The sequence below is a fragment of the Medicago sativa genome, chromosome 4, assembly GCF_051527215.1.
Source record: "Medicago sativa cultivar Bolivia chromosome 4, Bolivia_mono, whole genome shotgun sequence".
In the NCBI taxonomy this organism is placed as follows: domain Eukaryota; kingdom Viridiplantae; phylum Streptophyta; class Magnoliopsida; order Fabales; family Fabaceae; genus Medicago; species Medicago sativa.
Window position 1 is genome coordinate 90,569,912 of NC_140752.1, and position 71,727 is coordinate 90,641,638.

General features: G+C 33.8%; 7 protein-coding genes and 1 pseudogene across 11 annotated transcripts; 6 read left to right on the forward strand and 2 right to left on the reverse strand.

The window, feature by feature from the left end:
- Positions 1-1,559: 1,559 nt before the first annotated feature.
- LOC146933615 (signal transducer, putative (DUF3550/UPF0682)) lies at positions 1,560-6,694 on the forward strand. Its single transcript, XM_085705425.1, has 9 exons — positions 1,560-2,224; positions 3,389-3,592; positions 3,694-3,936; positions 4,287-4,353; positions 4,456-4,626; positions 4,810-4,901; positions 5,413-5,592; positions 5,673-5,809; positions 5,984-6,694. The coding sequence occupies exons 1-9, from the start codon at positions 1,730-1,732 to the stop codon at positions 6,171-6,173; spliced, it is 1,779 nt and encodes a 592-aa protein (XP_085561551.1). The 5' UTR covers positions 1,560-1,729; the 3' UTR covers positions 6,174-6,694.
- A 2,325-nt stretch (positions 6,695-9,019) lies between these two features.
- Positions 9,020-14,686, forward strand: LOC146933616 (pentatricopeptide repeat-containing protein At2g22070 pseudogene; annotated as a pseudogene). 4 transcript variants are annotated; one of them, XR_015007519.1, is made up of 4 exons: positions 9,109-11,525; positions 11,631-11,765; positions 11,846-11,981; positions 12,163-12,789. The product of XR_015007519.1 is annotated as a pentatricopeptide repeat-containing protein At2g22070 pseudogene, transcript variant X2 (transcript). The 4 variants fall into 4 exon arrangements; XR_015007518.1 differs by having other exon boundaries at positions 9,020-11,765; XR_015007521.1 differs by lacking the exon at positions 12,163-12,789 and adding an exon at positions 13,458-14,686 and having other exon boundaries at positions 9,109-11,765.
- A 5,420-nt stretch (positions 14,687-20,106) lies between these two features.
- Positions 20,107-20,601, forward strand: LOC146933617 (glutathione S-transferase T3-like). The gene has a single exon (XM_085707846.1). The coding sequence runs from the start codon at positions 20,107-20,109 to the stop codon at positions 20,599-20,601; it is 495 nt and encodes a 164-aa protein (XP_085563972.1).
- Positions 20,602-22,734: 2,133 nt separating this feature from the next.
- On the forward strand, positions 22,735-26,368 carry LOC146933618 (pentatricopeptide repeat-containing protein At5g56310-like). Its single transcript, XM_085705414.1, has 2 exons — positions 22,735-23,664; positions 24,449-26,368. Exons 1-2 carry the CDS (start codon positions 22,893-22,895, stop codon positions 25,393-25,395), a joined length of 1,719 nt encoding a protein of 572 aa, XP_085561540.1. The 5' UTR covers positions 22,735-22,892; the 3' UTR covers positions 25,396-26,368.
- Positions 26,369-33,069: 6,701 nt separating this feature from the next.
- On the reverse strand, positions 33,070-34,661 carry LOC146933619 (uncharacterized). The gene has a single exon (XM_085707847.1). It carries the CDS (start codon positions 34,659-34,661, stop codon positions 33,144-33,146), a length of 1,518 nt encoding a protein of 505 aa, XP_085563973.1. The 3' UTR covers positions 33,070-33,143.
- An 11,103-nt stretch (positions 34,662-45,764) lies between these two features.
- SNRK2.7 (SNF1-related protein kinase 2.7) lies at positions 45,765-49,250 on the forward strand. Its single transcript, XM_085705415.1, is given in 10 exon segments — positions 45,765-45,975; positions 46,085-46,159; positions 46,569-46,594; positions 46,596-46,668; positions 46,949-47,002; positions 47,088-47,180; positions 47,767-47,859; positions 47,983-48,087; positions 48,204-48,302; positions 48,662-49,250. Coding segments are annotated over 10 exon segments (1,080 nt in total). The 5' UTR covers positions 45,765-45,855; the 3' UTR covers positions 49,004-49,250.
- Positions 49,251-52,989: 3,739 nt separating this feature from the next.
- LOC146933621 (S-adenosyl-L-methionine-dependent methyltransferases superfamily protein) lies at positions 52,990-60,488 on the forward strand. Its single transcript, XM_085705426.1, has 14 exons — positions 52,990-53,280; positions 53,371-53,437; positions 53,526-53,641; positions 54,730-54,796; positions 55,161-55,209; positions 55,325-55,410; positions 55,553-55,803; positions 55,881-55,936; positions 56,835-56,920; positions 57,218-57,310; positions 57,956-58,283; positions 58,439-58,932; positions 59,615-59,849; positions 59,936-60,488. Exons 1-14 carry the CDS (start codon positions 53,018-53,020, stop codon positions 60,196-60,198), a joined length of 2,454 nt encoding a protein of 817 aa, XP_085561552.1. The 5' UTR covers positions 52,990-53,017; the 3' UTR covers positions 60,199-60,488.
- A 387-nt stretch (positions 60,489-60,875) lies between these two features.
- Positions 60,876-63,651, reverse strand: RABA4B (RAB GTPase homolog A4B). The gene is made up of 2 exons (XM_085705427.1): positions 63,337-63,651; positions 60,876-61,554 (listed from the first exon to the last, which is right to left on the reverse strand). Exons 1-2 carry the CDS (start codon positions 63,567-63,569, stop codon positions 61,110-61,112), a joined length of 678 nt encoding a protein of 225 aa, XP_085561553.1. The 5' UTR covers positions 63,570-63,651; the 3' UTR covers positions 60,876-61,109.
- Between the last annotated feature and the right edge of the window lie 8,076 nt (positions 63,652-71,727).

The following is a 71,727-nucleotide window of genomic DNA, read 5'->3' on the forward strand; positions in this document are numbered from 1 at the left end:
TGATCGGATCTGCACTTGCTCAAAGCTAATCTTTCAACCTGAATCAAATAAACACCGCACTAAGACGGGAAATCAAAAACACACCGCACTAAGACGGGAAATCAAAAAAACAGAGTCGTTCAGAGACGACGAAATCACAAAAATAAACGGAAGAAAACAGAAAATATGAAATCACTTATTCAATTAGGATATAAGGAAAAACAACTCGGAGGGGTGATTTTTGGATCAAAATTGACCCTAAATCACCCCTCTGACGAGAAGAAGAAGAAGAAAGAGGTGACGGCTAGGGTTTGAGAAGGAGAGAAGAGAGAGTAGTGTTATATGCTTGAACTTTTTAAATTTGAGTTTCTCCATGAACAAGTAGTATTTGTGTAAGAGCAATGATATTCTAACAACCAAAAATCAACAACTTTTGTGACAACCACCAATTTTTAAAGGAAAAGTAGATAGTGACACGGAAACCAAAGCAATAGAGAGAGAAAGTAAAAAGATAATGTGAGTATGAGAGATAAAGTTGTTACATAGGTTGTCACAAAATGGTTGTTAGAATATCATTTCTCTTTGTGTAAATATATGCCACTCTGGAAAAAAAAAACGGGGCGGGAAATGCCAAAAAAGTTGATGAAATGACAATCCATCCATCAAAATCACATCTATCAAATAATCCAAAATTTGATCCCATGCCACTCATGCCTTTCGTTTCTCTCTCAAAACAGCAAAAATGAAAGGAAAAGAATAATAGAAAATAAAATATAATAAATAAAAAGCAAAAGCGAAAGAGACAGTAATTTGTTAGTTTTTCTATTCCTTAAAAGAGAATAGACAATTCACACTTGTCACACCTAAATCATTTTTTTAAGGAACACCAAAAATCCTAAATCATTTTTTATTAAAAAAACAATTTAGGTGAATAATTTCAATTTATTTTTGGTCAAACAATTTCAAATTTTATTATAAACAAACAAAGAACACTGTACTCACATCACATATTGTCCATAAAAAAAAAACATTTATATCAATATTATACAACACTTCATTAACAACTTAATATGAGTGTTATAAACTTTTCAACATTTCTCTAATAATTATTCTTTTATCGGATGAAACTTATCTGAGATATAAACCTTAAAAACATATCATTTATAAAGTAATGAGATTCATATTAATTTCGCTTAATATAAAAGTGATTGTCATAGACAATGTTAGAAATAAGTGTTTTTTTTGTGAAAATGTTAACTAGTGTTCAAAGACACTAGTTCAAATTCCTTCAAAAAAAAAGGCACTAGTTCAAAAAAAAAAAACCAATATAAAAATATTGTATGAAAAAATGTGAAAAAATCAAAACATTGATTTCAATGAAAATTTTATACTTTAAACTTTCTTAACGCGTCCAAATCACCGGATAGCACGACCTTTTCTCTTAATTAACATCTAAATAAAAAAAAATAAAAAAAATTAAGTGTCCATTTTTTTTTGACAAAAAATAATTAAGTCTCCATATATAGTCCATAATTTAATTTAATTTGATTACATTACATACTTTCACAGTATTTGTTGACAAACAAAAAGTGTAACCGCCCTCTTCACCGTTTCTCCCTTTTCCATTCATTTCGCTGTAATTTTCCCTTTTCTTCTTCTTCATTCCTCCAAATTTCCGATGACCGGCGACGTTAACCGTCACCGGAAATAAAAAACTAAAAAAAGCAAAAACTCTTCCTTTTCAGCTCCCATGTCTGACGACAACGACCTCACGCTACAAACTTTCCGAGCTCTAGTAGAAAACGCAGACCACAAATTCGCTAGGGTTCGCGACGTACCAGCCTACGGTCGCGTAAACCAGAATCACTTCTTTCACAAAGTCTTCAAAGCTTACACGCGCTTATGGAAGTACCAGCAAGAAAATCGCGCGAAGCTGATTCAGTGTGGGCTTAAACGATGGGAAATCGGCGAGATCGCGAGCCGAATTGGTCAACTCTACTTCGGTCAGTATATGAGAGCTAGCGAAACTAGATTTCTCGTTGAAGCTTACGTTTTCTATGAAGCTATTCTTAGTAGAAGGTACTTTGAAGGTTCTGAATCGAAAGATCTAGGAGTAAGGTCTAAGGAGTTGAGGTTTTATGCAAGATTTTTGTTGGTTTCGTTGATTTTGAACCGGGTTGAGATGGTTAAACATCTCATGGACCGGTTTGTGGCTTTGGTTGATGATTGCAAGAGTACTTTTCGGGTAATACGTTGTTTTCATTCTCAATTTTTAGCTTAATTCAGCTTAATTACTAAATTAAGTTTGAGCTGCGAAAAGAAAGTGCAACAGTCACAATCAATTTTCCTTTTTTTTTTTTTTTTTTTTTTTTTTTTTTATAGTTTTTGTTGACAGTGTTTAAATCAATTAGTTTGTAGTCACTATCTAATTACAATAGTTTTAGATTTTCTTGGTTACCATGTTATAATTAGGAAGTTTTCATTGCCGTTTAGCAGTAACCTGTTCAGCACACGGTATGGGTTCTCCCCGTCAACCGAATTTTCTCCAACCCATGACCACTTTCTTATAGGGTCTAAATCCCTTGGAATAGTTTTAGTTTTAACACTTTAACCAATGCCCCAAGGGCACTTATTAGCATTCTCCTTTATATAATAGAGGAAAACAGCAATGATTTGATGACTTGATGCATGGCTTGTTGTATCAGATATAATATAGGGTGGTTTTGTTCCAGTGAAGCTATGTTTGTGTCACTGATTAATGTCGTTGATGGTGCATGAGATCTCTGTACTAATAAGTGGTACCAGTAACATCTGATCCCACAGGAGGAAATAAACAAGGGATAGATTAGATTGGATGACCTGCTTAATCATGTGGCCTTGGTCACCAGTTTCTCTATTGGTACACCCGACTATTGTATGAACTATGAAGAATATTAATGCTGTTGTAGAGTAGGTTATTGGAGATGCTTCAGTTTGACTGTATCAAAGAACATCAAATAGTGATTTTTTTGAAAGAAAACGGCATTCCGTTGTAAAACCAAATCAATGCTTGAGTCACCCGAGTTTCAAGTAGTACTCCAAATGTTATGCCGACTATGAGGGCCAGTTTTCTAGAATAACATTGGTGGTGCAATGATGATTTTCTTTGGAAAACCAATTTACATGTATAATATATTTTGATCATCAATTTGTTGAAATTCAAAATCTGAGTGAGCTGTATACTTCTGTTTTTATACTCACATTTTCATTATTAACAGTGAAGCTTTTGTGTTTTACTTTTGTTTAGAAGATCTCATGAAACTTGACCGTAGTATGGTTCATTGATGCTTTGTATTTCAACATTTATCCGGAGAAGCAGTATCTTTGTGTTGCTTGTTTGACTTGATGAGTATAAACTATTTCTTTTCAGGATACTAACTTTAAAGAATGGAAGCTCGTGGTGCAAGAAATTGTTCGCTTCACAAAAGCCGACAAGGGCTTTAGCATCAGGCCTATGCGTTACTGTGCTACATTTGATTCTCATCAGGCTTCTCTTCCTTATGTAGCACGTTTTCATGCAAAAAGGGTTTTAAAATTTCATGATGCACTCTTAGCAAGCTATCATCGAAACGAGGTCAATACTTGCCATGGTGATTCTTAAATTTGTATTAGTACATAACTTTAGTAACTTAAAGGTACTGAAGCTTTTGAATCTTCATATACCCTCCATTTCAGGTCAAATTTGCTGAACTTACATTGGACGTCTATAGAATGTTACAGTGTTTAGAATGGGAGCCTAGTGGGTCATTCTACCAAAAGCGTATAGTTAGACCTAAGGAGAATGGTGATGTGATCGATCATTCAGGAGCTTCTGGGATAATAGACATGAACCTTGCTGCAGATATGATAGATCCAAATATACCTTCTAATCCTACAAAGGCTACCTTGTATCGTCCATCTGTGACACACGTGATAGCAGTGAGTTTTCATGCCTAGTGGAAAGTTAGTATATCTAGTTTGATCCTCTCTTTGCCAAAATTTAAAAGCTGTTCCATTTACAAGGCGTTGCCAATATTGAATGAGATTTTTATGGCTTTTCCTTTTAAAAGATTTGGACATCCAAATCTGTTTTTATTTCTTTGGTTCTAAAGTATTTTATGACATGTTCTCATGTCTCTTTGTCCATACAAGTACCTGCATTTTTTTTTTTTTTGTTTTTTCATGTATTATCTGCTTTATGAACCGCTGCAAACATTTTCACAATCTTCGAATGACTGTTGTGAATAGTGATTTGTTATTTCATACATTGAGCTTCATGTTTTACGCAGGTTATGGCAACAATTTGCGAGGAGCTGCCACCAGACAGTGTTGTGCTAGTTTATCTTTCTGCCCCAGGTTTACATTTGATCTGACTTTTCAAGTCTAAGTAATTAGTCTATAAGCTATGTTGTTTTATGTTAGGTTTGTTGCCATAATGATCTGTGTTCACTCATACAGGGAAGGCTGGTGTTAATAATGGAGGGTCATCCAAATATTCAAGACACAAAGTCCTTTCTCAGTCTTCCGATGAACTGAACTCTGGAATGTCAGAATTTCAAAATAATGGCAAGAGGGAATCAAGTTGTCATCAGGACGATTTTTTGTGGTTTGGTCCCAAGGGAAATAGTGGTGGGTACCTGTATTTGAAGTCGTTTCACCGTCAAATTTATGTTAATATTTTTCCAGGAAAAACTATGCGCGTTCTAATGTGTTTTTCTTTTCCTTTTTTGGATTAGTGTCAATTGTATGTTATAAAAGAAAGAAGTACCTTTGTTGTGCTCGCACTTACATATGCTGTATTTGAATTGTCAGGTTCAAATAACCTCTACCCCGGCGATCTTATTCCCTTCACTCGGAAACCTCTTTTCTTGATTATTGACAGTGATAACAGCCATGCATTCAAGGCAGGTTTGTCCAAACTTGTGTATGTGTTTTCTGGAAATTGTCAGATGGAGCTTATCTGTATATTCACTAAATCTAATTTTACATGTTAGTAGCATGATGAAGATGGGAATCACTTTGTTTCTGTACAATCTGAGGGTATATCACAACATTTTAAAATGAATTTTAATGCATTAGTCATGGGAATCCTGCCTTGTTGATTTTCTTCATTAATTGGAATGTAGAACTTTCTTAGGGACAGAGTTGAAATGGTGTAAAGAAATTAAATGGTGTTGTTAACATTCCCTATGTAGCTACAAAAAGAATGAGATACACATCATCCTTTTGGGTTAAGGATGATTCTGTACTAGTTTTTAGGGGGAGACAATCAGTATAGAACATTTGATTGCTGGCTTGTCCCATGTTCAATGTACAGTGAAATTGATTGGGTCATTAATTAGAAGATGCTTTTTTTACTGGTGTTATTTACGTCAACAGGTCTTGATTGATTATGTATGTATTAAATGATTGCAGGAATTACATGGTGCTGAAAGGGGAGAAACGGCTGCTCTATTTCTTTCACCTTTAAGGCCGACTTTTAAGAAACCAGCTGATGTAAATATACATAATGGAAGCCAATTTACCTTTTTCTTGACAGCTCCTTTATCAGCATTTTGCGAAATGATTGGTCTCATCCCTAATGAGGCTGATACAGTAAGTGTTCGCGGACGATTTTTAAATTTCCTCATATCAATTTTTACTCTTGTTGGTCTAATTTGACATTTTAACCCTAGGATGTCTACAATGATGCCGAGAACATAATCACCAATGCTTTCTCCGAGTGGGAAGTAATTCTTTGCTCATCAACTATCATGGATTTAGTATGGGCACAAGTTATAACTGACCCATTTTTAAGGCGACTTATTTTAAGGTATTTTCTCTCTGGTTTTATAATGAATCACTCAATGTATTCATTTATTTTGATTGGTTATTTAGAGTGTCATAGTTGCAGTTGGCTGCCACCTAGACTGTTTCAGGCACTATTAAAATTGAAGTTGCTGAATGGTTTTTTAATTTTTTAATTTTTGGCATTGTTTATCTACAGATTCATACTCTGCCGATCCGTGATATCTTTTTTCTGCCCACCCGAGGAAAGTGAATTACATCTGCCGCTTTGCCTACCCCATCTGCCTACTTCTGTTGCACCAAAATCTGAAGCTGTGCGCTCAGTGGTCGTGCAACTTGCCAAGCACTTTGACGTTGCTGACTCCTTTCACTTTACTGATAATACATAAGATTTGGACTCTATATACAACAAGTAAATTATTAGATTTATATGCAGATTTTTGAAGCTAAAGATTCTCTGACCAAAGGAATATAAAAGGTATGGGTTAACCTTTTGGGTGACATGACAAGAATATCAATGGTGGGGCTTGGGCTGTCATGTGGAAGATCGGTTTGTTGATGATGGTTGTATCTGCTTGTTGTGATGCTTAATTCAACCCCACCTGCTTCATTGATCCATATGCTGTATTTGGCGGTTTGTTCTTTAGTGTTTGTTAGGTAGGGATGGGTGCCTTACTTTTCTTGTGTAGCCTGGCAAGATAATTGTTAGTTGAAAATTAGTTGTATTTGTTCATATTTCATAGCTTTGAGAAAGTACAAACAAGAAGTTGTTCATATTTCATACCTTTTTTAGCAGAACCGTTTTTGAACATTGATTGGGGGAGGAGAGTATATTATGGGAAGAACGAATTCTATCATTACTTAGAAATTAAACTCACAATAATGGTATTTTTTGTTTTTGTTGCTTTAATCCTTCAATTTTCGGTAGAAAAACTATCCCTATTTAGAGTTTGACTGGGAGGTAAAGTGTTTTTGTTTTTGTTTTGTGGACACAGTATGAGACCAAAACGTCAACTGAAAAAAGACTCAACATTGTAGAGATAATAATACAATAAACGAGTGAATAAACATAGAAAGAGATAATATTGTTACAAATAGCTGATGTTATATGACATTTTACCAAAAATGATCGATACATTTTACCAAAGGCTTGGCAACTAATAACCCTCAAGTTGCTATAATAGTCTTGCTCGTGCAATTCGATTGTGGTTCTTGAGGAGAGAAATGGACATTGTTTTCATATTTTTATTGAAAAAAGTTAAGGTTGTCTCAAGGATTCACCAAAGCCAAGACATGTCATAGGGCTTAGAGAAAATGAAACACAAGAGAAATGGACATTGTTTTCTTGCAAGATGCATGATTTTTTTTTATTTTTTATAAACTGATGTGTCTGTTAGGAACACACCATAAATATATTAAAGAAAAGTGAAATACACAAAAAAGGAGGGGATACCAAACATGACCCTCGCAAGAGATTAAGAAAACCTATAGTAAGGGAGACCTAGTCTATTCTTAACTAAATCTTCCCTAATATTAACAGGTGTGGAAGACCACCACATATAATCAGAAATAGATAAGCTTAAGTTAGCTAGCTTATCTGCACAGTGATTTCCTTCTCTATAAATGTGTGTTAACAAAAAATTCATTGATTGAAGCAGAGTAAGGCAATTTAGCCATCTATTCTTGATTTGCCAAGGAACAATTTGAGGAGACTTTATGGCCAAAGTAACAAGTTTTGAATCACTTTCAATCCATAGATTCAACCAATTTTTCTGGAAAGCACATTCTACCGCTAAAATGATTCCCATAAATTCTGCAAAAAGAGCATTTGCAATACCAAGGTTTGAAGCAAAGCAACCTAAACTTTCACCATATGATTGTTCCTCAATATCCCTGCACAAGCTGCAGGGCCAGGTCTTCCTAAAGCCGTGCTGTCAGTATTGCATTTGACCCAATTATGGATGGGGGGATGCCAGGTAACTTCTACTATTCTAGGAGCTCTTTGATAATGCGTATCAACTTTGAAAGCTTTTAAAATAACAAAATCAGTGATTGTTGAACTAGTGGCTAGTTTTGTTATATTACCAGAGAGGGATACATGAACTGTGATCTGGAGTTGCATGATGCATGATTAGTTGCATGGTGAACATAAAAATTAAACACCGGAGAAACTCGAATATTGGTTAGCACCACAATTGGTCGTAGTGTAACATGATTAATTGGGAAGGAGAAAGAAGATTGATGTTCTTGAATCATTGTTAGGGATGTCTGAAAATTTGAAGTTTTTTATTTTATTTAATTTTGGGGATCATTGCAACTTCATATTTTCCCTTTTTACTTCAATATTATTAAAAAAGTCTCACTGCCATTGTGAGTTGTGACTTAGAGCACCCACATCCATGCCACTCTACATGGATGGTATAAATGGGTCCCACGTAATATTTTAAATTACTTCACATTTTTCAATAATTTAAACCACTCAACTATATTTTCTAAATATCCATACCACTCTTACAAAACTTACAATGGGTCCCACTAATCTTACAATATATTCCAAATTATGTCTTCAAAATAGAATTGGCAAAAGCTAATTATTAATAAAAAATAATAATGAAAACTCAAAAGCAAATGGTATGGATACGGGTCCATTCATGGCCACGGTTCCAACCAATGCTACTACCACCTTGTTAAATAGTGGTATCCATACTTACACAAGGTGCCACACGTAAGCAATGCCACCAGCTATGTTTATGCTCTTAGGTGTCAAGTTAATTGGGTCACCTAGTAAAATTTTTGGGAGAAATATTATCAAAAACTAAATAAAAATTTATGAGAAATTGGGAAGGAAACAACTAAATTAAAAAGTGCGTGAACATGAGCTTAACTCAGTTGGTAGGAACAATACATAATATATGCAAGGTCCGGGGTTGAACCCCGACCACCACAAAAAAAAAAGAATTTAAACTATTAAAATTGGTCAATTAGATTACTTAAAAGTCAAAAGTCGATTATGTTAATTAAAATTGTCTTCAATAAAAATAATCAAAACCGACTTTGATATTTTTGAATATTTTTAAAGACACCTGTTAAAAAATAAAAAAGTAAAAACATTACATTGAAACAAAAATATTTTTTGGACATAAACAACTTTTAAATATTCAAAAGTTGAATATTCACTTTTTTACCAATTACCAAAAATATTTCTATTTCTATTTTTTTTTTCTGACAAATTCTATTTTAATTTTCTTAACAAGTTGTTGTAATAACATTTTTTTTTAGCATTTCCAGATTCCTCCACTAATAATGAAATCAAAATTAATTTAAAAATAGCCAATTCAACCACAAAATCAAACCTCACCAGGTCTCTTTGCCACTGATTTCATGTTGAACTCGGTTACCTGGAATGTGAAGTGACAAAGAGTTACCCAAACGCTTAAAGAGTGCACGTGTAGGAAATTGTTCGAAACATGGCCAAGTTAGTTAAACCAACAATGAAGCTCAAGCAACAGCTTCGTGAAGCCATAGATCTTCTGTTCACTCGCGGTCCTGCTTCTTCCGCCGACTACACTCGTCTTGTTCTTCGCTGTGCTCAATCCAATGACTTCAATCATGCCAAGAGATTACAATCTCACATGGAACTTCAACTTTTTCAACCTACCGATTCATTCATCCATAATCAACTCCTCCATTTATATGCAAAATGTGGAAAAATCTCAGATGCGCAACAACTGTTTGATAAAATGACTAAGAGGGATATTTATTCTTGGAATGCACTTCTTTCTGCTTATGCAAAAGTGGGTTTGGTTGAGGATTTGAATTTGGTGTTTGATCGAATGGCTTATCGTGATTCTGTTTCGTATAATACGATGATTGCTTGTTTTGCAAGTAATTGGCTTTCAGGAAAAGCGTTGAGATTTTTTGTGAGAATGCAGGAAGATGGGTTTTTGCCGACACAATATTCTTATGTGAATGCGTTGCAAGCGTGTTCTCAGCTTTTGAATTTTAGGCTTGGGAAGCAGATTCACGGGAGAGTTGTTGTTGGTGAGTTTGAGAAGAATGTTTTTGTTTGGAATGCTGTGACTGATTTGTATGCTAAGTGTGGTGATATAGATAAGGCGCGGTGGTTGTTTGATGGAATGGTTAAAAAAAACGTTGTTTCGTTTAATCTGATGATATCTGGGTATGTGAAAATGGGGAAGCCTGATGAGTGTATTAGTTTGTTTAATAAGATGCAATTATCTGGTTGGAAACCTGACCAAGTTACGGTTTCTAGTGTTCTCAATGCTTACTTTCAATATGGACGTGTAGATGATGCGAGGAACATGTTTAATAAAATAGATAAAAAGGATGAGATTTGTTGGACTACGATGATAGTTGGTTATGCACAAAGTGGAAGAGAGGAGGATGCTTTGATGTTGTTTAGTGAAATGCTCCGTGGAAACGTTAGACCTGACAGCCACACTATTTCTACCGTGGTAAGCTCTTGTGCCAAGTTAGCATCATTGTATCATGGTCAGGCCGTCCATGGTAAAGTTATTCTTATGGGTGTTGATAGTAACATGCTTGTATCAAGTGCACTTGTTGATATGTATTGCAAGTGTGGAGTCCCTTTGGATGCTCGGGTAATTTTCGAAACTATGCCTATTAAGAATGTGATCATATGGAATTCCATGATTTTGGGTTATGCACAAAATGGGGAGGCTCAGGAGGCCTTGACTCTGTATGAAAGAATGCTGCAAGAAAATTTCAAACCCGACAATATCAGTTTTGTGGGAGTCTTATCTGCTTGTATAAATACTAATATGGTTAAAGAAGGACGTAAGCATTTCGATTCAATCAGTGAACAAGGAATGACACCGACATTGGATCACTATGCATGCATGATTACTCTCCTTGGCCGGTCAGGTAATATCGATAAAGCAGTGGATTTAATCAAAGGCATGCCTCACAAACCTGATTGCCAAATTTGGTCCGCTTTACTATCTGTTTGTTCCAAAGGCGACATAAAGACTGCAGAGGTTGCGGCTAATCATATATTTCAATTGGATCCACATAATGCTGGATCTTATATCATGCTTTCCAATTTGTATGCTGCTTGTGGGAGATGGAAAGATGTAGCTGTTGTAAGATCTCTTATGAAGAGCAAAAATGCAAAGAAGTTTGCTGCATACAGTTGGGTTGAAATTGGGAACGAAGTCCACAAATTTGTTTCGGATGATCACAATCATCCAGAACTGGAAAAGACCTACAGTGAATTGAACAGGTTGATTGGAATATTGCAACAAATTGGGTATAATCCAGATACGGGCATTGTTCTACATAATGTGGGAGAGGAAGAAAAATTGAGATCCATCTCGCACCACAGTGAGAAACTTGCCCTTGCATTTTCTTTAATAAAAAAGCCTGATGGAGTTGCGCCAATACGGATCATAAAGAATATACGTATCTGTGATGACTGTCATGTATTTATGAAGTTTGCATCAATTGCTATAGCCCGGCCTATCATTATAAGAGACTCAAGCAGGTTTCATCATTTCTTTGGTGGAAACTGTTCTTGCAAGGACCACTGGTAAAGTGTCAATCCGATGGCAATCTCCTGTGCATTGAATGTTTTTAAAAGAAGGGTGTACAATGTCATATACACTTCCTATCCTGTCTAAAGTTTTTGAAACAAGGCGAAAACCTATGATATAGTTTTAGATTTCATGGACTTGAGAAGCTGTGCAGTGTGAGAATAATAGGTAAGACGAGCAACAAAGCTGTGATTGAAATTTCTCGTGACTAAGTAACGCAGCTAAAAACATTAGGGGATACAAAACAATTATGCATTGGGTTCAACAATTCAGGTAGAGCCTTGGATGAGTGTCTGGAACCCAGCTGATGTAGATATTCATAATGGAAGCCAATTTACTTTTTTCTCGAGAGCTCCTTTATCGGCGTTTTGCAAAATGATCGGTCCCATCCCTAACGAGGCTGATACAGTAAGTATACGTGAATGATCTTTAAACTTCTCCGCATCAACTTTTACTCACGTTGGTCTAATTTGACATCTTAACCCTAGGATGTCGACAATGAAGCTGAGAACATAATCGCCGATGCTTTCTCTGAGTGGGAAGTAATTCTTTGCTCATGAACTATCATGGATTTAGTATTGGCACAAGCTATAACTGATCCATTTTTAAGGTGACTTATTTAAGGTATTTTGCTCTATAGTTATATATTTATTTAATTCTCATACGAATTAGCCAATGCATTCATTTATTTTAATTGATGCATGTTTGGTATTGCTGTGGGTTGACTGCCACCTAGACTTCTTCGGGCACTACTAAAATTGAAGTTACTGACTGGACTTGTTGTATTGCATTGTTTATTCTACAGATTCATATTCTGCTGGTACGTAATAGTATTTTTTTTCTGCCCACCCGAGGAAAGTGAATTAGATATGCTGTTTTGCCTTACCCCATCTACCTACTTCTGTTGCACCAAATTCTGAAGCTGTGCGCTCTGTGGTGTGCAATTTTCCAGGCACTTTGACGTTGCTGTCTCCTTTCACTTTATTGATAATACATAGATTTGGACTCTATATACAACAAGTAAATTGTTAGATTTATATGTAGGCTTTCAAAGCTAAAGATTCTTTGGTGAAAGGAATATAAAATACATGGGTTAACATTTTGGGTGACATGACAAGAATATCAATTGTGGGGCACGGTTTGTCATGTGGAAAATGATTTGTTTTTTATGGTTGCATCTGCTTGTTGTGTTATTTACTTCGAACCCATCTGCTTCATTGATCCAAATGCTGTATTTGGCGGTTTGCTCTCTAGTCTTAAAGGTTAGGTTGGGATAGGTGCCTGACTTGTGTTTTTAGGCCTGGCAAGATAATTGTTAGTAGAAAATCAGTTGCATTTAGTTGTATTTGTTCATATTTCATATTTTGAAAAAGAACAAACAGGAAATTGTTTATATTTCATACTTATTTTAGCAGAACAGTTTTTGAACTAATTCCGTCTATACTAGAATAGAAAGTAAACTCACAATATTTGTGTTAGACCGAAAGTTTTTGTTTTGGACACAACTGTATGAAACTGAAAGTTGGAGAGCAGTAAAGAGGCAACAAAATAAACCACCACCCAAAAAAATAGTCAACAGAAAAATGACTAGAGCGTAAGTGTTTGATGTGCAGTTTGTGTTGTAAATTTTGGTTACCAAGTTCGACTTTTACTTATGGAAAAAATCAACAGAAAAAAAATACTGAACCTTGTAAAGATAATAATGTTGCAATAAATGAGTGAATATATAAGAAAACATAATAGGAGTACATACACATGCATTTGCAAAAAGTTGGGAGTTGGATTTAGTGGAAGTGGTTAAACTTCTACAATGTGGTGAATTAATATTCGAATTTTAGTTTTGAGAGATACTCACATTTAGTGTCTGACAGTGTATCAAATATAATTATCACCCGTTAAAGAAACCAATGAAAACTAAAAAAATGCATCTGAAAAACCTATCCAAAGTAGAATATTAAATGACGAATGAAAGTTAGCACTAGTGCTACAATCACAGGTAGAAGAAGACCAAGAATAACTTTGTTAAATCATCCATTAAATATTGAAGTTAGTTCCAGAACTAGCTATGTACTCATCAAAATAGTTTTTCCTATGTTTCAGTGTGATATATATTGAGTACTAGGAGTACATCTTAAAAGCTAGCGCATGAAGGAGAAGAATCAAGCCACCATTTTATACTTTACTGAGTACCTCTTACCATTCGATTTGAGTTGAGCAAGCACCCATGATATTGAAGTCCCTGTCAAAAACACCGCCCATGAAAGCCATCAATGGCTACAATGTATGATGTTTCGCTCGACCTTTTTGACCAGTCCCTTGTAGATTGACTTTTCGAGATGCTGACAATTCAACTGTGATATCAATTGATAAGTATCTGAGTGTTTGATGAATCATTTCTTGAAAGCTAGTTAGTTGATAAGGAAGAAGAACCGAGCCACCACTTATATACTTCACCGAGCACTTCTTACTGGTGTGGTTTGGGCACCCCTTGATATTTATTATTGAAGTCCTTATTAAAGAACCATCCGTGAAAGTCGACGTCTCAATGGCTACACTCAACAACCCTTAACTCAACCTTTTCGATCAATCTCTTCGTATACAGCCTTTGTCAAGGTACTCACAATCCAACTCTGATATAAATTGATAAATATTTTCATGATAAGCATCATCACAATCACATGAAAGTGCAACACCATGGTTCATCATCTTTGAATTAAAGAATGTTTGTGGCGTCAGGCGTGTATTCAAAAGGTAAAGGCCTAAGGGGTGATGGTGATGAGAATGGCTGTGAGAGCGTAAGCCATGATGAATCTATAATTACTTCACATGAAAGTGCAGCATCATCATGGTCCATCCTCTTGGTTTCTTTCTTTATCTGGAATCTGGTGATGGTGAGAGTACGGGCAGGGAATAGCAGCTAGGGGTGTTCAAAAGTTCAGTTAACTGAACCAAAACTACTAACCGAACTGTATTGAACCATATTTTTACTGATCCACTTTATACAGTTTTGAACTGAACCACTTTTTAAAAACCAATTTAAGTTCAGTTTAAAACGGATTCAGAACCGGTTTACATATATGAACCGTTTAAAATTACAAGTTACTTTCTCCCTCTCTCTTCCATACACAGTGTCTTTCTCCCTCCTCCCCCTCTCTCCCTCATTGAATATACTTGAGTTTACTTATACCTGTTTTTATTTATTTATTTATTTTGTAAGCCTTTTCTTAATTTCTGTTTGTATTATGAGTTCTTTTAAATTTGTAGTTTCTGATTCAAATTTGTTGTGAACCCTCTCCTCTTAATTGACAGCATCATCACATTGGCCATTAGATTTCTCTCTGCAGTCCTCAAAGTTATCATAATTCGATATAAGGCTTAACCATTAAATTTCTTTGCTTCCATAGATATATAAATATCTTGTATAACTAACTTAATGGGGTAAACTATTCATCATGTTACAGAATCAAAAGGCTTTCATTTGTAGTAATTTATATTTTAATGCCTCTTTCTTGACCAAAGAATTTTAGGAGGAATTCAAGAATCATATCATCTTAGCTACTGTTAGCTAAACACTGAAGTCATTGTTCAAAGAATAAATGTTGCAGAACTCTATAGAAAGTTGAAGCTACTAATGATGTTTTTACTATATATGATGTTTCTTTTTAATATAGTGAATTTCTGTTATGCTAATATCAAAATAATTTCATATGAAGTTTATTTTATTATTATTTTATTAGCTAAATCTATAATCTAAAAATCTAACATGGGATAATCTTGTATGACTATATATGATGGATGAATTAAGTTGAATTGAAAATGAAACTGAAAAGAATTAACACTGTTGTGTTATTGCAGGTGTTGTTATTGAAAATTTAACCATACATCTACTTCAAATTTACGCTTTATACCACTGTTCTTTAGGTTGCTGTTTGCAAAATTTCAACTGCACTTCAAGAATCATAATCTGGTTCAACCAGAAAACCGGTTCAAAACCTGTTAAAGTGAAGCGAACCGGTTCAAAACTGTAAACCGGTTTTGAACTCGTTTTAAACTGAATTGGAACTGGTTTGATGAATTAACCAGTTTCTATTAAAGTGGTTTTTATGAACTGAACCAAACCATTTATATGGTTCAGTTACAATGCAGTTCATAACCATGAACACCCCTAAGCAAGAAAGGAAATGAAAGAAAGAAATGAAGATATTTATATAGAGGTATTCATATCACAATTGGTTTTTTGAATAATTTAGTACAGTATATTAATATTGCGGACAAGTAATCTGTCAAAGCTTTATCATTATTGCAATTTTTTAATATAATAAGCTTTGACATATAAATTTAGAAAGAACAAAGTTTTTTAACAATAATGAGATAATTTAGTAAAAAAAAATAATAGGATAAGAATACTACAAGTCTACAAACTAGGTGGAACAACAAAGTTTTTAATAGGAATGGGATAAAAGAGCACTCCCGCATTGGAAATGTTAACAGCATATTGCATATACGAGTTTCATGACCCCACATGGAAAGTTTTGTGAGCAATAGGGAGTGAAATTATCTATAAAATAGTAGAGTGAAGCCTTAGCAGCATATCATGGAAGCGGATTAGTTTTGCTACAAGCAATGAGAAGTGTAATCCAAAAACCAGAGGGTTCCTTTTATGTGAGAAAAAGACATCAAAGAGCTTGGTTTTTACGAGTTCCATTACACAAAGGATTCACCAAACTCTTCGAAGTGTTCTTTTTCCCACGTAAACGGAGCGTTCTTAATTCCCAGTTAATATGATTCTCGGCAATTTTAGTACATCAATTTTGCTATGAATCAACTTGGGTTTGTAATGACTAGCTCTAACTTAAACAATTGGAATCGAATGATACCCATGATCACTTAAACAAATTTGCAAAGATTCCTTCTTACTAGTTAGTTAAAACTTTATTTTAACAACCTTGGCTGCATCCTCCAAATAATCTTCCTATTCACAAAAAATGAATGTATAGTAAATATGTAAATGATATCCCATGATTTTTTTGGAGTGGTCTTTAGTCTCAATTGTTTAACCACATTTTATGAATATGATTCAAAAATTACTCTGAATGATGATTGTTCAAAAGTTGTCATTACAAATATCATTTCTCTTTTTTAAAACAACCGACTAGAGTGTCTAAGTGTTCCTCAGTTCTCTCAAAAATCTCATTACCAACTGTCCATCACTTTAAAATATACCCTAAATCTATGATATAAAAAAGGAAGATAAAATGATAAATTGTATGAACGCTAGTTTGTTGAGATTTTGTATCGGGAGAGTGAGTCATCACTTTGCACTGTAGACATGTTTTTAGAATTGCATATTTATCTATATGCATTTTGGAATAAAAAATGGATTGGAGATTTAGATGGTTACTTTCGTATTGGGAGAAGGCATCATTGATTTACATGGTAGAGAATTAGAAGAATTAGAAATTAAGTGATATGCATTTTGGTGGAAAAATTCTATCACAGACGTGTGATTACTATTGCATTAGAAAAATGAGCCATTGATTTACACAAACCGAAATAAGTTAGATATAACAATCGATCTTTGGCCTGTTAGTGCTGGTTTGAGACCTTGGAATGCGCTTCTTTCAAGGTCAGGTTCGATTCTCCCCGACGCCAATTTCGGTGGGCTGGTTTGGCTTCTTCAAAAACAATCGATCTTTGGCACCTGATCTGTGAATGTTGGATTGTTTGCAGAAATACTTCAAATGTTCATCTTTACAACATCCAATCATCTAACCCAACAACAAGAACAACCAATTGATGTTTCACTTCTTTGTAATCAATGGCTGCATTGCATTTATTTCTCCGCAGCCCCTGCAAAATGGCAGCAGAGGATTCATACATGCATCAGGTGCATGATCATGCATTTTATGGCCATTCTCCTCTATGAACTTTGTCACTTTCAGAAACTTTTCAACCAAATCAAACTGAATGTAATTTTGTTGAAACGTACTGAATTTGCAAATAAGAGTTCCAGAGATAGTCTTCAATTTCAATACATATAACAAGTGGTCTAGTGTGTGCATGGTGGCACGTTTTGAAGTTGCCATGGAAATGGTGGCGTTATTATGGCGTTCTTTTTCACAGAGCTCCTTCGACGTCTCCTTTTCACCGGACGAGACAGTGGTAGAATATGTTGCCGTCCCAGCACCTTGCTGCTCGTAGTGCCTGTGATAGGATAGGATAATTAGGAGTTGGAGAAAGAGAAACACGGTCTTGTTCTTGTTCATCTTGGTGATGATAATCTTTATGGAGTAATTTGGGGATTATGTCAGGATCAGAGTCAAAATTAGGAGAATGAGTGATGAGTTGCAAATAAAAGAATGTGTGTGGATCAAGAGAGAGGCGCATGGGCGGTGTTAATGGCATTTATTGAAGTGGTGATGGACGAGGTGGTGACAGTGACGAGGGCGGCTGTGACAGTGTATGCCACAATGCATAGCATCATCGCAATCACATGAAAGTGCAGCGCAGTGGTTCATCCTCATCGTTGAATTAAAGAATGTTTGTCGCGTGTATTTAAAAGGTATATGCCTAAGGGGTAACGATGATGAAGATGGTTGTGAGAGTGTAAGCCATGATGCATCTATATTTTCATGAACATCATCATCACATGAAAGCGCAGCATCATGATGGTTCATCATCTTGGTTTCTTTCTTTCTCTGTAATCTGGCGATGGTAAGAGTACAGGCAGGGATATCAGTAAGAAAGTGAATCAAAGAAAGGTTCTTAAGAGTAACAGAACAACAAATTTTTAATAGGAATGGGATAAGTTTCATGAGTCCCACATCGAAAGTTTGGTGAGCAATAGGGAGTAAAATCATCTATAAAACAGTAGCGTGAAACCTTGTATGTTAAACATGGAAATGGATTTGTAATCCAACATTGTAATCCAAAGAACTAGAGGGTCTCTTTTAGAGAGAAAAAGACCATGTCAAAGAGTTTGGTTTGTTCATCAAACATGAGTCCCATTACACATTGGATTCACCAAACTCTTTGCCTAGGTTTTTTCTTTTTTAAATGGACCATTCTTAATCCCCAATTAATATGTTTTTTGGCTATTTTGGTGGGTCAATTTTGCCATGAATCAACTTGGGTTTGTAATGACTAATTTTAACTTTTAACTAGAAAGACCATTTACAATGTTTCAACACTCAACACACAATTTTTCTTTTCCCAACACTACACATCCATGTCACCCATTTGGGTGGTATAAATGGGTCCCACATAAAATAATATATTACTTCACCATTTACAATTATTTAAACCACTCAACCACATTTTCTAAATATACATACCACTCTTCTAAAATTTTAAAACGGGTCTCATCAAACATCACAATGTCTCTTACATTTACTATATTTGTTCGAAATCCGGCAAAAATTCAGCAACAAATACTAGCTTCTCAAATTCTCATGGAAAAGTCCTTCATATGCGCGGAAACGGCGAACAAACAAACATACCTGGGTAATTTTTGAATCATATTCATAAAATATGGTCAAACAATTGAGACTAGAACAATGTTATTTAGACTTCAAAGACTGCTATCACACATATGAAAATGACCTTCAATACCCCAATTGCAGTTAACTACAATTTGTTGTTTAATTTTTCTCTTTAGAGCGAACGATAGTTAACTACAGTTGAAGATATTTTGGTCAATTTTTATATATGTGACAACAAATCTTTTAATATAAATAGCAGTTTTCTTGAGACTAAGGCTACTGCAAAAAAACTCATGGGCTATCATGTCATTTTATTGGTCTTATATTCCGAAATTTTTGTCTAAAAAGTAGAATTTAAAAGAAAAAAAATGTAAAACGCTAAAAAAATCCAAAATACCCATATATAATTTCACATCATTCAAACAATTAAGAGAAATTCTTACATGAACTCTTACCTAAAGATTATTCTTACACCCAACCAATAAAAATATGACATGTTATTAACTTTTAAAAAAATGTGATTTTAATTAAGGAAATGGAAACATAAATGGTGGTGGGTGGTTTTTGTTGGTTAAAGAAAGTGGAAAAAGGAGAGAGAAATATTAAAAATAATGAAAAAAAAATATGATATTAATTATTTTTATTATTTTAATGAGATGTTTGATTTTAATTGGTTGGGTGTAAAAATGATCTATTAGAGCAACTCCAGCGCTGGTTGCTTGTTGCATACATGGAGAAATAAGTTCCATCTCTTAAGGATTTCAGCATTGGAGCAAATACACCTGGCAGCTTGATTGCTTAATTTTTGCTGTCAGTTGCTTATTTAAGCAAAGCAAAAAGTGAATTGCTTCTTATTAAAAAACAATAAAACATAGCTGATATCTCAACAGAAAGTCACATATCAGGAGGGAATAAAACAGATTACCTATAACAATGGAATTCAGATTCATTATTAAATGAAATAGGGTCCAACGGTTCAACTGTTGTGAAGAGAACTGCATTGAGTCCAACGGTAATATAATTTGAGTTAAATTTTTCTACTGCTGTAAAAAGAGTTGGATAGTGTGTCCAACTGCATCATTTTTTACTTCTATATAAATACCAAATAGTGTTTTAGCTCATCTCATTTTGCAATGGATCCCTCTCTCTCTCAATATAGTTATCAATCTTACATGAATCTTTTGCAAAACCAACCACCGCAACATATCAGTGACACTTCTCAAAATCCCCAATATTATTTTTATCCACCTCAACCAACAAATTCCAATATGTGGTGTAGGCCTCCAATGGGTTCTAGCGGTGGTGTGGATTCCGGTAACGACATGTCGCAATTCTCTACTCAAATTGGTTTGGAAAATATTAAGCTCGATGAAGGACAAAGTTCTACCAAGAAAAAAACTAAAACTCGTGCGAGTTTTTCGCAAGAAGAAGACACACTTCTATTTCAATCATGGCTCAACATTTCGAAGGACTCAATTGTTGGTGTCGACCAAAAATCAGATGGTTTTTGGAATAGAGTCAGAGACAACTACAACATCTACCGCGATCAACTACCAAAAAAGGAAACAGGTCAAATAAAAGCTCGATATCACCGTTTGAATGGCCGTATTCAGAAGTTTGTTGGCTGCTACAAGTCCGCCCTTAATCAAAACAAAAGTGGACGCTCTGAGAATGATGTCTTGGCTGAGGCACATAGGATTTACGCACAAGACACTAAAAAAAAAATTCCTTCATGTGCATGCTTGGATGTTATTGAAAGATGAACCCAAATGGAAGAGAGATGCCATCACCAGTGGTCCGTCCAATGGGACAAAAAGCATCAAAAAGGAAGAGCAAAGGAAAAGCAGCAATGTCTTCTACTAATGTTGATTTATCTGTCATGGAAAAAGTTGCAGCAGATAGAAAAGTTATCATGTTAAGGATGGCTGAAGCAAGGGAAAAGGAGGCTGAAGCAAGAGAAAGAGAGGCCAAAAAACTAGCCGTTAAAAAACTAGTCGGTAAAAAACTAACCGTTAAAAAACTAGCCTTTATAAACTAGCCGGTAAAAAACTAGCCGTTAAAAAATTAGCCGTTATAAAAACTAGCCGTTATAAACTAGCCGGTAAAAAACTAGCCGTTATAAACTAGCCGTTATGAAAATAAAACTATATATAACTAATTTAAGAGAACATTTCCAATTCTCTCATTTGTTCAATCTTCTCTCATTTCCAATTCTCTCATCTTCAACAATTCTCTTATTTTCATATATCATCCGCATAATGGATCCAAACACCGACTCTGATACAATATGGAACCAAATGATAGATGAATGCTTTGAGGACAACCCTGCAGAAGAAGTGATACAATTAATACGTGAAGGGAAACAAGTTGAAAATAACACTACGCGCAGACAAAAAAGAAGGGTGATAAATCGGAGTCGTGAAGAAGGACATACTCGATTATTCAATGACTACTTCTCTGCAAATCCGGTATACACAGATGATCAATTTCGCCGAAGGTTCAGAATGCGAAGGCATGTGTTTCTTCGAATTGTTGAAGCCCTTGGAAATCATGATGATTACTTCCAAACAAGGATTGATGTAGTTCATAGAGTAGGCCTTTCACCGTTGCAGAAGTGCACTGCCACTCTTAGTTTGTTGGCATATGGAGTTCCTGCTGATAATGTGGACGACTATGTTCGAATTGGTGAAAGTACTGCAGTGGAGTGTTTAGAGAGGTTTGTAACGGGAGTGCACACAATATTTGGGCCTCAGTACCTGAGAATGCCTAACAATGAAGACATTGAACGCCTTCTAAAAATAGTGGAGGCACGTGGATTTCCAGGTATGTTAGGTTCCATTGATTGTATGCATTGGGAATGGAAAAATTGTCCAGTGGCTTGGAAAGGACAATTTTGTCGAGGAGATCATGGGAAACCAACAATTATGCTTGAGGCGGTTGCATCCTATGATTTATGGATTTGGCATGCTTTTTTTGGTACTCCGGGCTCAAACAATGACATTAATGTTTTAAACACGTCCAATGAGTTTTTCAACATTTTAGAAGGAGAAGCACCCAATGTACAGTTCACCGTGAATACTACTCCTTATAATATGGGGTATTATCTAGCTGATGGCATTTATCCCGAATGGGCTACATTTGTCAAAACCATCCCAATGCCTCAAGGAGAAAAGAGACAATTATTTGCCAAACGACAAGAATCAGTAAGAAAAGATGTGGAACGAACATTTGGAGTGCTTCAATCTCGATTCGCAATTGTACGCGGTCCATCACGTTCTTGGCACATGAATACAATGAAACATATTATGTATGCATGCATCATAATGCATAACATGATTGTCGAAGATGAACGTGACACGTATGATGGTAACTTTGATTATGATCATGTCGATAATGGCATTCCATCAGCTGAAGTATCAAATGGCCCTCATCCTCACTTTTTAGAAACATACATGCAACGAAGAGCACATATTCAAGAAAAACAAATTCATCGTCAACTTCAAGCCGATTTGGTGGAGCATATTTGGGAACGTTTCGGACACGAGAACAACACAAATTAATTTATATATTTCTCATTGTTACGTATTTAATGTCATTATATATTTCTTGTCTTTATGTATTTCTCGTCGTTATGTATTTCTCGTTTATAAGTATTGCTCGTCGTTTTTGCTTGTTATAAAAAATTAATTTACAATAAATCTATTCTAATTTTTTATGTATGATCATTTATTTAATTTCCTTATTTTTAATATTTACAATTTTTACCTATTAATAAAATAATTGAATTAAAATTTAAATTGAATCAAAATTAAGTGAGGATTAAAAAATTACAAATTTGTGGGGTCTAATATGAGTTGCTTATTGTAGTCACCATTGGAGTAAAATTGATTGAGATTGCTTAGATGCAATGTGGCAATTTGGGCCCACAAAAAGTAACTTAAACAACCAACATAAGTTCTCCCATTGGAGATGCTCTTAGACAAGACAAGAATATCTCAATTAAACCTCTTATGTTTACGAGATTCATGCGTTGCCACACCTGTAGCACTCCTCCATGCACAATAGTTTGGTTTCGATTTCTCTAAAACAACCTTCATTCCTTCTACTCGCAACAAGACTCTTCTCAACTCAACAAGATGTGTATCTCGCCAACCTCAACATTACGGCACTCTCACGCGCGGGTAACATCGCTGCCGCACGCCAACTGTTCGACAAAACGTCCAAAAAAGATATCGTCACATATAACTCCATGCTCACCGCATACTGGCAAAACGGCTTTCTACAACACTCCAAATCACTCTTCAATTCAATGCCAATCAAAAACATTGTTTCATGGAACTCCATTATAACCGCTTGCATTCAAAACGATAACATCAATGATGCATCTAGTTACTTTACAGCAATGCCGGAGAAAAACACTGCGTCGTACAATGCTATGATGTCAGGTTTTGTAAAAATGGGACGTGTGGAGGAAGCAAAGAAGGTGTTTGAAGAAATGCCGCGTCCCAATGTGGTTTCTTATACTGTGATGATTGATGGGTATATGAAGATGGAAGGTGGGAGTGGGGTTAGGCGGGCAAGGGCGCTTTTTGATGCAATGCCAAGTAGGAACGAGGTTTCGTGGACGGTGATGATTAGTGGTTTAGTTGAGAATGGTTTGTATGAGGAAGCGTGGGAAGTGTTTGTGAGAATGCCGCAGAAGAATGTTGTTGCGATTACTGCTATGATTACTGGGTTTTGTAAACAAGGGAAAATTGATGAGGCTTGGAACTTGTTTCAACAGATTTCATGCAGAGACTGTGCTTCTTGGAATATAATGATAACTGGTAAGCCAATTTCAAAGCAAAAACCATTTTCATTGTCTTTTACTTACATGTAAAGTTTCAAACTTTAGTCCAATGTTGATGTGCGTTCCTACTAGCAAATTGATAACCAAAAAAAAAGCTAAATGGAAATAAGTGCCGTATTGAAATTCGATCCTTTAGTTTTAGTTAATGCTGATCGCAATTCATTAAATAAATGGTGGGTATACCTTTATTTGGAAATAAGCTCACTTTAGGGATGGAGTGGAACCAACCATTGTTTGGATTTTTCAAAATTCATAGAAGGTGGAATTGAATGAAATACTAGAATATTTGTATCAGTGTATGGATAGCCCTCTTGCCAAATCTTAGCGATTGAATTAGTCTAACAGTTGAGGCTTGAGACTGGTGATCTTTGATTCTTTAGATTAATCCAACGATTGAGATTTGGCTGATGTGGATGGGGGGTTTGACAGGAAACAAGCACATTCTATTTCATCTAATATCCCACTTTTTCTTCTTTTTATTAATTTTTGGGGTATGAGATTAAATTAGGGTTTTTCTACATTCTATATATTAAAGATATTCAAACAATGGATCCATAATTTCATTTCTATTCCATTTCATCTGTTGGATATCACAACTCACAAGAGCCTTATCCATTTATAACATATCTTGATTGAACTAATGAACAGGAAGAAAAATAAGAACTTCTTGCAATCCTAGTATTTAGGAGTTGTTCTTTTTTCCTACTCTCTCTTTTAATAATATTCAATATTTTCATAATTGATTCACGTTTGGTTTGTAGGTTTTGCCCAGAATGGAAGAGGGGAAGAGGCACTAAATTTATTTTCACAGATGGTCAGGACTGGCATGCAACCTGATGACTTGACTTTTGTGTCACTTTTTACTGCCTGTGCTAGTCTTGCATTACTTGACGAAGGACGACAAACAAATGCTCTTGCAATTAAGCATGGCTTCAATTCAGATTTGTCTGTGAGTAATGCCTTGGTTACTATGTACAGCAAATGTGGTGAAATTGTCATCTCTGAGTTAGCCTTCGATCAAATTTCTCATCCAGACATTGTTTCATGGAATACGATCATTGCTGCATTTGCACAGCATGGTCTATATGACAGAGCCCGCTACCACTTTGACCATATGGTAACAGACGGTGTTACACCTGATGGCATTACTTTCCTGAATTTGCTATCTGCCTGTTGTCGTGCTGGGAAGGTTGATGAGACAGTGAATCTTTTTGACCTGATGGTCCATAAATATGGTATTCTGCCAAGGTCTGAACACTATTCTTGTGTTGTTGATGTTATCAGTCGAGCAGGTCAATTGCAGAGAGCTTGCAAAGTAATCCAAGAGATGCCATTTGAGGCAGATGCCAGCATCTGGGGTGCTCTTCTTGTTGGCTGTAATATTCATTCAAACGTGAAATTGGGGGAACTGGCTGCTAGGAGCATTTTGAATCTGGATCCTTATAATTCTGGTGCTTATGTGATGATGTCTAACATATACGCTGCTGCTGGCAAGTGGAAGGATGTCAATAGGATGAGAGTTCTGATGAAAGAGCAAGGAGTTAAGAAACAAACAGCTTATAGTTGGATGCAGATTGGAAACAAACTCCATTGTTTTGTTGGAGGAGATCCATCACATCCAAATATTGATGATATTCATGATGCTTTAATGATGATTACATTACATATGAAGGCGAAGGGTAACTCTGAAGAAGAGGCTATAAGTTAGTTTAAGCAAACTGTTTTGACTAGTGTCAATACAAATTTTATTGACAGTCTGGGTGAAGCAATTGTGTTAAACTTTTTGGCGCGACACTTCATGCCAAATTAGCTCTAACCCTGAAGATTAAAAGCGGGGAATATAAAAATTCAAGCCAATTGTTCGATTCAATAATAAGAAGCAAGGAAAATGTTAAAGTGTTGATGCTTTATATGAGGGACGTATGCATGTTAGGAGCTGGAGGGCCAGGGCCCCTAACTTTCTGCAGTCATGATTTGTTGGACTTAATGCAGTTGCAAAGTTGACACTGATATACAAGGGATGAAAATTTGAGAGATGCATCTGAAGGGTTTAAATTTTTCCTGAATAGCGCAGCTTCACTGTGATCAAATATTTTGAGACACATTCGAGACATACTGGTTTGTTGGATGATACTCTTATTCTTATCATTCATATGCTAGTGACTTTAAAGGATTAGTTATCTTCTTACTTATGGGATAACTTAGTCGTTGGTTTGACGTTAAAATGTTAGCTGAGGATATTCCAATCTAGACATGGAGGTAAAAATTAAATTTGTAGCATCCACAAATGCAGTAAATGAAGAGTAAATAATGCTTTATTAGTGGAAAAGCTTGGCTCTGTTTGTCCCTGCGTGGGTGATCAAACTTAAACTCAATCTTTTTTAGGTTGGCACTGTGGGGAAAGGTAAGGGTAATGAAGGAGTGTGTTGTGTGGGACTTGGCATGGAGGAGGTTCCCTTAGTCCATTGAAGTATATAAAAAAGGATACGGTGCATTCACAAGTTGAAGGATTTTGGTACATTTGCTTTCTAAACTAATAGATTAACAATCATTTTTATTTGGTCATTTTCCTATATATCAATCCTTAAAGCATAACTATATATGCATTTCGGAATCAGCAAAAACATCGTTTAATACGAATGAAACGATTGCTATATGCTAAAATGTTCTTTTCTACGATACCAGAAAGTGTTAAATATAGGCATGGTAACAAAACCCATACCCGTGGTTACCCGCCCGAACCAAACCCAATTTGACGGGTTTTCCCCGTTTTGACTGGGTTTGGGCATGAGTTTGGGTTTTCCCCGATTTCAAAACACGGGTATGGGACGGGTAACGGGTATACAGGTACCCACCCCGAACCCATACCCAAACCCGTCCCGAATACAAAAAATTATTTTATGTTGATATGCCATGTTGTTTTGTTTGATAATTACCATGCTATAAAAACTACCATTGATATTTAAAGGAGCAACTAAATCGATTTGTCTAACAAATGTTAAAATGAGCATATTGCTGAATAATGCATTACAACATTTCTTTAGGGGTTGCAAAAAAACTTCTATTTTTTTTTTAAAAAAATTATTCATTGCGGGGATGGGGATGGGGCGGGGATACCCGAACCCATCGGGGACGGGGATGGGGTTCAATTTCTCATCCCCGTTGGGTATGGGTAAGGTAATGGGTAAGTATATGAGAATCGAGTATGGGGACGGGGAATATAAAACTCGTCCCCACCCCGCCCCATTGCCATGCCTAGTTAAATAGTTGTTTAATTATATATGAAAATGATGAAAAACTATAGATATGCAAAATAGAAATATTCTCATGTAAAAATCGCTGAAACAAAGAATAGAAAATAGTTATTATTCTCATGTAAAGGATTCAGGTACGATGGACCAGTGTTATGAAATTGATGCATACCGATTCTGAATAAGCATACAAATAAATTAGTGGTCGTTAAGCAAATTTATTGTCTCGTTATAATGAGGTTAGACACACCTGTTTAAGCTTGCCTGTCACTTGCTTAGCGTTTTTCAAGTTCATTCCGTCCCCATCCATACTTGTTAGCTATCAAAGAAATTTGACATTCGCTATATATACTAGAGCTAGACAAAATGAGGTTTTATCAATTCTAAATGAGCTGTGCTAAATACAGCGACAGCTTTTCTCAAGAAGAAATAGCGAATTTTAAATCAACCAATTATACCATGCATTGTAGCGGAAAACATGGGGGAAAGTTGATTTATAATTGTGCCACCTAATCAAGTGCTGCCTTTGGGATCAATTCGTGAGCAATTAGTTGGGATAAATATCATTTCCCATTCTAAATTGAGTACGGGTTTCACTCTTCTTTTGAAGTGTGTGTGAATATAACATTTTATATAAGAGATGATAGAAATTAATGATGAAAAAGGTGTTTTTTTCACTTAAAAAAATGTTGGTTTAAGTGTGATTGGTTAGTCTCACATCGATTATGAAATGATTAAATGTTTAGATTGTGATTGAATGAAGATGTAGTTTCGCGATCTTTTATGCCATGTTTGTTTGTGTGGTGGTAATAGTGTAGGCTTTCACGTTGAATGAGAAGCCATGCTTTGTAACTCTATGAACGAAAAGTCGAAAATACAAACTTGGTCTTTCCAAACAAGCCATTAGTGGTCATGGAGTGGGATCTTGGTATCAAAAATCTTTCTTTAGTGTATCCAAACTCCCTTACATTAAAATCCCACGTCTCACATCTCATTTGTTGAACCCCCAGAGTACCATTCCACTCTTCAAGAGGAGTAACTATCCAACCAAACATGAAAATTACTATAAATTTAAGGGCACGTGAGATGATAATTGGCTGCATTGATGTGAATGGTGTGCATGTAAGTCACAAGATGACTACGGTATTTCCCACTTGAATTTCCTACTTTCCGAAACAAGCCACCACCGTTCATTGATGATGCAAATCTCATGCTTTTGAATGCCTGCAGCAATGCTCCTCTTCCACTTTCTTTCTTCTCAACATGCACCAATAAAAAGTAGGCCCCACTCAAAGACAATGGTAGTCCCACAAACCCATCACGTCTTTCTTTCCACCGTCCACCTCATACGATTCGATTCCTTTGCTTTTCACAGAAATTACTTATAGTAAATTCTCCCTAATTTTTCAATTAGCAATAGCAGTATAAATAAAATGTATTTCTGTGGTAGATAAAAAAAATGTATTTCTATGTAATAATGTTTGGAATTGAACTTAATTTATGTCCACTGTCGTGTAAAATGTTTGCACATATGTAATCATTTTTTTTTAAACTCAACATGTAATCTGAGTCGTATTTAAGAATATTTATTGTAATTTTATTTCCAACAAAGATATTTGGTTAATGTTTACTACGTATTCCTGAAAATGATAATGAAAAAACGTACAAATTATGATTTTTTTTTTACAAGAGTATAGAACATGTTTGAATAAGGTGAAAATGGATACTTAAGTCAAAATAGTTAAATAATAACTTATTTTTTGATAGACAAAATGACAACAACCACTAAAAACTCACACAAATAAGTGAAGAAGCTCCGATTACTGCCTTCAACCTATCAAATTCGATGTTTTTGCTAGTTGAGCTAAGTCTTGTGGATGTTAAAAGTACTTTTATTCCATAAAATTATAAGATTTCTTTGATATGATAATAAAAGTGGAAAATACATATGTTTTTAATACCACAAGAATAAAAAGTACATACAAATGTTTTTGGGGAATTAGTCACTTTAGTCCCTGAATGGGAGAGGATTCGTCACTTTAGTCCCTGAATGAATAGAAATTGCAAAACAGTCCCTGCATGGTCAATTTCAGGGACTAAAGTGACTAACGGAGTCTACATTCAGGGACTAAATTGACTAACGAAGTTTGCATTCAGGGACTAAATTGACTAACAAAGTCTACATTCAGGGACTATTTTGCAATTTATCTGCATTCAGGGACTAAAATGACAAATCTCTTCCGATTCAGGGACTAAAGTGACTAATTTCTCAATGTTTTTCTATAACTTTTATCAAATTTGGGAATGTTAATTCAAATTCTCAAAAATAAATTTATATAAAATAAATTTATATAATATAACTTTGTTCCGGACAGAGTCAGACTCAATCTAAATTGGACTTGTTCACTAGTTTTTTATGAGGTCATTGGATTGATAGATGAACCCTTTAACATTGTTATACTAAGACTAAGTTCGAGGCTTGGTATCCAGGAAGAGAATTGGACTCATTTGAGGAGCTGGACACTAAGATCGTGTTCACCGGTCTTTTTAGAAATTGTGGTTCGGTCTAACACATCCCCACAAAACCAGCTTTTAAGGTGAGGATGACCCTCATTTATAAACACATGTTCATGTCATCTTTTGTCCGATGTGGGACTCTTTAACACACCCCTCACGACTTGCACCAGTGGGCTTGGTTCATGGATATAAATGATGGATGTCCCGATAACAGAAACCTAATAGCAGATGACCCAATAAATCTTAAGAGAGACTCTGATACCATTTTAGAAATTGTGGTCCACATACCCTCAAGTTAACAAACACTATATGATCCTCATCACATGATGATGCACAAGCCATGATAAGGATCACACTAATAATCACATCGAGATTTGCGTCATGATTTCCTAAACAGTTTCAACAAGATCACACTAATTAAACTTAATTTCTTGTAAAAGGATTCACATCCTAAGTGAAACTTACACACATTCTTTAAACATCTCACTCCACTCAATCACACGAATGTTTGCCCATACATTGCATCTTTCGTAAAGTTCAATTGCCACCCTCCACGTATATATTCCAGTTGCCACCTTAGATCCAAATAGGATCAAAATCTAAAAACAAACAAAACAAGGCTTGTGAAATAGAGTGAGACATTGTGCATTGAAAATAGTTAACGTGGTGTCACTTAATATGTCCAATAGTAACTTATGGTCAGCCAGAAATGGTAACTCACAAACCCGTGTTCACTCATTTTTGGCAAATCGTCACCTTTGTCATGTGTTTGAGTTAAGTTAGTACTCGCAGAGTGTTACAGTTTGAGTACTAGAGCTTGTGACAATTAAAATGGTCAACAGTCAACACTAGTTGATCGATATGAGCACGTTGGATCACGGAACAAAGGGTGGGAATGAGTCGCTATCTTTACCCAACGGTTGGTCATTAATCAAGAATCAATCAATTGCATCGTCATTCGTCAGATCAAATTTATACAATTGTCTGCTTGTGCAACTACTTCTCACCAATCGGTTCATGCCACGCAAAACATGAGCAAGATTAATGAAATAAATAAGTATATCTCCTTTTCTTGGCAAATGAAAAAATATTCGTAGTCTTGAAAAATCCAAAGCCAATATATTAAAACGCAGACAAATTTAATATATAGTTGAACTAATATTATTGACCCATAAAAAAAATTATTATGGACTCTTATAATTTTTTGGATAATTTTTTATATCCAAGAGTTTTGTTGAAAATTAATATCTTATAGGTAAAACTATTTCAAAATATATATTTATTTTAAGAAAATATGCAACAAAAATTAGAGTAGTAGGGTGGTCACTTTTTTTTTTCTTCCATACAATCTATTTATATTTTTTATCTCTCAAACCCAAGGGAAAGCCAATAGCTCATTGAGATGCCATCACCTACCTAACAAAAAAAAGAGATTAAATGTGGGGATGAAAAACTTTTGAAGGACTAAAAGTCTAACAAATTTTTTTTAAAGGGATTGAAATGAAAAATTAATATATTTATAGAGATAAAAAACATATTTAACTCTAAAAAAGAAAAATGCTAATATGTACCCTTTAAACACATGATAATGTACTAAACATATAAATTTTACATTAAAAATTGTGTTAATTTAAATCTCAAAAGTTACATACTCCCTCCGTCCTAAATTATAAGCAAAAAAAAACTCATTTTCTTTGTCCCAAATTATAAGCAAAAAAGACCAACTTTTATCATATTTAATTATGTTTTTTCAAAAAATTATCTTTTCCAAAGGAAAACTAAATGCAAAGTGCATTCAATTGCCCTCTCTTTCATTTTCTCTATAATCAACTACCAATGAAAATTGTTTTTACATCTTCCTATAAAACTTATTTCAAAGATAACACAAAAAACTATGTTACAAACTACTACTCCCTCCGTTTCAAAATGAGTGTCATTTTAGCCAAAAATTTTTTGTTAAACAAGTGACTTCAAACACACAAGAGGGGGGGTGAATTGTGTTCTTTAGAAAACGATTTAAAATAAGCACTTAAAAAAGGTTTTAACCAATTAAAATAAAGTGATTATGAAAGGTTTAAATAAAAATAAAAATAGATATGGTGAGATAAAATAAATGACAAATAAAGTAAAAGAGATAAATGAATGAGAGAAAAGACACAAGAAGTTTATACTAGTTCGGCCTAAAACAACAAGGCCTAGTCTAGTCCCCAAGGAAAAGCCCCTTGAGATTTTCACTGCTCAAGCTTTTAATTAGGATAAGCCGGTAACCTTTACAAATAACGAGCACTCTCCAAACAAAACAATCCTTTGTAGAAGAGTCTCTAAACCCAAGAGATATCACCTCTCTTGAAACCTTGGGATCGCACCCAATACAAATAAGAGTTACAATAATAAAATAATACACCAAATGTGTAGATATAACAACTTGAAGCATAAGAACTACAAGATAAACTATGTAGTATAAAATAGCTCTCAATAAAATAAATTAGCAAGTGTAAAAATAATGAGAGTGATGAAAAATCTTTTTGACAATGATTGAGTGCAAATCTGTGTTGTATCAAATGAGCTACCAAATACTCATATTTATAGTCCAAATGGAAATGAAATATGCAATTAAAAAATCATAGCCGTTGCACACAAATATTCATTCTTGGTCAACTTGCAAATTGAAAGAAAATGAGTCGCTGCCAATTAACATACAAAAATAGCCGTTGGAAAATATATGGTTAATTAAGGCAACACAATATCTCTTTTATAAATGAAGAAAACGTAAAATGCAAATGGTGACCAAAAAGAGTTTTAATGCCAACGGTAACAAAACTATTAATGCACGAAGGTCAAAATATTTTGGCAAAGATAATGACATGAAATGAATTTTAAAACAGAATTGATTATGCCATTTTAATTCTCAATGCATGCTAAATATTATTTTTATGCTAAAAAATTATTGTAAAATTTCCATAGTAAATTATAGTTTTTCATGTAAAAATAGTTTCATGTAAAATCACTTTATGAAAATCATCTGTGAGTGTGTGATTTATTTTCATGAGAGCTTTTTCTACTACTTACAAATAGTCCTAATAAAAATAAAAATAAATTCCAAGACTTGAAAGCTTAAATCCTCTTTTCCGCTTTTTGCATCTTTGTTCTTCTAGGACTTCTTTTGTCATCATCAAAACCAAAGTATTTCTGTCAAGGCATATATTCACATTCTCCCCCTTTTTGATGATGACAAACATCTCTAGGAGTGATTTGCTCAATGAAAGGGTTAGATAAATAATAATCAATAATAAAATATTTGACAAAGATAAGCGCAGATTTAGCTCCCCCTCACTATATGCAAAGAATTAAAATTCACTCCCCCTGAAACATGCAAATCACATAACTCTCCCCCTTTTGGCATTATCAAAAAGCGGGAAAGAAACAATCATGTCAAGGCATATATTCAGGAAAATTTAAAGCAAAAAATAAAAGAATTAAGTGAAAAGAGTAAACCATATTTGCTTCTCTTGAATTTGCAATTTCATTTTTGAGAAGAACTTTTGATAAGGTCACCATATGATGCATTACCAATATTCTTATAATAATAGGAGAACTTCTTTATCTCTCCCCTTCATGTGCTTTGAATAACCTTTATAATTGTACCAATTTTTAGTTCTTGGCCTTCAAGCACACCTACAAAACAAAATCAAGTTTTGACTTTTGGTACCCAAATCATTTTGGGTCCTTGTGAGTTAGTTCTTGGCAAAGTGCCCTTTGGAATGCACTTCCATTTATCATTCATATCATTGTTCTTTCTTAAATTACAAATAGAGGATGTATGACCTTCTCTTCCACAATAAAAACATTTAACAAAAGGGGAACTTGAGGTTTTGTTTGGACGAAAGAATTTTCTAAAAAGTTTTTCATGATTTTTTGGATGATAGCCCAAACCGGCTTTATTATAGGTTCCCTTTTGATTTCCCAAAATGATGTTCAAGTTTTCTCTTCCCATTGTGAATTTTGCAAGTGTGTTTTGCAAATCCTCAATTTCAAGTTTCAAAATATTGCAATCATCACACTTTAAAATATTTTCCTTTTTATTTTCACAAGAGGTACAAGAAAAAACTTCACTTACAAAAACTTGTTTCTCTTTAAGAATTTCTATTTCCTTGTTTAAAATATCAATTTTTGATTCAAGAGTAGAAATAGTTTTCTTAGAGGTAGAAACAATTTTTCTAAGCTTAGTTGACTCATCATTTAATTCTTTACAAGTAGTAAATAACTCATCATAAGTTAAGTCATATTCAGATTCAATAGAGTTTACCTCATCTTCCTCATTGTTTGCCATGAAACATGAATATGCTACTTCATTTTCCGATCCATTGGATGAGTTTCGGTATTTGTCATCCCAAGCGATATAAGCCCTCTTTCCTTTTGTATATCTCTTTTGATTTATAGGACAATTGGATTTTATGTGACCCTTTTCACCACACTTGTAGCATTTTGGATTGAAGGAAGTTCTTTCATTGATTCTAGCTTTGAGAGCAAGGTCTTTCTTTTTCTTTTCACCTTTTTCACTATCAATGAGACGATTCAATTCAAGCTCATGTTCCTGCAATTTTCCAAACAAAGTTGCCAAAGACATAAAAGATAAATCTTTAGATTCACAAATAGCGGTCACTTTCGGTAGCCAACTTCGACTCAAGCATCTAAGAACTTTATTGATTAAATCGTCGTTATTGAAAGATTTTCCAAGAGCTCTGAGATGATTTATTATATGGATAAATCGTTTTTGCATATCTTGGATGCTTTCTCCCGATTTCATCCTAAATAATTCATACTCATGAGTCAATGTGTTCATTCGAGCCCTTTTGACCTCGGTAGTACCTTCATGGGTCAATTTAAGGGTGTCCCACATTTCCTTAGCGGTTGTACAATTTGATACACGATAGAACTCATCAATGCTTAATGAAGCGGTGATAATGTTCTTGGCTTTCAAATTATATTGAACCTTTTTCTTTTCATCTTTGGTCCAAAGGGATCTTGGTTTATTCACCGCAACATTATTGACTAAATGAGTGGGAATAAATGGACCATTTTCAACAGCATCCCAAATATCACAATCAATTCCCTCAATGAAAATTTTCATTCTCTCTTTCCAATAACCATACCCTTCACCATTGAAAGATGGGGGACAATTTATGGAATTGTTGTTTGAAGTCATCTTGCCTCTTGAGACGATTAGTCCTTAACAAGAGTTCAAGCTCTGATGCCACTTGTTGAACAAATGACTTCAAACACACAAGAGGGTGGTGAATTGTGTTCTTTAGAAAACGATTTAAAATAAGCACTTAAAAAAATGTTTTAACCAATTAAAATAAAGTGCTTATAAAAGGTTTAAATAAATATAAAAATAAAAATAAATGACAGATATGGTGAGATAAAATAAATGACAAACAAAGTAAAAGAGATAAAGGGATGAGAGAAAAGACACAAGAAGTTTATACTAGTTCGGCCTAAAACAACAAGGCCTAGTCTAGTCCCCAAGGAAAAGTCCCTTGAGATTTTCACTGCTCTAGCTTTTAATTAGGATAAGCTGGTAACCTTTACAAATAACGAGCACTCTCCAAACAAAACAATCCTTTGTAGAAGAGTCTCTAAAACCAAGAGATATCACCTCTCTTGAAACCTTGGGATCGCACCCAATACAAATAAGAGTTACAACAATAAAATAATACACCAAATGTGTAGATATAACAAATTGAAGCACAAGAACTACAAGATAAACTATGTAGTACAAAAGAGCTCTCAAGAAAATATATTAGCAAGTGTATGAATAATGAGAGTAAGAAAGAGTATGCAAATATTTTCTATGTCAAGGTGTAGTTTTTCAAGTACACCGATGCATCCTTTTTATACTTAATGAAGAATGAGATGCATGGAGAGAAAATAGCCGTTTGACCATTTAAAACAAAATTAGTCGTTGAGACAAATATAGGAAAGTCATTACATGCAAATGAAAACTTTAGTAATTGTCCCACGGCTACAAGGAAATCATGAAAACAGATAGTGGCATTGAATCCATTAAGACCAATTAAAATAAAATATGCAAAAACAATATTGCCATTAAGCTGTTGAATTAATGTAATGAAATAGTCAACAATCATCTTTTATGTAATGCCAACGGTAATAAAAATATGATATGCTGAACCAATTTTGATGCATAAAAGAGTATGCCTTTAAAAACATGGCCAACTACTATTTTTAAGAAAATAATTAATTATGCAATTTACATAATTAATTATGGCTTTTCATGCAAAAATATTTTTATGTAAAATCACTTTATATGAAAAACATTGTGAGTGTGTGATATATTTTTAATGAGAGCTTTTTCTACTACTTACAAATAGTTCTAAAACAAATAAAAATAAATTCCAAGACTTGGAAGCTTGAATCTTCTTTTCCGCTTTTTGCATCTTTGTTCTTCTAGGACTTCTTTTGTCAATCATCAAAACCAAAGTATTCCTGTCAAGGCATATATTCACATTCTCCCCCTTTTTGATGATGACAAACATCTCATGGAGGGATTTGCTTAATGAAGGGGTTAGATCAATAATAATCATAATAAAATATATAACAGAGATAAGCGCAGATTTTGCTCCCCCTCACTATATGCAAACATTTAAAATCAACTCCCCCTAAAACATGCAAATCACATAACTCTCCCCCTTTTGGCATTATCAAAAAGCGGGAAAGAAACAATCATGTCAAGGCATATATTCAGGAAAATTTAAAGCAAAAAATAAAAGAATTAAGTGAAAAGAGTAAACCATTTTTCCTTCTCTTGAATTTGCAATTTCATTTTGGAGAAGAATTTTTGATAAAGCTCACCATATGATGCATAGCCAATATTGTAGTAATAATAGGAGAACTTCTTTTTCTCCCCCCTTTCATGTGCTTTGAATAGCCTCGATAATTGTACCAATTTTAGTTCTTGGCCTTCAAGCACACCTACAAAACAAAATCAAGTTTTCGCTTTTGGTACCCAAAACATTTTGGGTCCTTGAGAGTTAGCATTAGGCAAAGTGCCCTTTGGAATCCACTTCCATTTACCATTCATATCATTGTTCTTTCTTAAATTACAAATAGAGGATGTATGACCTTCTCTTCCACAATAAAAACATTTAACAAAAGGAGAACTTGATATTTTGTCTGGACGAAAGAATTTTCTAAAAAGTTTTTCATGATTTTTTGGATGATAGCCCAAACCGGCTTTATTATAAGTTCCCTTTTGATTCGCCAAAATGATGTTCAAGTTTTCTCTTCCCATTGTGAATTTTGCAAGTGTGTTTTGCAAATCCTCAATTTCAATTTTCAAAATATTGCAATCATCACACTTTAAAATATTTTCCTTTATATTTTCACAAGAGGTACAAGAAGAAACTTCACTTACAAAAACTTGTTTCTCTTTAAGAATTTCTATTTCCTTATTTAAAATATCAATTTTTGATTCAAGAGTAGAAATAGTTTTCTTAGAGGAAGAAACAATTTTTCTAAGCTTAGTTGACTCATCATTTAATTCTTTGCAAATAGTAAACAACTCATCATAAGTTAAGTCATATTCAGATTCAATAGAATTTACCTCATCTTCATCATGGTTTGCCATGAAACATGAATATGCTACTTCATTTTCTGATTCATTGGATGAGTTTGTATCTTTGTCATCCAAAGCGATATAAGCCTTCTTTCCTTTTGTATATCTCTTTTGACTTAGAAGACAATTGGATTTTATGTGACCCTTTTCACCACACTTGTTGCAATTTGGAATGAAGGAAGTTCTTTCATTGATTCTAGCTTTGAGAGCAAGACCTTTATTTTTCTTTTCACCTTCTTCACTATCAATGAGACGATTCAATTCAAGCTCATGTTCCTGCAATTTTCCAAACAAAGTAGCCAAAGACATAAAAGATAAATCTTTAGATTCACAAATCGCGGTCACTTTTGGAAGCCAACTTCGACTCAAGCATCTAAGAACTTTATTAATTAAATCCTCGTTATTGAAAGATTTTCCAAGAGCTCTGAGATGATTTATTATATGGATAAATCGTTTTTGCATATCTTGGATGCTTTCTCCCGATTTCATACTAAATAATTCATACTCATGAGTCAATGTGTTCATTCGAGCCCTTTTGACCTCGGTAGTACCTTCATGGGTCAATTTAAGGGTGTCCCACATTTCTTTGGCGGTTGTACAATTTGATACACGATAGAATTCATCAATGCTTAATGAAGCGGTGATAATGTTCTTAGCTTTCAAATTGTATTGAACCTTTTTCTTTTCATTTTTGGTCCAAAGGGATCTTGGTTTATTCACCACAACATTATTGACTAAATGAGTGGGAATAAATGGACCATTTTCAATAGCATCCCAAATATCACAATCAATTCCCTCAATGAAAATTTTCATTCTCTCTTTCCAATAACCATACCCTTCACCATTGAAAGATGGGGGACAATTTATGGAGTTGTTGTTTGAAGTCATCTTTCCTCTTGAGACGATTAGTCCTTAACAAGAGTTCAAGCTCTGATGCCACTTGTTAAAGGGGGAGAGTTATGTGATTTGCATGTTTCAGGGGGAGTGAATTTTAATTCTTTGCATATAGTGAGGGGGAGCTAAATCTGCGCTTATCTTTGTCAAATATTTTATTATTGATTATTATTTATCTAACCCTTTCATTGAGCAAATCACTCCTAGATATAACAAATTGAAGCACAAGAACTACAAGATAAACTATGTAGTACAAAAGAGCTCTCAAGAAAATATATTAGCAAGTGTATGAATAATGAGAGTAAGAAAGAGTATGCAAATATTTTCTATGTCAAGGTGTAGTTTTTCAAGTACACCGATGCATCCTTTTTATACTTAATGAAGAATGAGATGCATGGAGAGAAAATAGCCGTTTGACCATTTAAAACAAAATTAGTCGTTGAGACAAATATAGGAAAGTCATTACATGCAAATGAAAACTTTAGTAATTGTCCCACGGCTACAAGGAAATCATGAAAACAGATAGTGGCATTGAATCCATTAAGACCAATTAAAATAAAATATGCAAAAACAATATTGCCATTAAGCTGTTGAATTAATGTAATGAAATAGTCAACAATCATCTTTTATGTAATGCCAACGGTAATAAAAATATGATATGCTGAACCAATTTTGATGCATAAAAGAGTATGCCTTTAAAAACATGGCCAACTACTATTTTTAAGAAAATAATTAATTATGCAATTTACATAATTAATTATGGCTTTTCATGCAAAAATATTTTTATGTAAAATCACTTTATATGAAAAACATTGTGAGTGTGTGATATATTTTTAATGAGAGCTTTTTCTACTACTTACAAATAGTTCTAAAACAAATAAAAATAAATTCCAAGACTTGGAAGCTTGAATCTTCTTTTCCGCTTTTTGCATCTTTGTTCTTCTAGGACTTCTTTTGTCAATCATCAAAACCAAAGTATTCCTGTCAAGGCATATATTCACATTCTCCCCCTTTTTGATGATGACAAACATCTCATGGAGGGATTTGCTTAATGAAGGGGTTAGATCAATAATAATCATAATAAAATATATAACAGAGATAAGCGCAGATTTTGCTCCCCCTCACTATATGCAAACATTTAAAATCAACTCCCCCTAAAACATGCAAATCACATAACTCTCCCCCTTTTGGCATTATCAAAAAGCGGGAAAGAAACAATCATGTCAAGGCATATATTCAGGAAAATTTAAAGCAAAAAATAAAAGAATTAAGTGAAAAGAGTAAACCATTTTTCCTTCTCTTGAATTTGCAATTTCATTTTGGAGAAGAATTTTTGATAAAGCTCACCATATGATGCATAGCCAATATTGTAGTAATAATAGGAGAACTTCTTTTTCTCCCCCCTTTCATGTGCTTTGAATAGCCTCGATAATTGTACCAATTTTAGTTCTTGGCCTTCAAGCACACCTACAAAACAAAATCAAGTTTTCGCTTTTGGTACCCAAAACATTTTGGGTCCTTGAGAGTTAGCATTAGGCAAAGTGCCCTTTGGAATCCACTTCCATTTACCATTCATATCATTGTTCTTTCTTAAATTACAAATAGAGGATGTATGACCTTCTCTTCCACAATAAAAACATTTAACAAAAGGAGAACTTGATATTTTGTCTGGACGAAAGAATTTTCTAAAAAGTTTTTCATGATTTTTTGGATGATAGCCCAAACCGGCTTTATTATAAGTTCCCTTTTGATTCGCCAAAATGATGTTCAAGTTTTCTCTTCCCATTGTGAATTTTGCAAGTGTGTTTTGCAAATCCTCAATTTCAATTTTCAAAATATTGCAATCATCACACTTTAAAATATTTTCCTTTATATTTTCACAAGAGGTACAAGAAGAAACTTCACTTACAAAAACTTGTTTCTCTTTAAGAATTTCTATTTCCTTATTTAAAATATCAATTTTTGATTCAAGAGTAGAAATAGTTTTCTTAGAGGAAGAAACAATTTTTCTAAGCTTAGTTGACTCATCATTTAATTCTTTGCAAATAGTAAACAACTCATCATAAGTTAAGTCATATTCAGATTCAATAGAATTTACCTCATCTTCATCATGGTTTGCCATGAAACATGAATATGCTACTTCATTTTCTGATTCATTGGATGAGTTTGTATCTTTGTCATCCAAAGCGATATAAGCCTTCTTTCCTTTTGTATATCTCTTTTGACTTAGAAGACAATTGGATTTTATGTGACCCTTTTCACCACACTTGTTGCAATTTGGAATGAAGGAAGTTCTTTCATTGATTCTAGCTTTGAGAGCAAGACCTTTATTTTTCTTTTCACCTTCTTCACTATCAATGAGACGATTCAATTCAAGCTCATGTTCCTGCAATTTTCCAAACAAAGTAGCCAAAGACATAAAAGATAAATCTTTAGATTCACAAATCGCGGTCACTTTTGGAAGCCAACTTCGACTCAAGCATCTAAGAACTTTATTAATTAAATCCTCGTTATTGAAAGATTTTCCAAGAGCTCTGAGATGATTTATTATATGGATAAATCGTTTTTGCATATCTTGGATGCTTTCTCCCGATTTCATACTAAATAATTCATACTCATGAGTCAATGTGTTCATTCGAGCCCTTTTGACCTCGGTAGTACCTTCATGGGTCAATTTAAGGGTGTCCCACATTTCTTTGGCGGTTGTACAATTTGATACACGATAGAATTCATCAATGCTTAATGAAGCGGTGATAATGTTCTTAGCTTTCAAATTGTATTGAACCTTTTTCTTTTCATTTTTGGTCCAAAGGGATCTTGGTTTATTCACCACAACATTATTGACTAAATGAGTGGGAATAAATGGACCATTTTCAATAGCATCCCAAATATCACAATCAATTCCCTCAATGAAAATTTTCATTCTCTCTTTCCAATAACCATACCCTTCACCATTGAAAGATGGGGGACAATTTATGGAGTTGTTGTTTGAAGTCATCTTTCCTCTTGAGACGATTAGTCCTTAACAAGAGTTCAAGCTCTGATGCCACTTGTTAAAGGGGGAGAGTTATGTGATTTGCATGTTTCAGGGGGAGTGAATTTTAATTCTTTGCATATAGTGAGGGGGAGCTAAATCTGCGCTTATCTTTGTCAAATATTTTATTATTGATTATTATTTATCTAACCCTTTCATTGAGCAAATCACTCCTAGATATAACAAATTGAAGCACAAGAACTACAAGATAAACTATGTAGTACAAAAGAGCTCTCAAGAAAATATATTAGCAAGTGTATGAATAATGAGAGTAAGAAAGAGTATGCAAATATTTTCTATGTCAAGGTGTAGTTTTTCAAGTACACCGATGCATCCTTTTTATACTTAATGAAGAATGAGATGCATGGAGAGAAAATAGCCGTTTGACCATTTAAAACAAAATTAGTCGTTGAGACAAATATAGGAAAGTCATTACATGCAAATGAAAACTTTAGTAATTGTCCCACGGCTACAAGGAAATCATGAAAACAGATAGTGGCATTGAATCCATTAAGACCAATTAAAATAAAATATGCAAAAACAATATTGCCATTAAGCTGTTGAATTAATGTAATGAAATAGTCAACAATCATCTTTTATGTAATGCCAACGGTAATAAAAATATGATATGCTGAACCAATTTTGATGCATAAAAGAGTATGCCTTTAAAAACATGGCCAACTACTATTTTTAAGAAAATAATTAATTATGCAATTTACATAATTAATTATGGCTTTTCATGCAAAAATATTTTTATGTAAAATCACTTTATATGAAAAACATTGTGAGTGTGTGATATATTTTTAATGAGAGCTTTTTCTACTACTTACAAATAGTTCTAAAACAAATAAAAATAAATTCCAAGACTTGGAAGCTTGAATCTTCTTTTCCGCTTTTTGCATCTTTGTTCTTCTAGGACTTCTTTTGTCAATCATCAAAACCAAAGTATTCCTGTCAAGGCATATATTCACATTCTCCCCCTTTTTGATGATGACAAACATCTCATGGAGGGATTTGCTTAATGAAGGGGTTAGATCAATAATAATCATAATAAAATATATAACAGAGATAAGCGCAGATTTTGCTCCCCCTCACTATATGCAAACATTTAAAATCAACTCCCCCTAAAACATGCAAATCACATAACTCTCCCCCTTTTGGCATTATCAAAAAGCGGGAAAGAAACAATCATGTCAAGGCATATATTCAGGAAAATTTAAAGCAAAAAATAAAAGAATTAAGTGAAAAGAGTAAACCATTTTTCCTTCTCTTGAATTTGCAATTTCATTTTGGAGAAGAATTTTTGATAAAGCTCACCATATGATGCATAGCCAATATTGTAGTAATAATAGGAGAACTTCTTTTTCTCCCCCCTTTCATGTGCTTTGAATAGCCTCGATAATTGTACCAATTTTAGTTCTTGGCCTTCAAGCACACCTACAAAACAAAATCAAGTTTTCGCTTTTGGTACCCAAAACATTTTGGGTCCTTGAGAGTTAGCATTAGGCAAAGTGCCCTTTGGAATCCACTTCCATTTACCATTCATATCATTGTTCTTTCTTAAATTACAAATAGAGGATGTATGACCTTCTCTTCCACAATAAAAACATTTAACAAAAGGAGAACTTGATATTTTGTCTGGACGAAAGAATTTTCTAAAAAGTTTTTCATGATTTTTTGGATGATAGCCCAAACCGGCTTTATTATAAGTTCCCTTTTGATTCGCCAAAATGATGTTCAAGTTTTCTCTTCCCATTGTGAATTTTGCAAGTGTGTTTTGCAAATCCTCAATTTCAATTTTCAAAATATTGCAATCATCACACTTTAAAATATTTTCCTTTATATTTTCACAAGAGGTACAAGAAGAAACTTCACTTACAAAAACTTGTTTCTCTTTAAGAATTTCTATTTCCTTATTTAAAATATCAATTTTTGATTCAAGAGTAGAAATAGTTTTCTTAGAGGAAGAAACAATTTTTCTAAGCTTAGTTGACTCATCATTTAATTCTTTGCAAATAGTAAACAACTCATCATAAGTTAAGTCATATTCAGATTCAATAGAATTTACCTCATCTTCATCATGGTTTGCCATGAAACATGAATATGCTACTTCATTTTCTGATTCATTGGATGAGTTTGTATCTTTGTCATCCAAAGCGATATAAGCCTTCTTTCCTTTTGTATATCTCTTTTGACTTAGAAGACAATTGGATTTTATGTGACCCTTTTCACCACACTTGTTGCAATTTGGAATGAAGGAAGTTCTTTCATTGATTCTAGCTTTGAGAGCAAGACCTTTATTTTTCTTTTCACCTTCTTCACTATCAATGAGACGATTCAATTCAAGCTCATGTTCCTGCAATTTTCCAAACAAAGTAGCCAAAGACATAAAAGATAAATCTTTAGATTCACAAATCGCGGTCACTTTTGGAAGCCAACTTCGACTCAAGCATCTAAGAACTTTATTAATTAAATCCTCGTTATTGAAAGATTTTCCAAGAGCTCTGAGATGATTTATTATATGGATAAATCGTTTTTGCATATCTTGGATGCTTTCTCCCGATTTCATACTAAATAATTCATACTCATGAGTCAATGTGTTCATTCGAGCCCTTTTGACCTCGGTAGTACCTTCATGGGTCAATTTAAGGGTGTCCCACATTTCTTTGGCGGTTGTACAATTTGATACACGATAGAATTCATCAATGCTTAATGAAGCGGTGATAATGTTCTTAGCTTTCAAATTGTATTGAACCTTTTTCTTTTCATTTTTGGTCCAAAGGGATCTTGGTTTATTCACCACAACATTATTGACTAAATGAGTGGGAATAAATGGACCATTTTCAATAGCATCCCAAATATCACAATCAATTCCCTCAATGAAAATTTTCATTCTCTCTTTCCAATAACCATACCCTTCACCATTGAAAGATGGGGGACAATTTATGGAGTTGTTGTTTGAAGTCATCTTTCCTCTTGAGACGATTAGTCCTTAACAAGAGTTCAAGCTCTGATGCCACTTGTTAAAGGGGGAGAGTTATGTGATTTGCATGTTTCAGGGGGAGTGAATTTTAATTCTTTGCATATAGTGAGGGGGAGCTAAATCTGCGCTTATCTTTGTCAAATATTTTATTATTGATTATTATTTATCTAACCCTTTCATTGAGCAAATCACTCCTAGATATAACAAATTGAAGCACAAGAACTACAAGATAAACTATGTAGTACAAAAGAGCTCTCAAGAAAATATATTAGCAAGTGTATGAATAATGAGAGTAAGAAAGAGTATGCAAATATTTTCTATGTCAAGGTGTAGTTTTTCAAGTACACCGATGCATCCTTTTTATACTTAATGAAGAATGAGATGCATGGAGAGAAAATAGCCGTTTGACCATTTAAAACAAAATTAGTCGTTGAGACAAATATAGGAAAGTCATTACATGCAAATGAAAACTTTAGTAATTGTCCCACGGCTACAAGGAAATCATGAAAACAGATAGTGGCATTGAATCCATTAAGACCAATTAAAATAAAATATGCAAAAACAATATTGCCATTAAGCTGTTGAATTAATGTAATGAAATAGTCAACAATCATCTTTTATGTAATGCCAACGGTAATAAAAATATGATATGCTGAACCAATTTTGATGCATAAAAGAGTATGCCTTTAAAAACATGGCCAACTACTATTTTTAAGAAAATAATTAATTATGCAATTTACATAATTAATTATGGCTTTTCATGCAAAAATATTTTTATGTAAAATCACTTTATATGAAAAACATTGTGAGTGTGTGATATATTTTTAATGAGAGCTTTTTCTACTACTTACAAATAGTTCTAAAACAAATAAAAATAAATTCCAAGACTTGGAAGCTTGAATCTTCTTTTCCGCTTTTTGCATCTTTGTTCTTCTAGGACTTCTTTTGTCAATCATCAAAACCAAAGTATTCCTGTCAAGGCATATATTCACAATTTTGTTTCAAAATGAATGTCACTTTACATTTCCAATACAACTTTAATTTTTTTCTCTCACACAATTTTCAATGCAACTTTAAGTTTGTCTTTTTCTTATAAAATAAGGGCAGTTTAGTAAAAGTATTATGTCTAATGATTATTTCATTCTATTCCTTAATATGTGTGCAATTGTCTAAAGCGACACTCATTTTGAAACAGAGGAAGTACAAGTATGTTTTAGTTTTCTTACTCCCTCCGTCCCACAATAGATGACCTAGTTGACAATGTATAATATTGACTTAACATACTTTGACCGTATTTTTCTACTAATATACAAAGATAAACATAATCATGTAAGATGTTGTTGGATTCGTTTCGATGAGTATTTTTAAAATATTAAATTTTCATAATTTTTTCTAATAGAGAATTAAAGATATTAAAGATAAAAAAATGTGCATTAATATATGTGTCAGAGTCAACTGTGTCAAGTAATATGGGACGGAGGGAGTAATAAGTATGATTTTTTTTCCTTATAATATGGGACGGAGGGAGTACATAATAAGTGTGCATGGAAAGTCTCAAATCCCAAGTGGAGTGTCAGAGGGCATATTATTGGAAGTCCAATTGTAGTAAATGTAACTTGCAATAAAGGGCATCTAAAACCCAATCATATTTTTCAGCAAACCTTTGCGCGTTGGAATTTGGAAACCATAAAATAGATAGATGCGATATACTGCACGCAAAGAGCTAGTACAAGTACAACAAGAAACAAAGAAAAATAAGCTCATTCAATCAATTACCTACACCTTTCACATACAAGAAGGAACCCGTTCTAACTAAGTTGCTAGCTATATCAATATAGAGTTCAAGCTTAACCATGGAACGATATGAGATAATTAAAGATATTGGATCAGGTAACTTTGGTGTTGCAAAGCTTATAAGGGAAAAATGGAGTGGCGAGTTATATGCTGTCAAGTTCATTGAAAGAGGCTTTAAGGTCCTTTTTTTAACTCCATTTTTTTGGTCTTTCTATGTCTTGCTATATAAATGAACTTTGCATTGTGCTCCATTTATGATGTTTAATTTAATTCCATTTGGTTTTGTAGATTGATGAGCACGTGCAAAGGGAGATTATAAATCATAGGTCCTTGAAGCATCCCAATATTGTTAGATTTAAAGAGGTACATACTTTTTGAAAAACATTTTAAATGAGTTAGGTTCCGGAAGCTCACCGGAGATAAACTTAAAGTTTTAATAGTGTCATTATTATGCATTCTATTTCTTCTGAGAATGTACCATGTGTTATTTTCTTTGAGCTCATGCTTGCATTTTTTATCGCTGTTGAACTAGTGCTTTCTTTTGCTACTTCATACCAACTTTATAAAAGTAATAATGCAATGAGTGCTGTATATACAGTGTCTTTTGCTACTTCATCATGATTCTGTTTTTTACTCTGTTGTATACAGTAGTGCTCAATATTGAATATCATTTAATTTTTTTGTTTTTGTTTTCTCCTTGAAAGGAATTCCAAAAATCTTTGGAAAACTTTTCAATTTATGCCAATACATATGAAATGTCCATTCATTGCAGGTGTTGCTGACTCCAACTCATTTAGCAAGTGATGGAATATGCTGCTGGGGGAGAACTATTTGAAAGAATTTGTACTGCTGGTAGATTCAGCGAGGACGAGGTAGTGTAATTAACTATTTTAGATTCTAGAAAACAGTAATTAGGATTTCATGCAAGTAATATATTAACAAGTGGGAGTACTTTTCTGCTTAAGCAAATATATACTTTACTTCAATAATCAATAGTAATAGTAACATATTTTAGCCATAAATTTTAATATTTTTATGTAACAATTTGTTTCGTCATGGTTTTTTTAATGTTACACATGCACAGTATTAGCATTTCACATTCTACATAATTTCATCTTAAATTCTGATTTTTTTTTTTCTTCTTTCATATAGGCAAGATATTTCTTCCAGCAACTGATTTCTGGAGTCAGCTATTGCCATTCAATGGTATCACTGTTGTTCAATCTGATTTATATTGCTGTTTCAGTCTCACAGCTTTAGCTTAAACTTAAAAGCTATCATTTTCTTGCAGGAAATTTGCCATAGAGATCTTAAGCTAGAAAACACACTTCTAGATGGAAGTTCAGCACCACGACTCAAAATATGTGACTTTGGTTACTCAAAGGCAAGAACTAATTGTCACTAAAATTTCATTTAACATATGTTTCATGTGAAGCACATACACGACATAGGTAATAGTTTAAGAAAATACAAATAATGTAATGTTATTGTGCATTTGATCGATCGGTTAAAAATGAAGAAAAGTGCATGACAAATCTAGTTGTACGTTGTTTGATTTGTCAAACTGTTTTAGGGACGGGATAAACTAGAGACAAGAGGCATGAAATTTTTTGTCCTCACTAAACCGCAACACAACCTTTTATCTCACGTGCGAGTTGTCTAAGATATCAAATAACATGTTGCCGCCAATAATTGATAAAACAAAAATTATTCAATATTATAAAAATTTGTTATTGTGTTGTTCTCATGTCCGTCTCAACCAATTTTGAGGCCTAAAGCAAATTCTAAGAGTGATGTCATTTTAAAATTAGTATATTTTTCAAAACTTATTTTATGTAAATTTTATCTTTCTATCATTTTTCATATGCAAAATTGCTTATTAAATTATCATAATCAATTTTATTTAACAATTCTTTTTCATTGGATAATAAAGTCAACTCATATTTAACGATTATTTTTATTTTTTGCAGTCATCTGTTCTACACTCCCAGCCAAAATCAACTGTAGGAACCCCTGCTTACATTGCACCAGAGGTATTGTCAAGAAGAGAATATGATGGAAAGGTAACTAATTAAATTTAATCAATCTAATCAATCTACACAAGAAAAAAAAATGTAAGCGTGTGGTCTTACTCATTTAGAGATAAAATTTGATCAAAAAATATTCTTATCCTTGAGAGTGATTAGATTGCAGATGTTTGGTCTTGTGGGGTAACTTTGTATGTTATGCTTGTTGGTGCTTATCCTTTTGAAGATCCAGAAGACCCCAAAAACTTCAAAAAAACACTTCAGGTTAGTTGAACAATTAAATACTTACTAGTTGATTTAATTAATTTGCTATGGTACCCCTGGTGTAACTACATAACCAATACGTAATATATTAATTTTTTTCTGGATAATTTTGACAGCGAATTCTTAGTGTCCACTATTCAATTCCAGACTATGTTCGCATTACTCAAGAGTGCAGACATCTTTTATCTAGAATATTTGTTGCCAACCCTGATAAGGTAAAAACAATTTTTTGAGTTTCTTGCCTAACTCAACATTTCAGACTAGTATAGCGTATTCAAAATTTTAAATTGCGGCTGGCCGATCCAGGTTGGTCTAGTTGTTAACGTTCTTTAAATATTGAGGTGTAAGAATCAACTCATCCAAACTTTTCTTATAAAAGACGATAATAAATTGTGGCTCAAGTTGCTAAATAAAAGAAAATTAAATTGTACGACATTAATTTCAAGGGACGTAGATGTTCGTGTCACTTTAATTAATTAATGATGGTTTTAAAATAAATAAAAAATAGCAAAAACTGAGTAGTACATTTTTTTATTGATTTTTGTGATGTTAACTTTTATTATTAATGATGCAGAGAATTACCATACCAGAGATTAAAAAACACCCTTGGTTCTTAAAGAATTTACCACTAGAATTTATGGAGGATGGTGAAAATTGGTCACAAAATGATGAAAATAATTCATCTCAAAGCATAGAAGAAATATTGACTATAATTCAAGAGGCTATGAAAGCAGGGGATGGTCCAAAAGTGGGCGACCAATTTTTTGGTGGAAGTATGGATTTTGATGATTTAGATACAGATGCTGACATCGATGATATTGAAACCAGCGGTGATTTTGTTTGTGCCTTGTGAATGATGATGCTTGCTATTATGCACTTTGTAGACAATTCTTCCTTAAAAGTGGTTTTAAGATAAGATATGTTCTTTTTTCCATCATCCTTAACCATGTAAGGAATCAAACATACAAACAAACAAAGAGGTGTAGTTGAGTGGGTTTTGATTGATTTTACTTTCATTGGAAGTTACTTGTCTTCATCTATGTTTGAGTGGGGAATAATGGGGTGTTGCTGATTTCTTGCTTTATTAATGCTTATGCACTTTGCTAAAAAAAATCAAGTTTGTACGATATGTTCTTATATATATAAGGTTTCTTTAATTAGAATTGTTTTCTTTTTTAGTTTGGTGTGTTTTGTTTTCTTCTACGAAACTATAATGTGATGACAAATTCACAGTTGAGTAATAAACGATCTATCATTGTCATCCTATCAGCATCTCGGATGGAAGCACTAGTTGATAGTGTAATGGGAATGATGCTGATGCATGCACCATGCTACACGGTCGTGAAGTTAACCTTTGAAATTAAAATATTAAAACCTTTCTTTATAACTAAGACTAGGACTGCTTCAAAATATATATATATATATATATATATATATATATATATATATATATATATATAATTAGACTAGGATACACACTATTAAAATTAGTGTTCACTTAACTCAACAATACAAAATCAAATTGAAGGTTTGAAATAATTTATTTTAAAGTCTTATTTAATGCGATACTCTTAACAAATCCTTTTAAGTTGGAGGTGATCCAAATACAACATCAAATTGAAGGTGAGATATAATTCTTTTAAAGTCTTATTTAATGTGATACTCTTGACAAATCTTTTAAGTTGGAGGTGGTCCAAATGGTTTAATAGTGAGTGATCCAATTGATTTTAGATAACTTTGACATCATCTTATAATTTAAATTGATCTAACTAACTCTACAAAATTCTCTTTTAAGGGAATATATATCATAGTTTTTTGAAGGAAGATGTACGTAGACACAAACTTGTTATTGAAAAAAGGCATATACAAAAAATGGTCGACGTTACACCTACAAGGAACGTTGTTTTTTAATTATTGATTCAACTTATTGTCTAGATATCTCTTTACTTAAGTAGTACTTACACTTTTTTAGATCTTAAATCGCGATTGAAACAAATTTTTAGACAACATGAAATAAAATCATGTTTTATCCATATTTTATTGATAAGGGAACAATTTTAGAAGCCCAAATTTGATAATGAATTTGTGAGACCTTTAGTTTTTGATTTAATTGGTTGAGTTGATACAACTATAGTTTGATTTGACGACAAAAAAAATAAGTATAAAAAAAGGTGAAGAAAATATAATGCAAAACAAGAATCCATTGAACCAATTCGATCCAATCGAACTCAATTCAAGTTTAATCGGATTCAACCAAAGTAAAGTGTAACTCTGGTCAACCTTACATATAGATAGATTAGTTTTCGGTTCAATTGGTTCAACTAGCCATTCAACATATTGTTTAAAATCGTAGAGTCAACTCCTTCAAATGACTCTCATTTAAAATATGTTTTGTTTCTTAGGCGTCTAATGACTCTTTTATTATTTAAAAGATAGAAAATGTAACTTCAATTTTTTTAAAAAAAAACATTTTTTGCATAAAAGAATTAAAAAAAATATTTTAATAATTTTTTTCTTCATATATACTATAACTCATAACCAATCAATGGTTAATATTAGACGAGAGACTACTATTTTCACAACATGACATAGTGATGTTCGAAATTTGACTTAAAAAGATGTCTCAAAATATATAATTGAAATTCATGAAAACTCAAAAGCCATAATATAACTCATAACCAATCAATGGTTTAAGATTAGATGAGAGGCTACTTTTTTCACAACGTGACATAATGATGTTCAAAATTTGACTTAAAGAAGATGTCTCAAAATATACACTAATTATAATTCATGAAAACTAAAAAGCCATAATGAGAAGTTGGAGAAAAGGCAATGCCAATATTACTGGACTACACACCTTCATTCGAATTTTAACCGAAGTCTCACAATTGTGTGAGTGAGTTTCAGTAGGGTTTGTCAACTGTAGGGGAAAAAGAGTTTAGGGAAGGAGGAAAATTGCTATTTTCCCTTTCAAAATTGTTCATTCCCTTATCTTAACGGGTGCTAACTTACGTTCGGTATTTTTCAGCATGAGTTATCTCACGCTGTCATTTTTAAGATCGGTTGACCTGATATAAAAAGTAATTGAACCGGTCATAAAAATGACCGCGTTAGTTAACTCCCGCTGAAAAAATGTCGAATGTTAATTAAAATCCGCTGAGACAAGGGAATTCCTAATGATAAATTTTGAAAGGGAGAAGAGTAACGTTCATGTAGTAGTGGGCAGTAGCAGTTGGGTTAGGGCTCAAGAGAGGGAAGTTATACCCCACACCCCTGCATTTATACCTTCACCCCAACATTTGATACAAACTACCAAATTTACCCTTTATAAAAAAAGGAAACACAATCACCCTTTCACTTTTCACCCCACCTTTTTCTGGAAAAAACGCTTCCTCTAGAAAAAAACGCTTTCTGGAAAAACGCTTCCCCTTTCATGTGTTCTCTTAATTCTTGTTGTGTTCTTTTGCTTAATCTTTACTTTTTGTGTGTTTGTTCTCTTAATCGTTTACCGGATTCATTGATTAAGATTTAATGTTTTCTAGGTTTGCGAAGGTCTTCTAGGTTAATGGGTTACCACAATTGTTCACGAAATCGTGTATGGGTTACAGGAATTGATCTCTGAATCATTGATTTCTGGAAAACGTGTTTCGGTTGAAATCCCAGAAAACGTGTGCAAAGTGTACCTGTTGATTCTTCCCAGAATCGTTTCGCAAAGATTTCTGGTTCAGGCTTTTTTTTTTTTTTTTTTACTCAAACATTTTGAAGAAAAGAAACTAAGATGGGAATTATTGCAGTGTTAAAATTGATACCGGGATTAGGAATTATTGTTGATCTTTATTCATATTCTTAAGATCTGACATTTGTTAATTTGTTACAGTATAAGCTCTTGTTATGAGAGGAATGCTTTTAAATATTAGTTCTTGTATAATAAAATCTGATACTATGTTAGTTCTTTTCAATATTAGCTCTTGTGTAGCAATTTGCAAATGAGCAACTCTGATACTTCAAAGTGTTCAAAGTGGCAAGGTTATACAGATAGGGCAAAACAAACCACGATATAATAGTTTGTGCTACAGAATTGAAGATAACCTGAGTAATAGTATTTACTATTTATGCTCTTATTAGACAACCAAACCTTAAAATAAAAAGCAACTATGTTACCTATTTCAACAAAAAGTAAGCTATGTGCATACAAGTGTGTTCTGTAATATGAACTCAACAAGAAAAGACATCTTCCTCTATTAAGAATCACTAACAAGTAGACTTAAATATTTGAATATGCTCAAATACGTTGATTTTTTCGCGTGGGTCATTAGGAAGTACTATAGTTATTAAGCTAGTTTTATTTTTTGGGTTACAAGTTACTAAGCTAGTTTTTTCAAAAAAAAAAAAAAAAGTTACTAACCTAGTTGAATTGACAGTATTTTTATAAAAATAAGAAAACAAAAGAACTTTTAAAAAATTGTGCACCGAAACAGATGATATAAGGTTTCCGGTTGACAATTTTCGGATATACAAATGTATACATTTCGGAAATGTAAATGATGAGTTTTCCGGAAAAAATTCGGAAATGTATCATAGTTTTTTTTTTTTTTTTTTTTTAATATGGAAATGTATCATAGTTGATTCTGGAAAAAATTCAGAAAGGTATTATAAGTGGAATAAATCAAAAATACATAAAGAATATTATGTGGGGTGAATGGAATATGTTAAGTAAGGGTGAAAAATTAATGCGGTTAGATAGTAAAGGGTAAAATTAGAATTTTTGAATATTTGTACGGGTGGAAGTATATGTGTTGGGGTATAGGGTAAAATTTCCTCAAGAGAGAGAGGGAAAAAGCCCAATAACTTTGAAACCGCACGATTTGTCACCAAAACCCTAACCAAAAACCAAAACGCGCCACAACTGCATCATCAAACCAGAGCAACCATGGGTAGAGGAAGGTCACGAACTCAAAGAAAGGACTTTCGTCAAAACAGAGAAAACGTTTGGAAGCGTTCGAAACCAGATCCAGACCCTTCCTTATCCTCCGAAAATTCTCAAACTACTACTCATTGGACTCCTTTCTTGACTCAAAACCCTTCCTTTGATTCTTATTACAAGGAACAGTTAATTGTTGATCCACAAGAATGGGATCAATTCATCGCAGTTCTCCGAACACCATTGCCTGCATCATTTAGAATCAATTCTAGGTAAATAATTAATTTGCACTATCAATATTCACATTCATTTCTAGTTTCTTATTTATTTAAATGAATTTTGTGTTTGTTTGGTTATTGCAGTAGTCAATTTGCTGATGATATTCGTTCCCAATTGGAAAATGATTTCGTGCATTCACTTCGCGCCGAGGTATTAAAAATGATTATGGTGTAACTGTTTTTTTTTTTTTTTTAGTTTGTGTATGTGATTATAATTTATGTGAATTGGTTATTTGTAGGTTGCTGAAGGAGGTGAGACAGAGGCGATTCGGCCTTTGCCCTGGTATCCCGGGAACTTTGCTTGGCATTCAAATTTTTCGCGGATGCAGCTTAGGAAGAATCAAACATTGGAGAGGTGAATGTTTTCTGTTGATATATGAGTTGCATTCGATTGTGTGACATTTATAGAACCAACAAAAGTATTAGGGATATTCCTGCTTTTTTCGCTTCTCGGAGTGTATTAAGAATATCGATCTTGTCACAATTAAGATTTGAATGCATATATTTTGTATGAATGTATTGATGTGTTGTTTTATGACTTAAAAATTTTACCAGTTTGTCACTACTCAGTACTCACCAAATGTTCTTCCCTTCCTTAATATAGGCCTTCCCGCTAAAACAGAATTTTGGATGTTTTTCAGAATACAATTAGACTAGTTACTAGCTACTTGAGTAGTTTTTGTTGTTTATCTCATGAAAATGTTGTTATCTCTAAGTATAATAAGTAATATTTTCTGGGCCTAATTAACTTGTTTATTTGACAATGATAATCTTAGTGTTTTGCTATCCATTGGTTTGAAATGGGAACGGAGTTGACAAGTTGGTTAAAAAGATATCAATATCAGGGGATCTCAGTCAGGATACAGAAATTTTAATACAAATATGCTCTCTCTTCCCAATATTACATGCTTTATTTTTTTCTTTCTTTCTGAAAATAGAATAGTAGCAGACTATTTGGTTATGCATTAAATTGTATGACGATGCAAAACTAGAAACACCATCCTCATGCACGTGCATTGTTTAATTTTCTTTTGTGATCTTATCTACATATACTGCGATTGATCTGTCCTTATTTCTACATGGTATGACTTAGCTCTGGCTTGTTTTCCCCTTTAGAAAATGATTTAGGGATAAGTCATTAATCATTTCTGAAATTGAAGAATATTAAACTAATTTAGCTCTGGCTTATCTACATATACTGTCGATCTTTAGTTTACATATAGCCCTTGAAGTTGGAGGAGTCATTGGGCACAATTGTTCATGCATTTATCTTTATTTCACACTCAGCAGACAAGCTAGACAAACACAGACATCAACATGAATGAACATGATAGTGTCAAACCATTAACTGAAATTAAAATTATCGAACAATGAGTAACTAGTATTACTTTATTATTATGATTGATATTTCAATTGCTGCCTCTGATTCTGCTAAATTCTCAGGTTCCACGAATTTTTAAAGCTAGAAAATGAAATTGGAAATATCACAAGACAGGAAGCTGTTAGTATGGTGAGTCCACTTTATATTCTCTTTCAATCTTCATGATCATACAAAAGGATTTTTTTTTTGTTCTAGTACTCTGAATGGTTCAGTACCCGAAGGTTACTGCTACTTTTTACGTTTTAAGAATGAGTGTTGCTATATATTACAGAGTTTACACAGGAATTGAAAGAAAAGTGAAGAGGCGGGTTTTAAGAAGAAAAATACACACACACACACGCAATGATACTTTAACAGAAATCACGGCTGTTGCGTAGTGATAATCTACGGATCTTAACATGTTCGTGCATTTCGTCGTTGTTTTGTGTTTCGTAAGAATAAGCTTTATCCTTTAAGAATTTATTTATGTCTCTAATGTTTGTTTTTGACATAGGTTCCTCCCCTATTCTTGGATGTGCATTCAGACCATTTTGTACTTGACAGTAAGCTACTTCTGGTGCTCAAAGTATCCTCTGTTTTTTACCAGTCTTGATTCGATTTGCTTAATTTGAAATGCAAGCTTTGTTTTTTCTGACCTTTCATTTTTCTTTGTTTTAGTGTGTGCTGCACCAGGTTCAAAAACATTCCAATTGCTCGAGACTATACACCAATCCACAAAAGCAGGATCACTGCCTGATGGAATGGTTTGTGTCATTTTACTTTTGTGCCATTTTTAATTGCTTTGATTGTCAATTGTTTTTGGACTCAATAGTTTGCTAAAATTATTGGGTAAAACAGCATGCTGCATTTGCAACATTTGCTAACTAGTTTCTTATTTGTAATTAGGTTGTAGCAAATGATCTTGATGTTAAAAGATGTAATCTTCTCATCCATCAAACAAAAAGAATGTCCACAGCCAACCTAATTGTTACTAATCATGAAGCACAACATTTCCCAGGATGCCGTTTAAAAGGGAATTATGAAAGAATGGAGTTAGATCACAATATTCACCAACTGTTATTTGATCGTGTTCTGTGCGATGTCCCGTGTAGTGGAGATGGTACACTTCGTAAGGCACCTGATATGTGGCGGAAATGGTAGTTTCAATTTCTTCTCCAATTCTACTTTCTTTACAACCTAAAATATTTTTTAAGACTTATTTTACTTTCTGCAGGAATTCAGGGATGGGACAAGGGCTTCACAGCCTACAAGTTTTAATTGCTATGCGAGGTACTTTCTGAATATTTTACATATATTTTAGGGCTTGTCGTTGTTAGGCTTTTGTTTTCGTTTCCTTATCTAGTGTTTTCACTGTGCTCAAATTTGTTGGCTTTTTCCAATTAGAAAATTGGTAATAGGCAATGAAGGTTGGCTCACCAATTTGACCTCTTGCTCAAGAAATTTCGATGACTTTGATTTTAATCCTGGCGTCCTCTGCTCGCAGGGGATACAAAATTTTATTGCAAATCTTCCTCGAGGTTGGGGGATTCTGAGTTGTCTTTCCCTTGGAATGATAGCCTCCCCTCATCCTAAAAACTTTGTAATCATTTGAAAGAAAAAGATTGATAATAAGATGACGTAAGTCTAACCTGATAATGGGTTAATTTTGTGCTTTTGTGCATGCTCATAAATTGAACCAAACTAGATTTGTCATAGTTATCTGGCATGGCGAATTGGACATTTAGATTTAGTCACAAAAAGTTAATGGAGACTTTAACTGAGTTATCCTTCTGTTTGAAATTTGTAACCTACCATTGAGTGAAAACTGAAAACCTTTTGTTCTTCCAGATTAATATTGCTCCTTATATGTTTTAAAGGGCACACACTCGTATAATGTTGAATTGAGTGAATACCTTTTGTTCTTCCAGATTAATACCGCTCCTTATATGTTTTAAAGAGCACACACTTGTATAATGTTGAGCCTCAAGGAGTAGAGTGGCAGCTTCTATATGTCATGTTTGTTATGTATCTTCTGAAGCTGAAAAACATTATTTTGCAGCAAGGATTAACTTTGTATTACACTATTATGTTGCTTACATATCTAGGTCTTTTATTGTCTTAAATGAATAGAAATGAATTTGTGAGAGTTATATTGCAGCAACCTCAACAACTATATTGATTATCTCAGGTTTATCTTTACTCAAAATCGGGGGAAGAATGGTTTATTCAACGTGCTCAATGAATCCTATTGAAAATGAAGCTGTGGTTGCAGAGGTAATCTACTTTGAGTGCTCTATACTTTTGTGAAGCCCTGCTAGTTGCAGGCTTGACTCAGAAAAGTGCTTTGGTATATTAAATAAGCTAACCGCTAATTACCTTCGAAGCACGGTATACTAATTTCTTAGGCATAACTGTACCGTGTTCATAAAATTTATGGATGAGCCTTACATACACACTTAGAAAAAATTCAACACGGAGAAATAGGTAGATCTCCGACCCAGTACATGAAAATCTAATAAGGAGCTGTGCTCAATTCCATTTTTCTTTATCCCCTCTTTTACTGTTTTGCAGGTTTTGCGGAGGTGTGGTGAGTCTGTCAAACTTGTTGACGTGTCTAGTGAGCTTCCACAACTTATTCGTCGGCCAGGTCTCAAGAAATGGAAGGTTTGTGTTTTCTGTGTTCGATTGAACATACTCTCTTTTTTTCATTCACCAAACCGAGTTTTGATTTTAATACATTCAATATTAAAAAAACAAATATGCTATTTACCTATACATTCTAAAGTTTTAGTGGATTCCTGGGTTTTCTGGATATCATGTCCTTTAATATTATGCAATGATACAATCTGAAGGATTTTGAAGGAAAATAATGGGTGGTTTCTTTCTTAGTTTCCAATGATTTTTTAATGTAATTGGTGTTTCATATAGGGCAGTAGTTGTGGGTAAAATACCCTGGAGCCTGGTAGTTATGCCTCTTCTGATTCGAGCTTTTGAATATTTTGCTGATTTGCATTTGTTTGGAATGTGTCTTGTTGTAAATAATTCTAATCAAATTCTGACATTCAATCAGTTGGATGCCCATCAATATGCTTACATTAACACATTGATGGTTTAATAAGAAAATAGTTTAAAAAATTTATGAGCATAAAATACTTATATTGATCCAACTTTAGCATGTAACCTCGCACCTGTTGGTTTTGCACTTGATTCAGCTTATGGCTTCAAATATAGAAGGGTCAAGCTTTTCTCATAGCAGTATGCTTTTGATTTTTTATTTTTTTTTAAAGTTGTTTGATTTTTGAGGTGCAGGTATATGACAAGAGCAGTTGGTTTGTCTCTTCCAAAGATGTTCCCAAGTTCCGTAGAAGTGTGATTCTTTCCAGTATGTTTCCTTCTGGCAAATGCTATCAGGATCTTGGCGATAGTAATTGTAATGTTGACATGGAAGATGACATTACTAGTGTGGAAAATGAAAAAACTGAAGATGGTATTGAAGCACTAGAGAATCCTGTGATGGAGGAGTCTGCTGAGGAAGTTTCAGATTTTCCTCTAGAGCATTGCATGAGGATAATGCCTCATGATCAGAACACTGGAGCCTTCTTCATTGCTGTGCTGCAAAAAGTTTCTCCTCTGCCAGGTAGTCTCATATGTAATAACATCCTCTCTCTCTCTCTCTCACACACTAAATAGTCAGGAAATTTTGGTTAATAAGGGAAATAATTCCAAGTTCGTATATATTCATTTTAACTGGACTTTTGCTCATAATAGGTTTTTTTGTTTCCGTTCTTGCAGCTATTCTGGAAAAACCTAGCAAACAGAGTCTTGAGGATGCACAAGCACCGCACATGAATTCATCTGAAACTACACTTGAAGTCGTCAAAGCAGTTCCAGAGGAAAATGTGAATGATAATGTATCCCATACAGATGATTTGGAAGATAGTCCTCTAACACGTGAAGAACGGAATTCTGAGGAAACTGAAGAACCGCATAATGCACAAAACACAGCAGAGAAGGTTCCAGGTAAAAGAAAGCTACAATATCAGGGCAAATGGAGAGGTGTTGACCCTGTTGTCTTTTTTAAAGATGAAGCAATTGTTAACAGTATAAAGAATTTTTATGGAATCGATGAGCGCTTTCCATTTGATGGTCACCTTGTTACACGAAACATTGATAACAGTAATGCAAAAAGAATTTACTATGTCTCCAAGTCAGTCAAGGATATTGTTGCGTTGAACTTCTCGGTTGGTCAGCAACTGAAAATGACCTCGGTTGGCATGAAGATGTTTGTAAGTATACTTTATTCTCATTTTAGAGATATATTGTTGTTTTTGTTAAGACTTTTTTTATTACATGATGGATTTATTTGTCACCCATTTTCCTGATTTGAATAAATAATAATTTGTGTAGACGATAATAATTTCATGAGAGACATTCAGTCAGACTTTGAAGAATTTAATTAAATAGATATTAAAGAAGTCAAAGATAATTATATCTCTTGGCCTCTATTAGAGTTAGATACTAGTACTCCATAGATCATTTAATGAACTTGAGTACTTGTTTTGTTGGCTCAAATTTTAACTGCATGTTGAGTTTTATTGGAAATAAATTATAGTCAAGCATTCATATCTTTTTTTTTTGAGGGAAGCATTCATATCTTATTTTTGACATAATTTGTAAGGATTATGTGTAATATAATAACAAATTAATTTATTTAGAACTGCATCACAAACCTAATTCTTCTATGTGTCATTCTAGCACAGCAACACAATTACACAAATAGCATGCACGTTACAAGGTATTGACACGATCTACAGTACTAAATTAGTTTCGTCAAGGAGTTTGTTAGATAAATCTATTATTATTTGAATGGTATGACAGTCCATGAATGAGTGAGATATAAGTTTTTGTTTGTTTTTTATTACTGCTTGTGAATAACTGGGTGAAATGTACTTTGCCCTTATCTTACAGGAAAGACAAACAGCACGAGAAGGTGGCTCTTCACCATGTGCTTTCCGGATATCATCCGAAGGATTGCCCCTTATTCTTCCATACATAACCAAGCAAATTATACAGGCATCTCCCGAGGACTTCAAGCGTCTTCTGCAGGACAAAGATGTAAAATATTCAGATTTTGCTGATGCCGAGTTTGGTGAAAAGGCAGCAAACTTATTGCCTGGTTGTTGCGTGGTTATTATGGGTAAAGGTATGTATCGGTGATGAAGAAGAAAAGGTTAATCTGTACCCATTGACATTGACATATCTGTTGAGCGGCATTTTCCTTTTCTGCAGGGAATACAGTTGCAACAGAATCCCTCAAAGTTGACGAGTCAACAATAGCAATCGGATGCTGGAGGGGTAGGGCGAGGTTGTCCGTGATGGTCTCTGCAATGGACTGCCAAGAATTGCTTGCAAGACTTTTAATACGTCTAGGCACAGAAAATGGCTCTTCTGGGCAGGTGGACAATTCCTCTAACTATGTTGGAGGTGAAGCACAGGCTGTACAGGAGTTGAACGATAAAAGTGATAATGATTTGAAAGCTGCTGTGAGTTAGAGAGGGACTACTTAACTGATATTTAATACTTTGTTGTTACAGATATTTATGTTATTGCATTTTATGGAAATGGTGATTTTTTCCTTCACCTGGGAAAATTCAATCCTAAATTTATGTGAACCTTGCATTAGTTACTGAGACAGTCCCTGACTCCCTGGTTCTAAGTACTCCTTTGTATTAGTACTCATACTCTAAAGTTTCAATAGTCTGCATAAGTTGTTTTCTGAGAAATTTAACACTCTGTTGTAGCATACTTATTGCATTTACATAAATGCTGATTTTTTCTTTTACCCGTGAATGTTAAATGATAAAATTGTGAACCTCGTCGTTAGTTTCGAAGGCATGCTTTTGAAAGTTTACATACTTTTTTTATGAGAGCCTCTTTTTGAGTTGAGAGGTTCTGTTTAAAGATTATTCTCATTGTACTGTGTATACCAGCTTATTAATGACATAATTGTGATCAAATTCATATATCTAAATTGTTGCTTTTGGGCACAGAAGAGGATGCATATATGTATTGTTGAGCTAATTTTGCTAATTTTGTGTAGCGTTATCAATTTCAGATAAAGTCGTTTTTGGATTTTATAAAGAAGCTTGTCATCTAATTCCATATCTCAGGGATTGCTATATGGCCTTCTCTAACAAATAGCTACATTAGGCTACAGGCACACGAGACATTTTCACACAACATTCTCAGTAAAATCAATTCACTTGAGAAATTTATGAATCATGAATATTATATCGGCAATCTATATTGTAACCTTCATTTGTTGTCCTTCACTTAGGAACCCAAACAAATTAAATTTTAAATGTACAAAAGGAAATTCGCCAAACCTTTCAAAATTTGGTAACAGGGACATTGAACCGTAAGATATACTAAATTGAAACAATTTTTGAAAAAAAAAATAAAATTAGGACTGGCAACACATATTGCTCTTAGCAGGGATTTCCTGTGCAGGACCTGGGATAATAATTTTCTGGCCCAATAAAGATGCTGAGTTCCCATTTCCCTGACTTTCATCAGCAGCTAGGTTCTTCTTGTTGACAATGTTGTAGATTTCTGTCAAAACTGTCATGAAGGATGCTTCAACATTAGTTGCTTGCGATGCTGAGGTCTCTAAGAAAAATAAGCCTTCTTTCTCAGCAAACTCTTTTGCATCCTCCGTGGGTACATCACGCTGGTTCTCAAGATCACTCTTGTTCCCTACAAGAATGATGACTATATTCTTGTCAGCATGGTTACGAAGTTCTTCTAGCCAGCGGGGTATATGATCAAAGGTCTGACGCTTTGTGATATCGTAAACCAACATTGCACCTACAGCACCCCTATAGTATGCACTTGTAACTGCTCTGTATCTGTACCATAAACCATTGAAATATTAGGGAAAATTGCAATTTGGCTTTTTAAATGTACATAGATCTACCATATTCTAACTAATTATGTTATGACCTGATACAAGTTAACCAGAACAAAAAAAGATTGTACAAAAAAAAAATACAAAATGGCTTGGTATTAGACTAGATGATGCCTCAAGCAGAAAGCTACTTGATCTAAAATGTGAAGTTCTGAACTGATAAGAGCAAAACGGCTAATATTTTGCGGCCCCCTTCAAGTGTGAACCATTTGCCTAGAAATTGATCATGGAGCCACATTCTTTGACGCTGTCACAAATATTTCTGTTCATGTGTTGAATATGAAAAATGAGGTTTATATTGTAGTTTAAATTGGAAATAGAATGTAATTATATGTCCTCTCAAGTCCTACAAGTTTCAACATATATTCATTTCTATATGATGTTGTAAACCGTGAATATCAAACATGCATGTGTTCAGAAATCTGGTTTTTTTCTCCTTTAATGTACTAATTATTATTCATGCCATGTAGCTTGAGAATGTAGAGTAAACTTCGGACAGAAAAACAATATGCATGCAGGGGAACATCAGCTTAATTGAAAGTCAACAACAGTTCCATATGAATAATTTATCAACTGGCATTAATTTCAATTCCTGCAAAGTTGATCTATTCACAATATTTTATCACGATAACATAGACAATAGCTTCTGTGCAAATTTAAATCTAATGGGACTATATTTTTTTAATTCCTTTGAGTTTTACAATGCTGCATCATCTATTAAAAAACAAATAAATAAAGCATGAAAGCAAAGGATGATGAGTTATTGCCTCAATTTTATTCCATTGCAGCTTTAGTTTAAAAAAAAAAAACACAACCTGCACTGCAGTAGCAACGCTGGCAATCACGACTTATAAAATTAAAATCATCAACTCTAGGCACAAATAACAATACATTCCTGAGAATTTAAGTATAAAAATTTGTAGGGAAATGTTAACTTGTGCCCTTGGGGCATAAGTTAAGAAATTAAACGTAGAAGGTTTTTCTTGGAACTTGTGCATTCAATGTCTTAAAAGTTGCAAAAGTTATACTTTCAATGCAAAATTTATTTTTAATTTCTATTTTAAGCTTCTTAACTTGTGCCCTAAGGGCACAAGTTAACAAGACCCAAATTTGTATTATTAGTATATTAGGTAGTACTCGCTCTGGTTCTATATATAAGAGAAAGTTAGACCAGTAAAAGTTGATGTATCTAGTTCGTCAACTTTAATTTTCTCTTATATACAGAACCGGAGACATTACTAATTAAAATAAAAAACACACTAAGGTTGCTTAATTGTAAATTAACCGTAAAATATTATAGCTACAATATATTTTCGCTTTATGAATTGGACTTTTTCTAATGTGCCCAAGTAAGATAGTTTTGCACTATGCAGAGGTGTGTTTTTCATGATTAGATCGATAAGTTCCAATATATTTCATTTGATTAAATTGTGAATTTTATTGATTGAACTACGAAAACCAACTAGTATGCAAGAAACTAGCATGTGAATATTATTGAACAGAATTTTCTTCAATTCATTTTCCTTTTAGTCAAGCTCCAATTAAACTATGATTCAATATAACCAAAGTCCAGTAATCGATCCTTATCTACCAGTACGATCAGATCACACAGAAACGATGCAGATCAAGTATGGTAATAACAGATTCAAGTAAAAGAGTATATATGAAACTACAGAAAACGTGTTAGTTAGTTAGTTAGTTATGGAGAGAGAAAAGAGAGTACCGTTCTTGACCAGCAGTATCCCAGATCTGAGCCTTAACAGTCTTATGATCGATGACCAAAGTCCTTGTCTGAAATTCAACTCCGATGGTGGACTTTGAGTCCAAGCTGAATTCATTCCTAGAAAATCTAGCCAGTATCTGTGATTTTCCCACCGCTGAATCACCTATTAGCACCACCTTGAACACGTAGTCTATCCTCTGGTTTGCATCTCCATAACCTCCTCCACTTGCCATGATCACTTCTCACAACGATGATAATAACTTTTTTCTTAGTTTTATAGTGTTTCACTTTCTGGTTTTGTGTTTCTTTTGCTTCAAGGTTAAAACTAGTAAAGGAGGTAGATATTTATTTAAGAATAATAATAATAGTTGGATTGATCTTAGACCATATACAATGGGAAAATTTTTTCAATACCCTTCAACACCCACTTTTTCAATTCCCAACACTCCACATCATTTTCTCTCTCTTAATTCAACACCCATTCAATTTTTATCACTCCAATGGTAAATATTCAACACCCTACCCCACCACTTTTTATTTCTTATTCTTATTTAATTTTTGTTTTTATAATTACATAAAATTATAATTATCGATTTAAATTAAATTAAAATAATACAATTAATTTTTTTTAAAAACAATATTTATTGAAATATTTTTTTTTCTTAACTTAAAATGCAATACAACAAACTAAGCACGCGACACACAAATAGCTTAAAATGCAAGACAACAAACAAGCACACAAAACACAACTAATTTATTTATTCTGATACAAATCATCTTCAATCACGAAACATTCCAAACTTTGTCCATATGTGCTTCACGAGATCTGCTTGCAATTCGTGATGAACATTTGGATCACGCAACTCGGATCTAGCACGCACATGATTTGCAAAGGTGGGTAACACCTCGGTCGAGTATGGTTGCGGTGTACTAGATTCACTTCCCTCAGATTGCTCAAAATCGGTCCAACGTTGAGCATATGTATCTCTTTCATCTTCAACAATCATATTATGTAATATGATGCATGTCCTCATGATGATACCCAAATCGGCTATGTCCCACAAGCGAGCTGGTTCACGGATGATTTTAAATCGAGCTTGAAGCACTCCAAAAGCACGTTCGATGTCCTTTCGACAGCTCTCCTGTTGTTTTGCAAATAACTTATCGGGTTCACTTTGAGGAAGTCTAATTGATTTGACGAAAGTTGGATAAGAAGGGTAGATACCATCAGCTAGATAGTATGTCATATTATAGGGACGTTGATTCACAAAGAAATTCACCCTTGGAGTCTTTCCCTGTTCCACATCATCAAACACCGGTGATCGATCTAGAACGTTGATATCGTTCAACGTTCCTGGACATCCAAAAAAGGCATGCCAGATCCATAGATCATGAGATGCAACTGCTTCAAGAATAACTGTGGTGGTTCCCTTATCCCCCCTAGTAAATTGACCTTCCCATGCTTTAGGACAATTTTTCCACTCCCAGTGCATGCAGTCAATACTCCCGATCATCCCTGGGAACCCCCGCATTTCACTAACATGGAGTATTCTTTGAAGGTCATCTTGGGTTGGTGCTCTCAAGTACACATGCTCATACAATCGTATGATTCCTTTACAGAATCTACGTAAGCACTCCAATGCTGTAGTACCTCCAATTTTAATGTATTCATCGACCGCATCTGCTGCCACACCATATGCTAACATTCGCATTGCTGTGGTACATTTTGCTAAGGGTGATATACCTTCTTTGTTGATGGCATCAACTCGTTGGGTGAAGTAGTTGTCACTACTTGAAAGGTCTCCAACGATTCGAAGGAAAACATGTTTTTGCATCCGAAACCGACGACGAAACATTGCATCGTCATATGTAGGCTCATTGGCAAAGTAGTCGTCAATGAGTCTTTGGTTAGCTGCTGCATGATCTCTATTTAAATATTTTCTTCTACCAGATCCACTACCGGATCCACTACCTTCCTCTAGTTTTTTTCGACGCTGAATAAATCGGTTGACCATATAAGTGTCTTCAGCATCACGTTTTTGGAAGTAGGCTTTCATATCAAAACCAAAAGGATCCATTGATAGTGTTTGGAAGTAGATATTGGAAGTGGATATGAATGTAATTTGAGAAAGGAAATAGTTTAAACAATATTGAAGTGGCAAATAGGTTTGGAAGTAGATATGAATGTTATTCAAGTCCCTATATATAAGAAAATAGTTGAAGCAATACCATGGGCTACGAATACCATGGGCTAGGAATACCATGGGCTATGAATACCATGGGCTATGAATACCACGGGACAAATTATTTAAAGCATAGTAAACGCATAGTAAAGCATAGTAAAGTCACGGGACAAATTATTTAAAGCATAGTAAAAGCATAGTAAAGCATAGTAAAGTCACGGGACAAATTATTTAAAGCAACACTGACAATTATTTAAAGCAACATTGAGGACTAAACAACACCGACAATTATTTAAAGCAACATTGAGGACTAGAGAACACTGACAATTATTTAAAGTAAACATTGGGGACTAGACAACACTGACAATTTTGACCGAATACAAACAAATATTAGTGAAATTAATTTCCAAACAGCTCACGCTCCAAGTTTTCCAACATTTTTTTTTTCCTGTCATCGAGATGCTCTTGAGAACTTAACTTCATGTACAAGTCCATTTTCTTCAATCTGTTTTTCTCCTGTTGCACTGCAGTGTACTTTTCCATTTTTTCGGTGTACTCTTTAAATTGTTCCATCTCTTGCACCTTCATTTCTTTGAATTGAACCCACTCGTCTTCCACCTCCTTCAAGCCAGCGTCATTGCTTTTCTTTTTTCCTTTTTTTTTAGCTGCCTCCCTTCCCATTGGACGAGCACTAGATCCTACAGAGTCCTCGTGAGATCTCTTAGATCCACTACTACCTGAGCCAACATTTCCTCCCACTTGACTGCCTCCTACTTGACTGCCATAACGTGGTTGATCACGAAGAGCGCGCCATTCTTCCTTTAAAGTAAATTTACCATTCTTCCCACATGCATATATTTCCTGGGCTTTTGCCAAAACATCATCTTCCGACCAACCGCTTGCTTGCTGACGCTTAGCGGTATCATAAGCACCAACCCATTTATTTATTAATTTGCTCATATAATTAAAACGGTTTCGGCATGCAATGACATCGCGTGGAGAATCGAATGAGCAATGCTCATTACAATACTCAGTAATTTTACCCCAATATGATTCACTTGTCTGGTTTCTCCCGACAACACTGGATGTTCCATATTTTATCCACCCACTAATTAACACCAAATTTTGTTCAGTGTTCCATGATGGTTGGGGGTTTTTTTTGCTCTTAGGAGTTGTATCCTCTGGAGTGACTTCATTGTCTCTTGTCATTTCTCCAACACTCTGAAAATTTTCATTCATCATCGGCATATAACCATTAAATGGGGGTGTTTGAGATGGATATCCCATCATAGATCTAGAATATGGATGAAAGTTGTTTGGAACAGAGGATGAGTGATTGAAATTTGAGGCAAAACCAAAATTAGGCATGTTTTGAGGATTTTGGTTGAGAAATTGATTTGGGTTTTGAGGATATTGGTTGGGAAATTGATTTGGGTTTTGAGGATGTTGGTTGAGAAATTGATTTGGGTGTTGATAATTGTTGGGATTTTGGTAGCTAAATGGGTAATCAGAAGAATTTTGGGTGTTGAATTGATTGTTATTGGGATCCATTTCACTAATCAAAGACTAAAACTTTAAAAGAAAGACTAATAATGAGATTAAGAGAGTGAAAAACTCGATTTTTTTTCTGTGTCCAAATGAAATGATCCAAGTCTCTATTTATAGAGAAAAAAAAATCACGAATTTTGGTAAAAAAAAAAAAAATAAATTTATTTGCAATGAAATAATTGAGTCCAAATTATTAAGAAGATAAAAATCCAAGCAGCCAATCAACGCAAGCCACGTGGCATTATCTTTACCCCTTCCCTTTCTCTCACCGCGTGCCTCTGCTTCTCACCCTCCCTGTCGGCGCGTGACGTGCACGCGCCAGTTTCAGCCATTCCCGCTCGGCCACGTGGCAGTTCGCACAGTATTTCAACTTACTGAATTTTTTCATCCTCTCTTTCCTCTGCATAATATTCAATAGGGCATTGCAATGGTTTCAATAGGTTGAATTGTTTTTCAACAAGCTCATTGTAAGTGGTCTTATGATGGGTGAGAGAGACACTTTTCTGTAATTGGCTTTCTGATTTTTTTATTATTTTGTTGTTCTCTGTTGTTATGTATTCTTGATTAAATGTTTTTTTTTTTTTTTGAGCAACTTGATTAAATGTTATTTCTACTTTATTTATTACTTATTATAGATTTATAGTATAATTTGTTTCGGTGGATGAACATGCACGGAGGGGTATGGAAACAGACAGGTGTTTTTACGCGCCAATGACAATTGCCAAGCTGGCATCTGGCTTGTTGTTTAGATTTTAGGGTGAAAAAAAACGAAAAGTGGCGCAAGAGTGTTGGGTGTTTCTAACCGAAAAATATGATTGTGGTGGGAGAGACATCATGTTCTCGTTTTAATGATAAATTAATTAATGCGATCAAGAATTAATAAATGTTTGTTTAGTTGGTGAAAGATTCTCCGTGAGATCAACTCAGTTGATAAAGGACAGTGCATAATATATGCAGGTTTCGAGGTTTGAATCTCGAACACCACAAAAAAAATTAGTAAAAGATTGACTCACATATAAGGTTGTGGGTTATGGTGTGTTTGGATAGAAGGTTTAAGAGGGGAAATGAGGGTAGGGTTTACTTTTCTTTTTTAAATTATGGATATTATAAAATGATTTTTAGAAAATTTAATTAACAACATGATAAATGATCATATAATACTTCAAAAATACAAAATTTATTTTAAAAAAAACATTTTATATTGTTCGTAAGAGGAATGCTAGCAACACTCTCTTTTGAGCACTCTCTCTAGCACTCACTCTTTTATTGGGTGAAATCAATGTATGACCCACCACTTTATGTGGGTTCCATTTCCAAAGTGTAGGTCCCACATTGATTTCACCCAATAAAAGAGTGAGTGCTAAAGAGAGTGTTCAAAAGAGAGTGTTGCTAGCATTTCTCTTGTTCGTAATTTAAAAAATAAAAGCGAGTCTTCCCCTCCCTTTCCCTCCTAAACTCTCAATCCAAACACACCCTTAAAGTCTATCCTAGTCTTCAGAGCCCATGAAAAATTTGATTGTGATCGTCAAATCAAAAAGTGTCCCCGTGTTTTGGAAGAAAAAAAAAATGTGTCCATTGTGAAGTTGTGATTAGAGGTGGAAATACATTAGATTGATAGATGGTGCCTACGAACGAGCCTACTTTAGATCCAGGTTAGGCCTGAATTTTATTTTTATTTTTATTTTTATTTTTAAATAGATCAGCTAAGCCTTTTCAAGGAAATATTACTTTAAAAATTGTGTTTTACTTTTTGTTTCAAAACAAAATTCTTCAAACCAAAATTGCTCTTTACTTGAGATAGACAAGTCGGACTTCAGGCCGTAAAAAAATCATTTAGACCATACAGGTCGTCTATTTAAGTAAACATAAATATTTTTTTCCAAAGTTATTCTTATTATATTAGATTTTACGTACACTTCATGTAAACATTTTTTTTTTTACGAAAGCTTGGGTCCGTTTGGTTCGAGTGTTTTGGAGGGGAGGGGAGATTTTTAATTTGAAGTGTTTGGTTCAATTTTTAGAAGGGGAGGGGAGGGGAGGGGAGCAAATCTTTTTAAAATTTTATTGTATTGACATAATTATCCTTAAATTAATTTCAAATCTCAATATTAACCTTGTAACAACTTTTATTATTATTAGATTAGATTAGATTATATTATTTTTGTAACAATCTTAATTATTATTATTATTATTATTATTATTATTATTATTATTATTATTATTATTATTATTATTATTATTATTATTATTATTATTATTATTATTAGGTTATCTTATTCTTGTAACAATTATTATTATTATTTTGTTATATTTTTCTTGTAACAACTTTTATTATTATATAATCTACCACTCTTATTTATTACATGTACAAACCGCTCTTACTACTACTTTGTTGTTGTCAACGACTGCTTGAGACTTCCTCCAAAGTGAATTGTGAGTAATTTCATCATCTCATTGTCTATATCGTAGTATTATTAATTACATCGTTATTGATTCGCTACTTTATTATCCTTGTTTAATCGTTATTGTTGTTGGAACTTTATTGTTTAAATTGTTGCTTTATCCTTACGGTGGCTTGATTGTTTCATAGTGTGTTTTTTCTTATAGTATTGATCCATTCATTTGAGAGTATTTTTTTTTTCCAGTTTTCAAATCGTTGAAGTCTTTTTTTTTTTTGTTAATGAAATCGTTGAAGTTTTATTATTATTATTATTATTATTATTTTATTTTAATTCAGCTTATTATTACTTGTTGTTGCTTGTTTTTTTCTTTCATGGTCAATTCACCTATCCATGTCTTGTTGTGTAAAATCTTGACCGGAATTTTTTTTTTTCACTGCACAACCTTACTATTGCCGGATTAGCTGAATATAACTCGTAATCATTGAATCAAATTGAAAATGAAATTCACTAAATACGCACATAGTTTTAAAAAATAAAATAATTTACCATGAGAAGAGAAATATACAAATCAAAATTTGCATAAAATAGCTACAGCCTACAGGCAAACGAACAGTAAAAACTCGGGACATGTTTACAGTTCACATGTTCCCCACTTAAAACCTCTCTCAAGCATCCAGGCCATTTATTATTATTTTTTTTAAAGGCTGATGCTGGCTATTGAACTTGTTCCTGTTGGCACACTACATTATCCATCCTCAATGCTGTGCATTATTTTTATTGATACTTATTGTTGTTGGCAGGGCCGTCCCTAAGAATTCGGAGGCTCGGCTCTGGGAATGAAAAGAGGCCAGTAATAAAATCAAAACGTATTTTTTTTAAAAGAGCAATGTTCTATTTATATTTTTTAAAAGATAAATATAAGGTGCCGTATATATGCGGTATACCCAAAGGTGAAAATTACTACCGTATACATGAGGAACCCTCACCTAACATCAAAAGCAAGAGGACCTAATTCTAATAGGCCTAAAAGGCTAAAATAAGGGGGACAAAAAATGGCTGGGGGTATTAAAAAAAATTGGAGGGCAGTAGTACTAGTGGGTATTAATTTTTTTTTTGAGGCCCATGGCTGAGGGAGGCCCAGCTCTGTTGAGCTGTTTGCACCCCCTCAGGGCCGGGCCTGGTTGTTGGAGTATCAGATACAGCTTATATAAAATGCAAATCTTCACTTCTAGCTAAAATAGGATAATCACAACCTAGTAGTGTTTTTTCACTGTTAATTCACCGATCCTGCATGTCTTGCTGTGTAAAATCTTGGCTTTATTTTTCTGTACATTAATCTATATGCTTTGTTTCATTTTTTTTTCTTCCATATATCTATACATTAATCATAATTTTTTTTTCTTTCTTTTTTACGTTCTGCTTTTCTTTCTATATGCTTTGTTTCATTTTTTTCTTCCATATATTGATCATGGCCTTGTTTTATATATAAATATGTTTGTTGTAGTTTATTACATGTCTACATGTAATTGTAGTATAAGAGTTATATAATCTAGAAATTAATTTTATGCGATTAGATGGATCATCAAGATCAAGAAATTGATATCAATAGATGGTTTGATTTGCACCGAAGAGCTATATCTCAGCTTATGTGTGCTGTTGTCTTCTGTTATTTTCGAATCTCTCGTAAAAAAAAAAATAAGCTATAGTATGAGCTCACAGAGAGAAAGGGTGCGTGAAGAAGTAATGTATCGACTTAGAAATAGTGAAACTAGTAGAAATATAATAAGAATGGGTCCTCAAACTTTTTTAAAGTTATGCGATATGTTAGAAAAAGAAGGGGGCTTACGACCTACAAGATGGTCAAGTGTGGAAGAACAAGTTGCAAAATCACTTTACATACTAACCCATAATGCTAAAAATCGTGAAGTCAACTTTTGGTTTCGTCGCTCGGGTGAGACAATTAGCCGTCGTCTCCATCAAGTTTTGAAAGCTATTCTTGAATTGGAAGAAAAAGTTTATTGTACAACCTGATGGATCAACGATCCCCTTGGAAATTTCTAGTAGCACTAGATTCTACCCATATTTTAAGGTACATTTTTATATTAATAAAATATTAGCAAGACTTGAATAAATTATATATATTGCTAGAAAAATACTATATTGTGTCAGGATTGTGTTGGTGCTATAGATGGAACACATATACGAGTCAAGGTATTTGCAAAAGACGCCCCTCGTTATCGTGGTAGGAAAGAGTATCC

What these genes read in the sequence shown, in the direction of transcription:
- RABA4B (XM_085705427.1), bottom strand. Translation starts at nt 63,569, where the DNA reads ATGGCAAGTGGAGGAGGTTATGGAGATGCAAACCAGAGGATAGACTAC. An exon ending in GATACTGCTGGTCAAGAACG is followed by an intron (nt 61,555 to 63,336) that starts GTACTCTCTTTT and finishes TTTATGGTACAG; the next exon opens with ATACAGAGCAGTTACAAGTG.
- LOC146933617 (XM_085707846.1), top strand. Translation starts at nt 20,107, where the DNA reads ATGTGGTGTAGGCCTCCAATGGGTTCTAGCGGTGGTGTGGATTCCGGT.
- LOC146933618 (XM_085705414.1), top strand. Translation starts at nt 22,893, where the DNA reads ATGCACAATAGTTTGGTTTCGATTTCTCTAAAACAACCTTCATTCCTT. An exon ending in TTGGAATATAATGATAACTG is followed by an intron (nt 23,665 to 24,448) that starts GTAAGCCAATTT and finishes TTTGGTTTGTAG; the next exon opens with GTTTTGCCCAGAATGGAAGA.
- LOC146933621 (XM_085705426.1), top strand. Translation starts at nt 53,018, where the DNA reads ATGGGTAGAGGAAGGTCACGAACTCAAAGAAAGGACTTTCGTCAAAAC. An exon ending in GATCACTGCCTGATGGAATG is followed by an intron (nt 55,411 to 55,552) that starts GTTTGTGTCATT and finishes ATTTGTAATTAG; the next exon opens with GTTGTAGCAAATGATCTTGA. An exon ending in ATGAAGCTGTGGTTGCAGAG is followed by an intron (nt 56,921 to 57,217) that starts GTAATCTACTTT and finishes ACTGTTTTGCAG; the next exon opens with GTTTTGCGGAGGTGTGGTGA.
- LOC146933615 (XM_085705425.1), top strand. Translation starts at nt 1,730, where the DNA reads ATGTCTGACGACAACGACCTCACGCTACAAACTTTCCGAGCTCTAGTA. An exon ending in CAAGCTATCATCGAAACGAG is followed by an intron (nt 3,593 to 3,693) that starts GTCAATACTTGC and finishes CCTCCATTTCAG; the next exon opens with GTCAAATTTGCTGAACTTAC. An exon ending in ATAACAGCCATGCATTCAAG is followed by an intron (nt 4,902 to 5,412) that starts GCAGGTTTGTCC and finishes AAATGATTGCAG; the next exon opens with GAATTACATGGTGCTGAAAG.
- LOC146933619 (XM_085707847.1), bottom strand. Translation starts at nt 34,661, where the DNA reads ATGACTTCAAACAACAATTCCATAAATTGTCCCCCATCTTTCAATGGT.